The 67,055-nt window shown below is 40.3% G+C and overlaps 1 protein-coding gene across 1 annotated transcript; it reads right to left on the bottom strand.

The window, feature by feature from the left end:
* Window positions 1-654: 654 nt before the first annotated feature.
* Window positions 655-30,752, bottom strand: LOC102178713 (fibronectin type III domain containing protein 3C1-like). The gene is made up of 22 exons (XM_018043617.1): window positions 30,672-30,752; window positions 28,555-28,674; window positions 28,177-28,252; window positions 24,549-24,625; window positions 18,026-18,240; window positions 16,519-17,354; window positions 15,501-15,553; window positions 15,021-15,163; window positions 13,229-13,288; window positions 12,742-12,880; window positions 12,155-12,208; window positions 11,928-12,049; window positions 11,669-11,843; window positions 10,847-10,933; window positions 10,483-10,621; window positions 9,814-9,882; window positions 9,290-9,408; window positions 9,060-9,165; window positions 5,812-5,918; window positions 5,494-5,607; window positions 4,346-4,495; window positions 655-708 (listed from the first exon to the last, which is right to left on the bottom strand). Exons 1-22 carry the CDS (start codon window positions 30,750-30,752, stop codon window positions 655-657), a joined length of 3,096 nt encoding a protein of 1,031 aa, XP_017899106.1.
* Between the last annotated feature and the right edge of the window lie 36,303 nt (window positions 30,753-67,055).

Genomic DNA, 67,055 nt, shown 5'->3' on the forward strand with positions numbered 1-67,055 from the left:
GATATAGTCAGTGAACTTGAGGACAGATAATAGAATTTACCCATTCTCAACACCAGAAGGATTTAGAAAAAAAAAAAAAAGAATGATTTCAGAGATATATGAATAACAAAATACCTAATGTCCATATCATTAAACCCCAGCAGGAGAGAGAGAAAGAGAAGGGTGAAAAATTATTCAAAAAACAATAAAAAGCATTACCAATTTGGCGAAAAAACATAATCCAAAAGTTTTTAAACGCTGGATAAATCCACAAATAAACCTGAATAAACCCCACATAATGCCCATCTTAACTAAATTAACAAAAAAGAAAAAAAAATATCTTAAAAGTACCCAGAGAAAAATGGTAACTTATCACTTTATAGGTGAACATCAATCCAGATGACAAAGGATACCTCACTGAAACATGAAGACCAGCAAGAAAATGGTCACAACCTTTTCAAGTAGATGACATTGCATGAAGCCTAGTCTCCAGTATCTGCAAAGAATTCTTCTCCTCCTTTTGCCAAACTACCTCCTTTCACAATATTGTTATTGTGAGCATAGACCGTATAATAGACAATTAAGGTGCAAGTATGCCTCAAAGTTCTGCCGTAGAGTTCCTAATTCTAATTGATATAATATAAATGTATGCTTGCCATTTTCTTGCTGAGTCTTTCATGCTTTCAGTCCGTGAGAGGCGTATCCTTTGTCATCTGGATTGATGTTCACCTATAAGTAAAGTGCCTACATTTTCTTCTGCGAGGGTAACATTTTAGATATTTTTCTTTCTTTTTTTGTTTCCAGAATTTAGTTAAGATGTGGCTTAGTTGTGTGGGTTTATTCAGGTTTATTTTGGATTTATCCAGCTTTTAAAAACTTTTGGATTATGTTTTTTCCCCAAATTGTAATGCTTTTTATTGTTTTTTGAATAATTTTTCACTCCTTCTCTTTCTCTTCTCTCCTGCTGGGGTTTAATGATATGGACATTAGGTATTTTGTTATTTCATATATCTCTGAAATCATTCTTTTTTTTTTTTTTCTAAATCCTTCCTGGTGTTGAGAATGGGTAAATTCTATTATCTGTCCTCAAGTTCACTGACTATATCTTTTGCCATCTCAAGTTTACTATTAAGCCCATTCAATCAAGCTTTTATTTTGTTATTGTATTGTTAAGTTCTGTAATTTCCATTTGGTTTTCTTCTACAACTTCTATTTCTTTGTTTAGATTTTTAATATTTTTTTATTTGTTTCAGGATAACTCACAATTACTGGTCAGAATATTTTTTTGATGGCTGCTTAAGCCCTTTTCAGATAACTCAAACCTCTGACTTACTTCACAGAGTCTGTTGTTTTTTGTCATTGGAGTTGAGATTTTCCTGGTTCTTGTTATGACAAATGATTACTTATTCTGGACATTTTGAATATTATACTTTGAGACCTGGATCTCATTTAATCATATTTTAGTAGACTATTAAAAAAAAACAAAAAACAAAAAACAGATGATGACTGCAGCCATGAAATTAAAAGAAGAAAAGCTATGACCAACCTAGATAGCATACTAAAAAACAGAAACATTACCAACAAAGGTCCATCTAGTCAACAGCTATGGTTTTTCCAGTGTCATGTATGGATGTGAGAGTTGGACTAGAAAGAAAGCTGAGTGCTGAACAATTGATGCTTTTGAATTGTGGTGTTGAAGAAGACTCTTGAGAGTCCCTTGGACTGCAAGGAAGTCCTACCAGTCCATCCTAAAGGAAATCAGCCCTGAATATTCATTGGAAGGACTGATGTTGAAGCTGAAACTCCAATACTTTGGCCACCTGATGCGAAGAACTGATTCATTGGAAAAGACCCTGATGCTTGGAAAGATTGAGGGCAGGAGGAGAAGTGGACAACAAAGGATGAGATGGTTGGATAACATCACCAACCCAATGGACATTAGTTTGAGTAGGCTCTGGGAGTTGGTGATGGACAGGGAAGCCTGCCATGTTTCAGTCCATGGGGTTGCAAAGAGTCAGACATGACTGAGCAACTGAATTGAACTGAATTTAGTAGACTTTTTCCCTCCAGAGGTATAGTGCAAAAGTTGGGTAGGGTGGAAGTTCAGCTCTTGTCTAGGCCCCTTTGATTTCTTTCTAGCAAAAGTAGGGCAACTATTTGTACTGCATCACTGTCTCTGAGTGTGGGTATAAACTCAACTCCTCACCGGGTTGTGCCGATACCATGGAGAAGGGAAGTGCAGGACTAACACCTCTATTTATTAAGGGTGGAAGTGTGAACTTGGCTACCAGCTGGGTCTTAATGACACCAAGGGAAGAGAATGGGGAGAAAGAGGCACCAAGTAGCATAACTTTCTCAACACCTAGATCCCTCTCTAATGGCTGAGAAGATATGGAGACTGAGCTCTCCACTGGAACCTACTGACAGCAGGTGAAGGCGGGTGGGCCTGAGTGCTGACTAGCTCTGCTTCCCATATTGTCTTTCAGTCTCAGGGCTGGTAGGTGCACATGTAAGTTGAGCTTCACTCTGGGTCTCACTGACACAGGGGCAGGAGGAAAGTAGAGAGCTAACTAGCCTGAATCATACCACTTTGTTCAGTACATTGCTGCTGGGTGAGGGTGGAGGCTGAGCTTGCCAACACTACCCTTACAGGGGAATTAGAGAGCTGCTGCCTGCTTCCATGAGAGAGGTGTGGAAGACTGGAAGCTCCCTGCTTGGCCATGCTGACACCAGTTAGCAGGGGAATGGAAGCAGAGTACTGTCTGCTTCTGCCAGGCAGAGGATGGAAGTTAATTACCTGCTTGGCCCTGCCAAAACTGATACCTCTGGCTAGGGAAATTAGAGCATGTTGCTTGCTTTTGGGGTAAATTGGATAGTCAGCTTCCTACTTGGCCTGTTGAAATTTCAGGGGTGGGGAAGGATAGGGATATGTGTAATTTTTCTGTTGATGTTTGGGTGGAGTAAAGTGGGTATTGTGAACAATATTTTCTTTTGTTAGGCCACCCTATTGCCAGTCATTTTGCTGGGGCTGAGGTGGAACAGGCTTTTCTTGGAGTTTTTGTTCTGTCTGTCCCTTTTGGAAATTTTGAGTTGGAGACTTCTCTCACACCCTTTTTGGGCTATATGAGAGATGATAAGGAAGTCCAGGGGCTCACCACTGTGTTATTCAAGTTGTGAGTTCCCCAGGATTTTTTTCCTTCCACATTTTTCTTTCTTTTCAGCATTCAGAGTTTTCCTATGTTTGCTTATTGTATTATGCTCAGGATTTTTTGGTTGTAAGAGGGAAGACCTGGGAATTATGGGGGTACTCTGTCTTGGCTAGAAGCTAGTCCATTGATTTTTAGCTCTCTAATATCTTTTAAATTAATTAATGTCTCACCATTAATGTCTGACCCAGTACAGCAACCTTAATGTTCATAAACTCCCCTATTCTTTGAACTATTGTGGTGGCTGTCTAATAAATATATATCGTGAGAGCATTTTTATAATACAAAAATAAGAGTATCCAAAAATATTACAAAGGATTCTTTTCTAAAAAAAATAGTTAAACACCCCCCCCCCCACTTCCAGTTATGCAAGGCAATCTGGAACATGCAGCTCAGGTACCAGTACTAGGGTTCCTAGGATTTGATGGCTTAACACTATATGGACAACATATCAGGTAATTCTAAATGCAGGCTGTTTCCCCAAACTTTAAAGTTATAAATTTTCTAATTCTAGTAGAAGATGAAGGGATCACTTCTACCTGAGGTATTCAGGGAAGCATTCATGCAGAAGCTTGGCTTTATGGAACAAGATAGGCAAACAACCAATATGAACAAATGTACAAAACATACTTGGGGTGGCAGCAGACTTGTTTGGTATGGTTTGTGCAGTTTTTCCTAATTAACGATAATTATCACTTTGGGTGCTTTTATAATATACAGATTAGTAGATCTCTGGATTAAAAAATTTGATTCAGTAGGTCTGAGTGGAGGTTCAGAATTCAGTGTTTTATAAAAGCATTTCAAGTGAGTTCAGGGAAATTTGGGAAATATAGAACTGAAGAGAAAATAATGTCAGATCAAGTTGGAATAGAAAGTAGATGCCATCATGATGATGTTTGAAAGAAAACAACAAAATTATGTAAAGCAATTATCCTTCAATTAAAAAATAAATAAATTTAAAAAGAGAAAGTAGGTACCAGATTATGTGAGGCTTTAAAAGCAAGGTAAAGGAACCCAGAATGTTGTTGCTGGATATGATGAATATTTAAGATTTGGAAGTCTATGACTCCCTTCTGGTCTTTACACTGGAAATGGTATATTATGAATGTGAATAGCATAGCTTAATACTTTGCTTACATTGGAAGAACTGTTAGGATTACCTGAACTCTGCAAAAATACATAGTGGCAGGAATGAGACCTTTAACTTCATAGCTCAAACAAGGGCCAGTGTAAATCAAGTGCATTGAATCTTCAGTTTGTCCCCACTCTAGTCTGTAATCAGTGATTTCTGCAACATTACATACAGGAATCTGAAAAATGCAACAAAAACAAAAAATTTAGCTCTTTCTATAAAGAGTCACTATACTCAATACTATGGAAAGTAACAATATGATCCTTTCAGTGTCAAAGCCTATAATCTATTAAATGGAATGAAATATAGACAAGTACAGAAAGAAACATAATGTTGAACACTATAATTAACATTAAATGGCTCAAATAAAATTAAGAGAAATGATTGGATAATCCAACATACTAGTGGGATCAAACACAAAGCTCAGTACTGTCTGGCTTTTATACAGGGGTGTGAACAGGTCAATCACTTATTATTATTTAAAAAAATTTATTGTAATATAGTTGATTTATAATGTTTCATTTCAGGTATACAGTAAAGTGATTCATATCTCTCTCTTTATATTTTTACATTCTCTTTCATTTTAGGTAATTATTTATTATTATCAGACTAAAGGTTTTTTGTTAATGCTAAAAATTCTCTGCTAGAATTTGGGAAAAAGGGAAGAAAAAATCAAAGATACCTAGGGGGCTTGATAACTAGGCCAATTCTTTTTGAGTTTGATTAGTTTGAAGGGGAAGATATTCAAATGGATGTACATTAAAAAAAAATCTTCATTACTTCACAGTCACATTTCTTATGTGTCATACTGTGGGTATATGCAAAAAGACTACCAGAGGTTTCCCAATGAAACTTTAAAAAAACTATAAATATATTTAATTTTACTATCTCTCATTTTAGTTTAAAAAATTCAATTGGTTGCATATTGATTGTCTCTTTGGTTTTCTAAATTTATTATCCTTCAAAAATATAAGATTTGGAAAGCAGGATTACCATAGCCTTAGCCTTTCTAATAGCACTAGCAACAGGTCTTAGGTGTGTTCTAAAACCATGGTCCAAGATTTATGGAACCCTAATCTAGACTCTGAATCCTTAGGAAGTTATAGACTTTAAAAGCAATTTCTAAACCAATTATTGTGCTTTTATATCACCAAAATTAATAAACTGATAACGTACTTCCCAACTAACAACAACACAGGTTGGACTCTTGCAGGTTAGCACAGGTATACCACATTGAGTAGGAGGGCTTGGGACTGGAGCAGTTTCACATGTCGCCGAATGAGATCCAGACTACAAATAAACACAAACAAACAAATAAGCAGACATATAAATGATTGTGCAGGGATGTTTACTCCCCACCTTGATAAGAAGTAGAAGCATGTATTCAGCCAAAGTGAAATGAACTACAAATGGTTAGCTGAACAATTTAGTATCCCCAGATTTATTTGTTGCTTTTAACCAGAAACTTAATTCTCTAGGAATGAATTTACTCACTGTGTCTCTCACTTCTGAGCCAGAGTGCCCTTGTGCATCATCTTGGTTACCAGTTGCCTTTTTGACATTTGTAAGTGCTTCAGAGTTTCCTTTTGAAGGAGAATTGTCTGTAAAAATATACAATTTTTTAAATTTTTCTTTTTTAATGGATGAAAAACTACAATTTTGTGTTGATTTCTGCCACACAACAATGCAAATCAGTCATAATTATATGTTTTTCAGTTGCCAAGTCATGTCCAACTGTTCACGACCCCATGGACTGCAGCATGACAGGCTTCAGTGTAATTATGCATGTACATATATATATATATATATACACACACACACACATATGTATGCCTTTCTGCTCTCTCCCCTCTCTCCTTTCCCCTCATTCCATCTCTCTGGGTCATCACAGAGTGCCAGGCTAGGCTCCCTGTGTTATTTAGCAACTTCTTACTATCTGAAAAATATACAAAATTAGCTTAAAAATTGCAAATTTTAAGGATGGTACTTAAAAACACAATATAATTTAAGAAGATATGTTAAACATATAACAGTTACTCTATGCTAAAGTAACAAAAAGTTCAAATTATACCAATTTGTGTTAGTTAACTTTTAATTCCTAGATATTAAAATTTTTTTGATCTTAATTACCAAGAAATAACTTTCTAGACATTATTTGATTTTACACTAAAAGAAAACCATTTATTCTGTTTTAATAGATTTAATATTGAGTTGGCCAAAATGCTCATTTATTTTCTGTAAGATGGCTCTAGTAGGGCTTCAGTTCAGTTCAGTTCAGTTCAGTCGCTCAGTTGTGTCCGACTCTTTGTGACCCCATGAATCGCAGTATGCCAGGCCTCCCTGTCCATCACCAATTCCCGGAGTTCACTCAAACTCATGTCCATCAAGTCGGTGATGCCATCCAGCCATCTTATCCTCTGTCGTCCCCTTCTCCTCCTGCCCCCAATCCCTCCCAGCATCAGAATCTTTTCAAATGAGTCAACTCTTCGCATGAGGTGACCAAAGTACTTGAGTTTCAGCTTCAGCATCATTCCTTCCAAAGAACACCCAGGACTGATCTCCTTTAGAATGAACTGGTTGGATCTCCTTGCAGTCCAAGGGACTCTCAAGAATCTTCTCCAACACCACAGTTCAAAAGCATCAATTCCTCGGCACTCAGCTTTCTTCACAGTCCAACTCTCACATCCATACATGACCACAGGAAAAACCATAGCCTTGACTAGACGGACCTTTGTTGAGAAAGTAATGTCTCTGCTTTTCAATATGCTATCTAGGTTGGTCATAACTTTCCTTCCAAGGAGTAAGCGTCTTTTAATTTCATGGCTGCAATCACCATCTTCAGTGATTTTGGAGCCCCCCAAAATAAAGTCTGACACTGTTTCCACTGTTTCCCCATCTATTTGCCATGAAGTGATGGGACCAGATGCCATGATCTTAGTTTTCTGAATGTTGAGCTTTAAGCCAACTTTTTCACTCTCCTCTTCCCCTTTCATGAAGAGGTTTTTTAGTTCCTCTTCACTTTCTGCCATAAGGGTGGTGTCATCTGCATATCTGAGGTTATTGATATTTCTCCTGGCAATCTTGATTCCAGCTTGTGCTTCTTCCAGCCCAGCGTTTCTCATGATGTACTCTGCATATAAGTTAAATAAGCAGGGTGACAATATACAACCTTGACGTACTCCTTTTCTTATTTGGAACCAGGCTGTTGTTCCATGTCCAGTTCTAACTGTTGCTTCCTGACCTGCATATAGGTTTCTCATGAGGCAGGTCAGGTGGTCTGGTATTCCCATCTCTTTCAGAATTTTGCACATTTTATTGTGATCCACATAGTCAAAGGCTTTGGCATAGTCAATACAGCAGAAATAGATGTTTTCTGGAACTCTCTTGCTTTTGCGATGATCCAGCGGATGTTGGCAATTTGATCTCTGGTTCTTCTGCCTTTTCTAAAACCAGCTTCAACAAGAGCTTAGCTGCCTTTAATTTCATTGAAAACAAATTTGTAAGCTTGTATTGTAACAGCTATCATGCCAGCATGCATTTAAAAAAATTTAATGAAATTGGTGAGTTTTTGTATCTATTTTAATGTTGAAGATGGAAGAAAAAAGCAACGTTTCAGCACATTTTGATTTATTATTTCAAAAAAGGTAAGAACACCAAAAAAGATTTGTGAAGTATATGGAGAAGATGCTGTGGCTGATTGAACACATCAAAAGTGGTTTGTGAAGTTTCTTATTTGAGATTTCTTCCTCAATGATGCTCCATAGTTGGTAGATCAGCTGGAGTTGATAAGGATCAAATTGAAACATTAATTGAGAACAATCAATGTTATACCTTGTGGTAGATAGCTGACATACTCCAAATATCCAAATGAAGTTTTGAAAATCATTCACACGAGCTTGGTTATGTTAATCGCTTTGATGTTTGGGGTCCACAAAAGTTAAGCGAAAAAAACCTTGATCATAATTCCTCACGTGATTCTGTATTTAAACATAATGAAAACATTCTGTTTTAAAAACAAATTGTGATGGGTGATGAAAAGTGGATACTGTACAATAACGTGGAATGGAAGAGATCATGAGGTAAGTGAAATGAACCACCATCAACCACATCAAAGGCGTCTTCATCCAAAGAAGGTGATGTTGCGTACATGGTGGGATTGGAAGGGAGTCCTGTATTATGAGCTCCTCTGGCAAGCCAAACGATTAATTCCTATAAGTACTGCTCCCAATTAGACCAACTAAAAGCCACACTTGATGAAAAGCACCGGAATTAATAAACAGGAAACATATAATCTTCCATCAGTATAACATAAGACTACATGTTTTTTGATGACCAGGCAAAAACAGTTACAGCTTGTCTGGGAAGTCCTAATTCATCTGCTATATTTACCAGACATTTCACCTTCAGATTTCCATTTATTTCAGTGTTTATAAAATTCTCTTAATGAAAAAAATTTTCAATTCCTTGGAATACTGTAAAAGACACCTGGAACAGTCTTTTGCTCAAAAAGAAATTTTTGGGAAGATGGAGTTATGAAGTTGCCTGAAAAATGGCAGAAGGCAGTAGAAGAAAACGGTGAACATGTTGTTCAATTAAGTTATTGGTAAAAATGAAAAATGTGTCTTTAATTTTTACTTAAAACCAAAGAAACTTTTTGGCCAACTGAATATATCAATATAAAAATCAGAAGTTACAAAACAGGAAATTTAAGTCAGTAATTCAAATCACAGAAGAAGCCTTACTGCATTGGATGTTGGTTTCTTTGGACTGCACTTTACCATTCAAGGGTGGAGGACGGCAAGATGCAGGAGAAAGATTAGGTGTCTGAACAGTCAATATATCTGAGGGCTAAGAAAAATACAAAGTACCTTATGGCTACTGAATTCAAGTTTAGTTTTGTAAAACGTTTAGTAATATTATACAATTCATTTCAATACTCAATTTAAAAACTTTTCTTTCTCTCTTTTCTCACCTGGCTATGGCCTATAGGTGAAGTGCAAAAGACTCTTAATTTATATGTAGTACCAGGTTGCAGGTGATTGTATAGAAATTCCCTTGCGGTTCCATTGTAGATTATGTTCCAGAGATTCACTGAAGGGATAGAAGTAAATTTGTCCAATTATTATAGGTAGCTTATACATCTTATCTCATGTATATACCATTTTGGAAGTTAACTACTGTCCAATCACCTACTTACAGTAATTAATTATATTCTCCATAGAATTAACCATAAAATAATACTAGATCAGTTAGTAAATATGATTTGTTATCAAAAACTGGAGAAATCCAAGTAAGTTCTGGGGTTTAGTTAATAGTATTATACCAGTGGCAATTTCCTGGCTTTGATAATTGCTCTATGATATTGCACTAAGATATTAATATTAGAAGAAGCTAAGTGAAGGTTGCACATGGGAATTCTCTATACTATTTTTTGCAGCTTCTAGGAAAGTCGAAAATTATTTCAGAATGAAACATTAAAAAATCATGATGCCTTACCATCCAAATTCTCCCTAACTTCTAAACTGTAACTTGAAATGTTTGTCCCACCATTATCTTCGGGTGGTTCTGAAAAAGAGAAATAAAATTAAAATTATTCTTAAGTAAACTTAAAAGTCTTTCATTGCAATGTTATCTCATAAATTAAGATTTTTCATGGAAGAAAAATGCAAACATCAAACTTAACAGGATATTAATATTCAGATATTAATAAAGATCATAAGAACATAATCAAATTACATTGTTAAAATGTTACTTTAGTAACATTTTAAAGTTATTTGCAAGAGACTGAAATGCTAATTGTATGTACCTTAAAGTGGATTTTTCCAGTTTAGAGGCAAAATAATTTGTATAATATCCTCTCAAGTTGATATTTATCATCAGCGTGTCCTAATTACTGCATCTATATTAGATATAATCTTACTTGTAATAACCATAATTTTAAAGGCTCATATAAAGTTCAGTAATTTGTTCATATATGAATTAATGAGATAGCAATAGAGAACTAGAAAAAAGAACATAGTTTATAATGGAACATTTATATGGTAAAATATTTAACACACAAATGGTTAAGAGACTACTTTGTTAAGTTGAGGGCAATTAGAGGAAGATTTTTTTCTCAATAGTTAATATTTAGAGTAAGTTTTAAAATAGAAAAACATTACTTACCCCATCCAATTTTTACTCTGTGTGCATGGATCTTTCCCTTTATATATGGTTTTTTAGGGGATCCAGGCTTATCTGGACAGGTAGCATATTTTACTTCTCTACTAGGGTTGCTTATTCCTTCTGTATTGCACACAAAGATCTGCTTGAGTAAAAGAGAATACTTTGGTTGACGATTGGAAATAAACGTGTGATTTGAAAATGTGCAGTTTGCAAATAACACTGTAAAGCAAGTTACTTGAAAATTTCTGAGAACTGAATACAAAAAGGTTTCATTTCAACCCCCAAAGACACTCATTTTTATCTTTAGTGAAGTGTATACTTTTATATTAAAATATGATACAAGTTATAAATTATATCCACATACCCTGAACTTGTATGTAGTACTTCTCTGAAGGTTTCTTATAGTGCATAAAAGATCTTCTCCGTTGTATTGAGGTTTAAAACCCAACCCCTGGAAATGAAAGACAATGGATTTAGGGATGAGACAGGCCTGGGTTCAAGTTCCAAATTCAACTTATTTTCCATCTGGATGGTCCTGACAAAGCCCTTAGACTCTGAAATTCAGTTTCTCTGTATTAAAAAAATAGAGATAATTTCTACTTTAAAGGGCTCCTTTTTTCAGGATGTAACGAGATAATGCGTATGAAGGCACTTAACATATTACACAAAAATCTAATTAGTTATTTTATTTAAAATGTGGTAAAATATACATAACATAAAAGTTACAGTTGCTTTTTAAGTTGACTAGTCTATTCAGTATAGACTTGAAAGTTCGAAACGAAATGAAACAATTTCCCCTCCACCCACATCAAAGATTCAGGGAGGTGAGGAAATGGCTTGCCCTGGTGAAGTATGTAGGAGAGCTGTGTGACCATGCAAGTTTGTCCAGGATAGGTGCAAAGTTGAAGAACTAACACACTTCTCTGAGTCTCTGTTTTGTTGTTATGGCTGTTGCTGCTTCTAACTTATTTGTAGGAACTTGGGCACCTTAAGATCTCCCTGTATAGGCTTGCTTAACCTTGGCTCTGCACTGGTCCCACCCAGAACACTGAGACTCAGGAATTATGTACTTTGATCAAAGTAAGTTAATTAAATTAATAAAATCTTATTTTTTTCAGAGTAAAATGCATATAAAATATACCTAAGACTGAAGTTGAAGATTAAAGGATATGAAAGAAAAACTTACCAATCCTGCTTCCTCCATTTCTAGTACATAAGTAAGACTGTCATTTGGATTTGTGTTAGTTGGGGCACACCATTCTAGTGACAAATTACAGACTCCCGCTTCTTTCAGCTTAGGGGGTGAAGGTGTTGGAGGCATAGTTCCTGATGTGTGGAAGACTGCTATTTCACTGAAATCACTGAAAAATAAATGAAGATGGAAAAATTAGTTTCAAGTTCTTATTGAAGTATAGACTTTTAAATATTGTAGTAGTTCAATGTACCTCAAGCCGAACTTATTTTTTGCAGCTAATCTGAATGAATATTTTGTAGAAGCATTCAGTTTAAGGATCTTGTGCTGTTTCATGGTACCTATATAGCAAGTTTTGAAGTCTTCACCTTTGCCCTTAATAATATACATAAAATATTAGAACATTATAAAATATTTCAAATAAAAATCATAATATTAATAATTTACAAATAAGTGCTTTAAAAAAGTTAAACTGCTTACCTCATCCCATTCCAAAAGGAAGCTGTTTATTTTGGAACCATTACCATTGGAACCCTAAAAATATCAGAAAGATAAAACTATGATGAGCTATTTTTACACAGTATACCCACCCACCCACACACACGTATACATGACTAAAGTAAAAGAAATCACTGTAAAAGTAATCTGTTTGCATTTTATTTTTGAAGTAATTCAGATATTAAAGTTAAAATGTACTTTTTACAGTCTATAGGACATGCCAAATTTTATGTTTTGTTGTGCTTCCTAAATTTTATGCAAGGAAGAAAGTTAGTACTCAAAGTAAATTGAGAGGAAGACTTATTGGTAGCCACAATTACAAATGTATTTAGGTTATAGAAATTGACATTTCAACTTTCATTAGTTATTGAAATTCTGATTGACATTTATCATTTACTTGATGCTCTATATAGACAGAAAGAGAAAGATGATTATGGAGATGGAAAAGTGCTAGGGAAATAGGTCAGATGAAGCATGCAAAATTTCATATTTAACATTCAAGACAAAGTAGAAAGAATGTTTTTAAATTAAAAAACATTTTGAGGTAGTTTTGGCAATAAAATTCTTACTTTCCACTGTAAATTCAGGCTGCTCTTGGATCGGTTAATCAGTTTGGGTTCAAGTGGAGGGTCTGGTTTGCAACCTGGAGTTGTGAAGCTAACCACTTTAGACACAGTTCTGTGTGCTGAGCCTCTTACAGTTGTAATTCTAAAAATGTAATGACAATTGTTGTAAGCATTCAAATATTTATCCTAACATATGTACTAAATTGCATACTTGAGTTTCCAGATACATTTCTTAGGAGCTAATTATAAAAAAATTTCCAACTGAACAAAGCTATATCCTTGCAAAGAAACCACCCTCTTACCTGTTTTAAATGAAAGACAGTGAACTAATGCTGGATTTGTAGGGGCTTGTTTTGAAACTTGAACGAAAGACCACTCTGTTAGCAAGTAGCAAGGCTGACTATAGGAATTATAGGTAGTGAACTGATACAGACTCAAGAGTGGGACTGGCTATATGATGGAGGGAGATTGTGTAGGGTGGAGTGCTTACCTTACAAAATACACCATGAATGGCTGTAGATCAAGTAGAGTAAATGTAAATTCATCACCGCTGTGGAGATAACCTTTGATTATAACAGATCTTACACACATTTAAAAGCTAAGTAACAATCTTAATCTTATATATTCAACTGATAATGAAGCACAATTCTCCTTGAAGTTTAGATAATTTTAACAGATCTTATAAGAATGCAAAATATGTGATATTAATAATTCAAAATTCTTTATTTGCATGCCAAGTTAATATATCTCTAGGAAGTGGAATTTTATTTTATTGCTACAGCTTCTTCACACGGTAATAATACAGATTTGTCTTTAGCTTATTTTAAATTATGTTCACATGAAAAGCCTCAAAGACACCATGCATCATGCAATTTATTTGTTCACACAGAGCAGTCTTTTGGGGGTGGCCACCTATCTGCTACAGTGGATAGAGTGGCTGTGCTCCTATAGCTACATCTTCCTGAGCAAATACTCATAAGAACTTTGGTGTACTCTACCACCTCAAGGAGCTTCCTGAGCTTCTAAACCCTGAAATAGCCTCTGAAAAGAGCTAAAAGATTATTACTTCTAAGCAAAGACCTATGCTTCTAAGTGAAGGTCTCTCAAGGTTGTAGGGTGATAAGAGGAATAGACAAAGTATATATATTTTTAAAAAACAATGACTTTTGTGGAATACATAATATCAGAAAAAGACTATTATGTAAATTCAAGCAAAACAATTTTATACATAGCTTTTCATCACATTTTACATCTTTTCATCACTCTACTCAATATAGAAGATTGTGTATTATAATTTTTAAATTAAAATTTCTAGTCGTTAATTATAAAAGAAATAAAACTTTACATAATTACATTTAAATTTTCACTTTGAGTCTCTGAATAGATGACAAATTCTAGCAAATAAAATTTAAGATGTTTATGATTTTTAAGGTGCTGTAAGACAGCTCGAGATCTCTGACTTATTTCTTGCCTAGTTGTTTAGTAGGCAGAAGAACTTCTCTTTCTTTCCTGTGTAGGATTTCCTTTTCATTGTGCCTCTCTCATCTTGTTCTCTTTCAGACTGCATGTCCCTATCCAGTTGAGAAGGTGTTGGAAGTGTTTGGTTATGCTCTTACTGTGTACTCCATTGTATTCTCTCTAGTCCTGGTTCTATCTTCTAAGCACTTTCCTAAACTCGTTCTCCTGCTATCATGTGCTGAGTGCTCAGTTGCTCAGTCATATCTGACTCTTTGCGACCCCATGAACTGTAGCCCATCAGACTCCTCTGTTTAAGGGATTTCCCAGGCGAGAAGACTGGAGTGGGTTGTCATTTCCTTCTCCTTATGCTACCATAGTTCCACATTATAATGAGTGCCTGTAATGAAATTCCCGGGAAAGCTCGAGTCTTATATTTCCATTGCAATGCAACTTCCTCCCTTGTGTACACAAAGGCCTACCATCATGCTTCCTTAAGTGAAAAAAGAGAAGGGAGAATTAGAGGAAATCTTTTCTTCCCCAAGTCTAAACTTGTCATATAAGACATCTGTAAACTGAAGAGAATGGAGCAGTTGATACCTAAGATTCCCTTCAGCTCTAAAATACCTATGATTCAATGAATTTTGTGAACTGACCCGGCAACCTACCACCACTTATAAAACTATTTCTGTAGAAAATTACACCCAAAGCTTGAAAAAAAAACCTGCAGAAAAATCTTTAGTTCTTAGCTTAGGTATAAGCTAAGGTTTAGAGAGCATATTTGAGTTGAACTATGAGAAAAGAGAGATGATTAAAAAGAGACTTACGTATATACATTTGTGTATTTTCCATTTTTACCACTGTTAGATATTGCTAATTCAAATGTTACAGGGGATTTAGTATGATTGCATTTCTCAGAACCATGTGTCTTCCATGAAATAACAGCGGAGCTTGTCTGAATATTGGAAACCTAAAACAAATAACAAGAATTCAAGGAGGATACTTAAAAATTATAATTTGTAATTTATGGTGTAATCTTTCCATAAACCTTGTTTGATGCTAAGTATATCATTCTTTTCATATTAGGTGCTTAAATACTGTGACTAAACAATGAGCTATTAATATTATCTTTAACAATGCCACACTGGATCTTTATGTACTTAACAGCTAAAGAAGATTATGAAATTATATCCAGGTAAAGGCTTCAAATTAAAATTGTGCTAGGGAAGAATATCAGTGAATTTTCATGTTTTACAGTGACAAAGCAAATGAAAATAAATACTTAAATAGTCTCTTTAGTTACTTACTACAGGTTTCTCAATGCTGAAACAGCAAGACTTTCCATGTTCTGTTCTGCATTCTAAAAGTAGAAAAACAACCCCCCAAAAATATTACATTGGCAAAAACAAGATAAAGGTAGATGCCCATTACCCAACTACAAATATATCATCACCAAGAGATCTACTAACACCTATTAGCAATCTAATGGAGTATTACTCAGCCGTTAAAAAGAATTCATTTGAATCAGTTCTGATGAGATGGGTGAAACTGGAGCCATTTATACAGAGTGAAGTAAGCCAGAAAGAAAAACACCAATACAGTATACTAACACATATATATGGAATTTAGGAAGTTGGCAATGACGACCCTGTATGCAAGACAGGAAAAAAGACACAGATGTGTATACCAGACTTTTGGACTCAGAGGGAGAGGGAGAGGGTGGGATGATTTGGGAGAATGGGAATTATAACATGTATACTGTCATGTAAGAATTGAATCGCCAGTCCATGTCTGACGTAGGGTGCAGCTTGCTTGGGGCTGGTGCATGGGGATGACCCAGAGAGATGTTGTGGGGAGGGAGGTGGGAGGGGGGTTCATGTTTGGGAACGCATGTAAGAATTAAAGATTTTAAAATTAAAAAAAAATAAAAAATTAAAAAAAAAGTTTTTAAAAAAGAAAGCAGTCTAAAACATATGCCATTAAATAAACTCTAACAAAAGGTGAACTAAAGTTCTCAATTTAAGTAAAATCATGTGAACTTTTTAGGATGATAGAGTAATTTTCAATGTTTTACTGGCAGATAACTAGAAACAATTATGTGATACATATATAAGATACCTGACATGTTTTGCATGAAGATGGTCATTTCTCCATAATTTAAAAAGGCAGCCTAATTGTGGTTTTATTAAGAATTGGGAAGTAAGGGTACAAAAAAGGCAACCGGAAATGGAAGCAGAAAATGGCACCTAGATATTTAAAATGCCCTGAGACTCCTAACATTAGGATGCCTGTTCACTGGCGACAGAACCAAAATCCTCACCTTACCTTTTTCTGCAGTATTTGATGATAGACTCTTGCTTTGTTTTCCACCTGGTTTCTGCTTGATGTCTTCGCTTCCTGGGTTGATGCATTTGTTTCCATGACTAATTTCAACATGAGCACTAGCAGTGTTGGAAGTGCTGGTTGCATTGGCTGTATTGAGAGCAACTTCAGTGGCAGAAGTACTTGGAGCACTTTCAGAGATGGGAGGGTTGGGAGCACTGTCAGGAATGGAAGAGCTTGGAGTACTGTCAATAGGTGGTGGTGTGGGAGTGCTGTCAGAGGTGGAAGTCTTGGAGGCATAATTAGTGCTGGAAGGGCTCTGAACATTATTTTCACTGGTGGAAGGGTGCAGATCAGTGTCTGTGGTGGAAATATTAGAAGCATGGTCAATGGAAGAATTCAAGGGAGTATTGTCAGTAATATAAGTGCTTGGAGGGTGGTCAACAGTGTCAGTACTGGGAGTATTGTCAGCAGTGTAAATGTTCAGAGCATTGTTCACAGTGCAGGTACTCAACGTGTCTTTGGTAGTATAAGTGCATGGAACATTGTCTACAGTGTAAGTGCTGGAAGTATTGTCCACAGTGTAGGTGCTTGAAGTATTGTCCACAGTGTAGGTGCTTGAAGTATTGTCAACAGTGCAGGTGCTTGGAGCATAGTCCACAGTGTAAGTGCTCAGAGTACCAGGAATATTGGAAAAATCATTAGCTTGGTTCAAAAGCAGTGAGGTGTTGGTAATCATACAGCTATTTTTGTGTCCATCAATCTGGCTTTCTTGCATTTCTTTCTTCATATGTTCTTCCATTTCACCAGCCCTTTCATCAAGTTGGTTATAATTTGCTCTCCCATGGGAATAGGTTTCTAAAAGAATAATGAATACTGCTTAATAATTACAATAATTACATATCTCAAAACCTTTTAAATCTTTTTCAAACCACCAAAAGCACTCATAAACCATGCTTTACTTAGAAAAAGTCTGCTTTGCTTTAATACAGATGTTAATGTGTGTATTTATGTACTGAAGTATACAGAAAGAAAACATGAGCAAATACAGATAGTATTTTCCTAGGGAGTAACTCTACTTCCAAACTTTAAGGTTTTAAGATGATTATAATGTGTCTTTTATAATACCACTGTATGCCATTAACAATGAAAACATTCCTTTATGATTTGTCAATATGATTCTATAGATCCAGTCAGTAAAATAAATATCATAAATTACATGTTAAGTCAAAGTACAAACATTTATAGAAAATTCTTTTTATGGGCATTTTGCATAAGACATAAACCAATGCCTCTTATTATCCATCATAATATATATGCATGAAATGCAATTTATTGAAATATGTCTTCTACTTTTTAAATTTTAATAGTTGCCCACAGCTGTTAATTTTAACAAACTAAAAAATCTCCTGTTTAAGAATATTATATACTACCATGCTGCTCATGATATATAAATGCTGCTGGTGGTGGTGGCAGTGGTGGTGGTGGTGGCAATGGTGGTGGTGGCAGCAGTGGTGGTGGTGGCAGTTGCTGCGGCACAGGCTCTTGAATGTAAGGTGGCAGAAATTCCCCTTGAGATGTGGGATATATCAGTTGAGTGGCTTGTGGATACATAAAAGTTGGTGCTATGAGGTGTGATACTTGTACAGGAGCAGACGTGGTCGTGTAGTAGTCGGTTGTCTGAGGCACAATGATAATTTTTCGAATCCCATTTTCTTCCACCACCTAAGATGGAAAACAGAGTCATAAACATATTAGAATCCATAAAAATCAGAATTTTCCTACTATGTTATAGATTTTTATTCTATGCTCTAAAACCATAAAGGATCAAACACCAATAATGAAGTAAAACTATGTCAAGTGGGAGGCAAGATATTTCTTCCTTTTCTATACATTTTTTAAAAAAATGTAACTTTTGACAATAGATAATATATTGTCATGGTTCAAAACCATAATGTATTAAAAATACATGAAAAGTTTCCCTCCTAAACCTTATTTCCCTCCAGTAGATTACTACTGTTCTTGGTTTCTTATGAAAACTTCCAGAATTTCTTTATGCCTTACAAGCAAATAAGGATACAGATTCTTGCTTTTCCTCCTTAAATTACATACAAGTAGCATTATTTGCACATTCTATAGTTTGTTTTTTACACATAGAAATATAACTTGAAGATCTTTCTATATCATACATAGGGCTTCCCCCTCCCCCCCCCTTTTTTTCCATTGCTGCTTATTTGCTTAGTGATCTATTATCTCGTTAAATGGATATACTTCAACAGTCCTCCAATGACAGGCTTGTGGGTTGTTTCCAGCCTTTTGTGATTACAAACAGTATTATAACAAATAATTCTTTTATTTGCTATTTGTTACATTTTACATTTTATTTGTTACATTTATTATTCCACATTTATAAAAATACATCTTTGGATAAATTCCACAATGTAGAACTGCTGGATGAAAGGGTACATACATTTATATTTTTGTTAGACATTGCCTAAATAGATAATTCCATTTAGAATTAAACCATACTATATTGACTTTTGGGCTTCCCTGTTAGCTCCGCTGGTAAAGAATCTGCCTGCAATGCAGGAGACCCCCAGTTCGATTCCTGGGTAACGAAGTTCCCCTGGAGAAGGGATAGGCTAACCACTCCAGTCAGTATTCTTGGGCTTCCCTGGTGGCTCAGATGGTAAAGAATCCACCTGCAATGTGGGAAACCTGGGTTCGATCCCTGGGTTGGGAGGAGCCCCTGGAGGAGGGCATGGCAACCCACTCCAGTATTCCTGCCTGGAGAATCCCCATGGACAGAGGAGCCTGCAAAGCTATAGTCCATGGGCTTGCGAAGAGTCGGACATGACTGAGTGACTAAACACACATACACATATTGACTTTACTATGTTCTTGATCTCCACAGCCAAGCAATAGAAAAAGACATATTCTCAATTGTAAAATTTCTGAGGCCATGTAATATCCTATTAATCTCTATAGGAGCCAAAGCCCTCTGCCCATTTTAGGTACTTGATAAACATATGAGGAAGTTTTAAAAAGTGCCCATTGTAGGCTGCCATCACAAAGTCTACAAGCAATAAATGCTGGAGAGTGTGTGGAGAAAAGGGAACCCTCTTACACTGTTGGTGGGAATGAAAACTAGTACAGTCACTATGAAGAACAATGTGGAGATTTCTTAAAAAAAAAACTGGAAATTGAACTGCCGTATGACCCAGCAATCCCACTTCTGGGCATACACACTGAGGAAACCAGAACTGAAAGAGACACATGTACCCTACTGTTCATTGAAGCACTGTTTACAACAGCTAGGATATGGAAGCAACTTAGATGTTCATTGGCAGACTAATGGATAAGCAAGTTGTGGTACATATACACAATGGACTATTACTCAGCTATAAAAAAGAATGCATTTGAGGCAGTTCTAATAAGGTGGATGAAACTGGAGCCTATTATACAGAGTGAAATAAGTCAGAAAGAAAAACACCAATGCAGTATATTAAAGCATATATGTGGAATTTAGACAGATGGCAATGACAACCCTATATGCAAGACAGCAAAAGAGACATAGATGTAAAGAACAGACTTTTGGACTCTGTGGGAAAAGGCAAGGGTGGGATGATATGAGAGAATGGAATTGAAAGGTATATTACCATATGTAAAATAGATGACCAGTGCAAGTTCAATGCATGAAGCAAGGCACACAAAGCTGGTGCTCTGGGACAACCCAGAGGAATGAGGTGGGGAGGGAGGAGGGAGGGCGGTTCAGGATGGTGGGACACATGACATATACACCCATGGTTGATTCATGTCAATGTATGGCAAAACCCATCACAATATTGTAAAGTAATTAGCCTCCATATAAAATAAATAAATGAATTTTTAAAAAAGTGCCCTTGTAGTCTGACAACTGACAATGAAATACTACTGAACTAAAAATACTAAGTAATTTTAGGGAATAATGCCCACAACTGTCAGAAGCCTTTACAGTAGCAATTGTAATAGATAATTAAGACTGGTTAAAATATATAGAAACAAACAAAAACAATGAAGTATTAATGAATATGAAGAGATCCAAATTTATTAGATGAATAAGGCATTATTTACAAGACAGTCTAGAGAGCGGTCATGATCAGGAGTGGTGGCTGAGAGGAGCTACCACACGTCCAAGGTCAGGAGTGGCAGCCGAGAGGAGCTACCCCGCATCCAGGGTCAGGAGTGGCGGCTGTGAGGAGATATCCAACGTCCAAGGTAAGGAGCAGTGGTTGTGCTTTGCTAGAGCAGCTGTGAAGAGATACCCCATGTCCAAGGTAAGAGAAACCCAAGTAAGACTGTAGACTCTGAGAGAGGGCTTCAGAGGGCAGATAGACTGAAACCACAGTCACAGACAACTAGCCAATCTGATCACACGGACCACAGCCTTGTCTAACTCAATGAAACTAAGCCATGCTGTGTGGGGTCACCCAAGACAGACGGGTCATGGTGGAGAGGTCTGACAGAAAGTGGTCCACTGGAGAAGGGGATGGCAAACCACTTCAGTATTCTTGCCTTGAGAATCCCATGAACAGTATGAAAAGGCAAAAAGATAGGGCACTGAAAGATGAACTCCCCAGGTCGGTAGGTGCCCAATATGTTACTGGAGATCAGTGGAGAAATAACTCTAGAAAGAATGAAGGGATGGAGCCAAAGCAAAAACCACATCCAGCTGTGGATGTGACTGGTGATAGAAGCAAGGTCCGATGCTGTAAAGAGCAATATTGCATAGGAACCTGGAATGTCAGGTCCATGAATCAAGGCGAATTGGCAGTGGTCAAACAGGAGATGGCAAGAATGAACATCGGCATCCTAGGAATCAGTGAACTAAGATGGACTGGAATGGGTGAATTTAACTCAGATGACGATTATATCTACTACAGTGGGCAAGAATCCCTTAGAAGAAATGGAGTAGCCATCATAGTCAACAAAAGAGTCTGAAATGCAGTACTTGGATGCAATCTCAAAAATGACAGAATGATCTCTGTTCGTTTCCAAGAGCAGCAAACCATTCAATATCACAGTAATCCAAGTCTATGCTCTGACCAGTAACGCTGAAGAAGCTTAAGTTGAACGGTTCTGTGAAGACCTACAAGACCTTTTAGAACTAACATCCAAAAAAGATGTCTTTTTCATTATAGGGGACTGGAATGCAAAAGTAGGAAGTCAAGAAACACCTGGAGTAAAAGGCAAATTTGACCTTGGAGTACAGAATGAAGCAGGGCAAAGGCTAATCGAGTTCTGCCAAGAGAACACACTGGTCATAGCAAACACACTCTTCCAACAACACAAGAGAAGACTCTACACATGGACATCACCAGATGGCCAACACCGAAATCAGATTGATTATATTCTTTGCAGCCAAAGATGGAGATGCTCTATACAGTCAGCAAAAACAAGACTAGGAACTGATTGTGGCTCAGATCTGCTGCTGCTGCTAAGTCACTTCAGTCGTGTCCGACTCTGTGTGACCCCATAGACGGCAGCCCACTAGGCTCCCCCGTCCCTGGGATTCTCCAGGCAAGAACACTGGAGTGGGTTGCCATTTCCTTCTCCAATGCATGAAAGTGAAAAGTGAAAGGGAAGTTGCTCAGTCGTGTCTGACTCTTAGCAACCCTATGGACTGCAGCCCACCAGGCTCCTCCACCCATGGGATTTGCCAGGCAAGAGTACTGGAGTGGGGTGCCATTGCCTTCTCCAGTGGCTCAGATCATGAACTCCTTATTACCATATTCAGACATAAATTGAAGAAAGTTGGGAAAACAACTATACCATTCAGGTATGACCTAAATCAAATGCCTTTTGATTATACAGTGGAAGTGAGAAATAGATTTAAGGGACTAGATCTGATAGACAGAATGCCTGATGAACTATGGACAGAGGTTCATGACATTGCACAGGAGACTGGGATCAAGACTATCCCCAAGAAGAAGAAATGTAAAAAAGCAAAATGGCTGTCTGAGGAGGCCTTACAAATAGCTGTGAGAAGAAGAGAAGTGAAAAGCAAAGGAGAAAAGGAAAGCTATATACATTTGAATCCAGAGTTCCAAAGAATAGCAAGGAGAGATAAGAAAGCCTTCCTCAGTGACCAGTGCAAAGAAATAGAATGGGAAAGACTAGAGATCTCTTCAAGAAAATTAGAGATACCAAAGGAACATTTCATGCAAAGATAGGCTCAGTAAAGGACAGAAATGGTAGGGGCATAACAGAAGCAGAAGATATTGAGAAGAGATGGCAAGAATATACAGAAAACTGTACAAGAAAGATCTTCATGGCCCAGATAATCACGATGGTGTGATCACACACCTAGAGCCAGACATCCTGGAATATGAAGTCAAATGGGCCTTAGGAAGGATCACTACGAACAAAGCTAGTGGAGGTGACGGAATTCCAGTTGAGCGATTTCAAATCCTGAAAGATGATGCTGTGAAAGTTCTGCACTCAAAATGTCAGCAAATTTGGAAAACTCAGCAGTGGCCACAGGACTGGAAAAGGTCAGTTTTCATTCTAATCCCAAAGAAAGGCAATGCCAAAGAATGCTCAAACTACCACACAATTGCATTCATCTCCCATGCTAGCAAAGTAATGCTTAAAATTCTCCAAGCGAAGCTTCAGAAATACGTGAACGGTGAACTTCCAGATGTTCAAGCTGGTTTTAGAAAAGGCAGAGGAACCAGAGGTCAAATTGCCAACATCTGCTGGATCATGGAAAAAGCAAGAGAGTTCCAGAAAACATCTATTTCTGCTTTATTGACTATGCGAAAGCCTTTGACTGTATGGATTCTAATAAACTCTGGAAAATTCTGGAAGAGATGGGAATACCAGACCCCCTGACCTGCCTCTTGAGAAACCTGTATGCAGGTCAGGAAGCAACAGTTTGAACTGGATATGGAACAGCAGACTGGTTCCAAATAGGAAAAGGAGTACGTTAAGGCTGTATACTGTCACCCTGCTTATTTAACTTATATGTAGAGTACATCATGTGAAATGCTGGCCTGGAGGAAGGTCAAGGTGGAATCAAGATTGCCGGGAGAAATATCAATAACCTTAGATATGCAGATGACACCACCCTTGTGGCAGAAAGTGAAGAAGAACTAAAGAGCCTCTTGATGAAAGTGAAAGAGGAGAGTGAAAAAGTTGGCTAAATGCTCAATATTCAGAAAACTAAGATCATGGCATCCGGTCCCATCACTTCATGGCAAATAGACTGGGAAACAGTGGAAACAGTGTCAGACTTTATTTTGGGGGGCTCCAAAATCACTGCAGATGGTGGTTGCATCCATAAAAGCTTACTCCTTGGAAGGAAGTTTATGATGAACCTAAACAACATATTAAAAAGCAGAGACATTTCTTTACCAACAAAGGTCCATCCAGTCAAGGCTATGCTTTTTCCAGTGGTCATGTATGGATGTGAGTGTTGGACTATAAAGAAAGCTTAGTGCAGAATAATTGATGCTTTTGAACTGTGGTGTTGGAGAAGACTCTTGAGAGTCCCTTGGACTGCAAGGAGGTCCAATCTGTCCATCCTAAAGGAGATCAGTCCCTGGTGTTCATTGGAAGGAATGATTTTGAAGCTGAAACTCCAATACTTTGGCCACCTGATGCGAAGAGCTGACTCACTTGAAAAGACCCTGATGCTGGGAAAGATTGAGGGCCGAAGTAGAAGGGGATGACAGAGGATGAGATGGTTGGATGGCATCTCTGACTCACAGGACATGAGTTTGGGTAAACTCCGGGAGTTGGTGACAGATAGGGAGGCCTGGAATGCTGTGGTTCATGGGGTCACAAAGAGTCAGACATGACTGAGCAACTGAACTGAACTGAGCTAGGGAGGTTTGGTTAAACATCACTGCAATTGCTTTTTAGGATTCATGATAACAATAAATTGAATAAATAAATGGTATTCTAGAATTTCTCTTATCATACAGTAATGTACAAAGAACTGTTAATTGATGGCCTAGTGCTAAATACCAAAGAAAGCTACAGTAGTATACCTGAGACATGTAACCAGGAGGAAGATATATTGGTGGCAAAGTACCACTTGGTGACATCAAAGGTACATCAGCAGGTCCTAAAAGAGAATTATTATTAATAAAATTTTAAATAAATTAAAAAAAATCCATTTAACTTTGCACAGTGGAAACTAGTTCCCAGTGTTAACAAGTCAGCCATTTTGAAACTGTATTTTGTTTACTTACATAGGAGACTAGGTAGGAATGTAGATAAATCAATACAAATTCATCACAATGATGAAAAATAACCAAGGCACCTAATGGGGATTGGGTGAAATTTATATCATAAAAATTTTGGCCAAATACACAGCTAGTGTATTTACTTCCAGTATAATTGTTTTTGCACTTTTCAGGTGGTTCCAGTGGTAAAGAATCTGCCTGCCAATGTAGGAGACACAGGAGACATGGGTTTGATCCCTGGGTTGGGAAGATCCCATGGAGGAGGGCATGGCAATCCACTCCAGTATTCTTGCCTGGAGAAACCCATGGACAGAAGAGCCTGGTGGGTTACAGTCCATAGGGTCGCAAAGAGTCGGACATGACTGAAGTGACTTAGCACATACACATAATTGTCTTTTACTTACCCATTTTACTCACCTATCATAGTTGTATGTTGAATAATAGAAGCTTTACTCTGTATCATAAAATATGTTTTATAGTGATATTATATAAAAAACTTAAATCAATTTTAACATGAAGGCTTTTAACTAATATTAGCAAAGTGAAATAATTTGGGAGGAACAACATAACATAAAGGACCCAATGCTACTCATGTGATGCCTTATATTTATACTAGGTATTCTTACTATCTTAAAGACACACTACATAGGAAATAAAAATACAACACAGAATAGAGGCATTTATATGTCATCATTCTTTTGTTTATCTGAAATTATCACAATTAGTGCTTAGTTGTAAAAGTATATGTGGCTTTTTTTTCAAGGCCTAGAATGGTAATTAGCTGTTAATAAGGGGGAAAATAATAAAGATGAGTTTATGGTAAACTGTATATAGCAGCCATATGGAACCCAATGCTAAATGATGTTTCAAAGCATTTTGAGACATGGCTCAAAATCACCTTCAGATGCAAAATAATTGGCATAAAAACAGAAACAATCACTGCACTTTGAAATAATTAGTAGTAAATCTTTTAAAAAAGTTATTATTATTACTTATTTATTTATTTTATCTGTGCTGGGTCTTTGTTGCTGTGCAGGCTTTTCTCTAGTTATAGCAAGCAAGGACTACTCTCTAATTGAGGTGTGTGGGCTTCTCATTGTGGTTGCTTCTCTTGAGCACAAGGTCTAGGGTGTGCAGACTTCAGTAGCTGCAGCGCACGAGCTCTAGAGCACAGGTTCAGTAGTTGTGGTGCATGGGCTTAGTTGCCCTGTGGCATGTGGGATCCTCTGGGGCCAGGGATCAAATCTGTCTCCAGCATTGGCAGGCAGACTCATTACTACTGAGCCACCAGGGAATCCCCAGTAATAAATCTTAAATGAAGTAAATATTTATTAACTTTGTACTACTACTGAAATAATTCTGTATGCTGCACATTTGCTATATACACATGTATATAGATATCAAACTTTTAATAGTTATATATAAATAATTTCCCCATTTTTATACATTTTTCTATCTTAAATGTTTAGTGTAGTGCTGGAATGGGCTTCCTAGGTGGCTCAGTAGTGAACAATCTGCCTGTAATGCAGGAGTCGCAGAAGCAGGTTCGATCCCTGGTTAGGGAAGATCCTCTGGAAGAGGGTATGGCAACTCACTCCAGTACTCTTGCCTGGAGAATCTCATGGACAGAGGAGCCTGGTGGGCTACAATCCATAAGGTCACAAAGAGTTGGACATGACTGAAGCGACTTAGCTTAGTGCTGGAATAGGCTAGGCATTAATGAAATACTTGTTGAATGTATGAATGAATGAGTTGTCTGAAGCACTCACCAGTCTCCTATCAGAGGATAGTCTAAAACTATCAGTGGTTGTTCAATTCAGATCAGTCACTGAGTCATGTCCGACTCTTTGCGACCCCATGAATCACAGCATGCCAGGCCTCCCTGTCCATCACCAACTCCCGGAGTTCACGCAAACTCATGTCCATCGAGTTGGTGATGCCATCCAGCCATCTCATCCTCTGCCGTCTGCTTCTCCTCCTGTCCCCAATCCCTTCCAGCATCAGAGTCTTTTCCAATGAGTCAACTCTTCGCATGAGGTGGCCAAAATATTGCAGTTTCAGCTTCAGCATCAATCTTCCAAAGAACACCCAGGACCGATCTCCTTTAAGATGGACTAGTTGGATCTCCTTTCAGTCCAAGGGACTCTCAAGAGTCTTCTCTTGAACACCACAGTTCAAAAGCATCAATTATTGTGCACTAAGCTTTCTTCATAGTCCAACTCTCACATCCATACATGACCACTGGAAAAACCATAGCCTTGACCCTTTCTTCTCCTGCCCCCAATCCCTCCCAGCATCAGAGTCTTTTCCAAAGAATCAACTCTTCGCATGAGGTGGCCAAAGTACCGGAGTTTCAGTTTTAGCATCATTCCTTCCAAAGAAATACCAGGGCTGATCTCAGTGATTTTGGAGCCCCCCAAAATAAAGTCTGCCACTGTTTCCACTGTTTCCCATCTATTTCCCATGAAGTGATGGGACCAGATGCCATGATCTTAGTTTTCTGAATGTTGAGCTTTAAGCCAACTTTTTCATTAAGAGGCTTTTTAGTTCCTCTTCCCTTTCTGTCATAAAGGTGGTGTCATCTGCATATCTGACATTATTGATATTTCTCCCGGCAATCTTGATTCCAACTTGTGACAATATACAACCTTGATGTACTCCTTTTCCTATTTGGAACCAGTCTGTTGTTCCACGTCCAGTTCCAACTGTTGCTTCCTGACCTGCATACAGGTTTCTCAAGAGGCAGGTCAGGGGGTCTGGTATTCCCATCTCTTTCAGAATTTTCTACAGTTTATTGTGGTTCATACAGTCAAAGGCTTTGAATAGTTCCCAAATCTGGACCTTTTCAAATGGAATTCTTAATTAATTGTTAATTTTTATAAATACTTTACATGAAGGTTTGTAGTAACACCAGCAAGATGAGTCCTGGTTGTTCTGTTGATATTATGCTCCTATGAGGAGATCCAGCCAGTCCATTCTGAAGGAGATTAGCCCTGGGATTTCTTTGGAGGAAATGATGCTGAAGCTGAAACTCCAGTACTTTGGCCACCTCATGTGAAGAGTTGACTCATTGGAAAAGACTCTGATGCTGGGAGGGATTGGGGGCAGGAGGAGAAGGGGATGACAGAGGATGAGATGGCTGAATGGCATCACTGACTCAATGGACGTGAGTCTTAGTGAACTCTGGGTGTTGGTGATGGACAGGGAGGCCCGCTGTGCTGTGATTCATGGGGTTGCAAAGAGTTGGACATGTCTGAGCGACTGAACCGAACTGAACTGAACTGATGAGGAGTATATAAACTTAAGAGCACTCAATATGGCTCAAGCAAAAAAAGGATATTAGGGAATTAGATTACTAGTAAAATCATCTCACACCAATATTTAAATTCACCTCTATTTGATATCAAACAACATACATACTTTTACTGACCTTGAATATTTTGAATGCTCCCATCATTGGACTTGATGGTGAGGATCTCCCCAGGGTTAACGTGCACCAATATAATCTAGAAACAAACCATTCTTTAATGGCATATTTTCTATTAATCTATGAAAAAATCATTATTATCTTTTTGAAAAAATATTCAAAATCACTAATTGGGGTCGAAAATGCTCAAGGAGTAGAGTACAACTAGGCACTAAGTAAGAGGAGGTCCTCCCTCACCCAAGTAAAACTTAATATAATAGGATAATAGGAAATAGGTATATTGAGATGGAGGAACCAAATTCCACCCCTCAAAAAAAAAAATCTGCAAAAAAATAAAAAAACAGAAAACTAAACTTATCTGAAGGAAAAATTCAGACATACTTGTTGTACCCAGTATTGAGGACAAGAAGGCCATCTGGTATATCTCTTGGGATGAGTCATCATTTGTGAATAATTAGTAGTACACTGTGTTCCAACAGTGGTATCCAGATAACTCTCCATCTAGTAAAAAAGTAATTTTAATTTTAATAAGGTCATTTTTATGCTGGCTGCTTTTGACATGGTGATGTCAAAATGATAAGCTAGAAGTACAATATTTGCTCATTTTTTTTAAGCTCTGAAGAAAAACAGAGACCTTTTCACATTCAGTTCAGTTCAGTTCAGTCGCTCGGTCATGTCCGACTCTCTGCGACACCATGGACTGCAGCACGCCAGGCTGCCCTGTCCATCACCAACCCCCAGAGTTTACTCAAACTCATGTTCATCGGGTCAGTGATCCAACCATCTTATCCTCTGTCGTCCCTTCCTCCTCCCACCTTTAATCTTTCCCAGCATCAGGGTATTTTCCAGTGAGTCAGTTCTTCCCATCACGTGGCCAAAGTCAGGTGGTCTGGTATTCCCATCTCTTGAAGAATTTTCCACTGTTTATTGTGATCCACACAAAGGCTTTGGCATAGTCAATAAAGCAGAAATAGAAATTTTTCTGGAGCTCTCTTGCTTTTTTGATCCAGTGGATGTTGGCAATTTGATCTCTGGTTCCTCTGGCTTTTCTAAAACCAGCTTGAACATCTGAAAGTTCACAGTTCACGTATTTCTGAAGCCTGGATTGGAGAATTTTGAGCATTACTTTGCTAGTGTGTGAGATGAGTGAATTTGTGTGGTACTTTGAGCATTCTTTGGCATTGCCTTTCTTTGGGATTGGAATGAAAACTGACCTTTTCCAGTCGTGTGGCTACTGCTGAGTTTTCCAAATTTGCTGACATATTGAGTCAGCACTTTCACAGCATCATCTTTTAGGATGTCAAATAGCTCAACTGGAATTCCATCACCTCCACTAGCTTTATTCATAGTGATGCTTCCTAAGGCCCACTTGACTTCACATTCCAGGATGCCTGGCTCTAGGTGAGTGATCACACCATTGTGATTATCTGGGTCGTGAAGATATTTCTTGTACAGTTCTTCTGTATATTCTTGCCATCTCTTCTCATATCTTCTCCTTCTGTTAGGTCCCTACCATTTCTGTCCTTTACTGAGCCCATCTTTGCATGAAACCTTCCCTTGGTATCCCTAATTTTCTTGAAGAGATCTCTAGTCTTTCCCATTGTATTGTTTTCCTTTATTTCTTTGCACTGGTCACTAAGGAGGGCTTTCTTATCTCTCCTTGCTATTCTTGGGAACTCTGCATTCAAATGGGTATAGCTTTCCTTTTCTCCTTTGCTTTTCACTTCTCTGCTTTTCACAGCTACTTGTAAGGCCTCCTCAGACAGCCATTTTGCTTTTTTACATTTCTTCTTCTTGGGGATGGTCTTGATCCCTGTCTCCTATACAATGTCACGAACCTCTGTCCATAGTTCATCAGGCACTCTGTCTATCAGATCTAGTCCCTTAAATCTATTTCTCACTTCCACTGTATAATCAAAAGGGATTTGATTTAGGTCATACCTGAATGGTGTAGTGGTTTCCCCTACTTTCTTAAATTTAAGTCTGAAATTAGATTACATATGTAGATAAGGCTTTTCTTCAATAGATTATCTTAAATGGGTAAATGCTAAATCCAAATCACACCCTCTTTCTTTCTGGAGACCAAGTCTGTGGGTAGATGTCATTGTTGCTCAAAATGATACTTTTAAATATTAGCAAGTTGGACTTACAGCTATGAATGAGTATGAAGGAAATTGAATCTACTTTAGAGTCATATTTAAAATCATTCAACAGAATAAACTCTGGGCCATATAATTTTGAGACACATTGCCAGGACTTCTGAGCCTGCCAGTGGAGGCTACAAAAGAATCTAAATCCACCCAAAAGGAGGTTAAATATCATTCAAGCAGTTTTAAGAAGAAGATAAGTAGATGTTGATAAAAAGACTAAAAACTTACAAGATAAGTGACAAATCATTAAAAGTGACATAGTTTTTCCAAATAAAAGCTAATACTGAATTCAATAAAAATTTGAACAGTTTTAATGAAAAAAAAAAAAAAAAGCAAAACTACCCTTACCTGATGTATAGGATCTCCATTGATCAGTGGAGTTAAAAGAGGCATTTCAGTAAGAGTAGATGCAAGCCCATGTTCAGTCATGTCTAAAAAGTTTGGCTTTCACAAAAAGTGATGTTTCTAAAAAGGGAGTGAAAACTTAGATTAATCAAATTACATCACAGTGATTTTATTTTATTTTTTAATATAAATTTATTTATTTTAATTGCAGGTTAATTACTTTACAATATTGTATTGGTTTTGCCATACATCAACATGAATCCACCACAGGTATACACGTGTTCCCCATCCTGAACCCCCCTCTCTCCTTCCTCTCTGTACCATCCCTCTGGGTTGTCTCAGTGCACCAGCCCCAAGCATCCAGTATCATGCATCGAACCTGGACTGGTGATTCATTTCATATATGATATTATACATGTTTCAATGCCATTCTCCCAAATCATCCCATGCCCGCCCTCTCCCACAGAGTCCATAAGACTGTTCTATACATCTGTGTCTCTTTTGCTGTCTCGCATACAGGGTTATCATTACCATCTTTCTAAATTCCATATATATTCCTTAGTATACTGTATTGGCGTTTTTCTTTCTGGCTTACTTCACTCTGTATAATAGGCTCCAGATTCATCCACCTCATTGGAACTGATTCAAATGTATTCTTTCTAATGGCTGAGTGATTTTAAATGACAAAACCTGATGAAATATTCCTAGGAAAATCCATCAAATAATTTTTCTCTCCAGAAATATTTACTTAACTGAAATTGTTTCATGGCTACATTTCAAAATAATCATTTGTTTTCATAAATGAAAAAATCGAAAGTTAAGAGTAGAGCTTTGAGTGTCCACTCTTCACTCATTAAATAAAGATAGCTTCATTTTACAGTGTGAAGAATGATTTAAACAAGTTATTGGTCATTTGATTCACTCAGATCAAGTTCAGTTAATTTCCAATCTATGATAACTGCCAAATAGCTTTAAAAATTAACTAGATCCCTTTTAAAATGATAGGACCACACATATTTATCTTAACTGTTTCAGATACTAAAATCAAGTACCTTAAGTATAGCTCAAAGCTTTAAATCCAAACCTTTAAACTTAGAATACTTTCCAGGTTCAAATACTGCATGTGTAGATGGAACCAAGTGATAAAATATGGTGTAACAGTCCAGATCCTTGGGTCCATATACACCTGGACAAAAATCAGAAAGAAAAATATGTTTTTGAAGGTGGAGAAAGAGGATACTCAAGAAGAAACCTCTTGGAGCTAGGCAGGTCTCCAAATGAAGTGTGTTGCTGTGGTTCTACATCTCCGTGGTAACTACTGATGCAAAAGAATTTTCACTATGTCATAATTCTAGTCACTGCTTACATCATTTCCTTACCAAGTTTTTTTTTTTTTAATGCAGTCTTTGGATACTTTTTACTTGTGAATATAGCTTTTCAAAAATGAAAGATTTAAAGAAGTATGGAATGCATCTAGCAGGAAAATGCATATATTCTCTTAGCTTAGGATTATAAGAAATAGTTACAAACTTAATGTTTTAAATACTACTCAACTGTGAAAAGCACCTTAGACTAATTTATTGTTTTTTTTCATGTTAGCTATGATATCATTGTATTCATGTAACATGTCAAAATCTGGATCGGTTTGACTTTTTAAAACAATTTATTTTTAATTGAAGGGTAATTTTTGTTACAATATTGTGTTGGTTTCTGCCATACATCAACATGTATAGCCAAAAATTTGTTTCATTCATGACTAGTAATTGTTTTCTTAGGCCATTTTAATGATGAGATTGATCAAGATTTAAAACAACCTACAATGACATTTAAAAAATGGAGACTGGCAACAAACTATTTATGTGTGTGTGTGTGTGTATGTGTGTGTGTGTATGTGTGTGTGTGTGTGTGCATATATATATATATATATATATGTATATATATATATATATATATATATATATATATATCCTCCCATTCCTTACTGTTTATTTCCACTAGAACTTACAATTATTGGTGCCCAGGGTATGTCGTATTAAGAGAGTTTGTTATTCACCTCTTTATCTTTGCTATAGCTCTGCACCAATTTAGACCTAGGATTAATTTAATCATTGAGTCAATCTTGGGTGACATCCATTCATTAACAGATTCTAAGCAGATGGATAACTATCTCTCAGTAAAAATTGAGAAGGGAGTTTCAATTACTTTGAAACTAAAATTTATTGGAATTAGATTCCCTAACGTATAAATGTTTTAAGTATTCTTATTTGTTAATAAGTCAATGTTACAGATGATTAAATGCCCCATTTAGATAGATTGTTTCAAGTATTTCAGTATTTCAGTTTCCACTGTTTCCCCATTTATTTCCCATGAAGTGATGGGACCAGATGCCATGATCTTCGTTTTCTGAATGCTGAGCTTTAAGCCAACTTTTTCACTCTCCTCTTTCACTTTCATCAAGAGGCTTTTTAGTTCTTCACTTTCTGCCATAAGGGTGGTGTCATCTGCATATCTGAGGTTATTGATATTTCTCCTGGCAATCTTGATTCCAGCTTGTGTTTCTTCCAGTCCAGTGTTTCTCATGATGTACCCTGCATATAAGTTAAATAAGCAGGGTGACAATATACAGCCTTGACATACTCCTTTTCCTATTTGGAACCAGTCTGCTGTTCTATGTCCAGTTCTAACTGTTGCTTCCTGACCTGCATATAGGTTTCTCAAGAGGCAGGTCAGGTGGTCTGGTATTCCCATCTCTTTCAGAATTTCCCACAGTTTATTGGGATCCACACAGTCAAAGGCTTTGGCATAATCAATAAAGCAGAAATAGATGTTTTCTGGAACTCTCTTGCTTTTTCCATGATCCAGCAGATGTTGGCAATTTGATCTCTGGTTCCTCTGCCTTTTCTAAAACCAACATAACCAGGAGGAAAAATAAATAAATAATTAAACCCCACAGATTATGTGCCCAACAATAACTCCCAGCAGAGAAACAGTGTAGACACCAGCATCTGCCACTAGCAAGTGGGGACTGGGCAGGAAGGCTCAGGCTGCCTTGCTTAGGGTAAGAACTGGGCCTGAATGCCCCAAGGGCAATCTGAGGGAACTAACTTGAGATAGCAAACCAGACTGTGGGATAGCTATCCCGTGAAAAGCCCCAACCTAAGACACCACCAGTCCTGCTCACAGAACAAAGGACTGAGCAGAGCTAGCTGGCTGTGGACTGGCCCATCCCCCGCCTGAGACAGGCAGGCAAGGGCAGCCAGAGCCAGAAGGGAGCAATCACTGCCACAGAGGGGCATCATCTACCAAACTGCAAACAGGCTTTGTTGCTAACCAAGACTTGGGATTCTGGATGGTTGACATCTACCGGGAGGGTCTCAGACAGAGATTAGCTCCCCAGAAGAGACACACGGCACACCTGAGAAGGCGCGCCAGTTGTACACCCAGAAAACCGAGCAGCAGGGACGGGGGAAGCGATAAGTCGCAGTGACTGCACTCGCCAAGCTCCTGGTCACCTGAGCTGCTTGGACCTGGGAAGGACACAAAATGCAGGCCCAACCAAGTCTGCACCTTTGTGGAGTACCTGAGTACCTGAATCTGAGCAGCATAGACCTGGGAAGTGCATACAACCCAGAACTGGCCTCAGACATTTCCTGGCAAAGCAACCTAGAGCCTAAGCAGTGTAGACAGGGAAAGCACACATGCTGTGAGTAGGGGCAAACCCAGTGTGGTGAAGACACTGCGCACATACACCAGTGTTATTTATTTGCAGTGTTCCTCCCTCCCCACAACACGACTGAACAAATGAGCCTAAAGAAATGTCCACCACCGCCCCCTTGTATCAGGGCAGAAATTAGATACTGAAGAGACCAGCAAACAGAGGAAGCTAAAACAAACAGAAGGAACAGCCTTGGAAGTGACAGGTGCAATAGACCAAAACCCTGTAGTTAGCACCGACTGCATAGGAAGGGGCCTATAGATCTTGAGAAGTATAAGCTGGATCAAGGAACTATCTGAAAATGAACTGACCCCACACTCTCCACAACAACACTGGAGAGAGTCCTAGATATATTTTTACTATTATAATTTTTTTAATTAAAAAAAAACTATTTTTAAGTCCTCTATTACTCCTTTAATTTTCACTTTTATTACTTACTATTACTGTGCAAAAAGACTCTATTTTTTAAACAAAATTCATATATATATATTTTATAATTTTTATTACTTTTTTCTTTAATATTGTATTTTTGAGAATCCAACCTCTACTCTAGATTTTCAATCTTTGCTTTTTCATATTTGTTATCAATTTTGTACCTTTAAGAATCCAATCTTCAGTACCTATTTCTACTTGGGAGTGAGATTACTGGCTTGACTGCTCCCTCCCACTTTGGACTCTTTTTCCTCCACCAGGTCACCTCTATCTCCTCCCTCCCCCTTCTCTTCTCTACCCAACTCTGTGAATCTCTGTGTGTGTTCTGGACGGTGGAGAACACTTAGGAAACTGATTACTGGTTGGATCTGTCTCTCTCCTTTTGATTCCCCCCTTTATCCTCCTGGCCACCTTTGTCTCCCTCCTCCCTATTCTCTTCTCTATGTAACTCTGTGAACCTCTCTGAGTGTTCCTAACTGTAAAGAGTACATAGGGAATTGATTACTGGCTAGCTTTCTCTCTCCTCTTTTGATTCCACCTCACTTCATCCTGGTCACCTCTATCTCCCTCCTCCCTCTTCTCTTCTCCATGTAATTCTGTGTACCTCTCCGGGTGTCCCTCACTGTGGAGAAACTTTCATCTTTAACCTAGATGTTTTATCAATGGTGCTGTATAGATGGAGAAGTCTTGAGGCTACCGTAAGAATAAGACTGAAAATTAGAGTCAGGAGGCTTAAGTCCAAAACCTGAGAACACCAGAGAACTCCTGACACCAGGGAACATTAATTGACAGGAACTCATCAAACGCCTCCATACCTACACTGAAACCAAGCACCACCAAAGGGCCAACAAGTTTCAGAGCAAGACATACCATGCAAATTCTCCAGCAACACAGGAATATAGCCCTGAACTTCAATATTCAGGCTGCCCAAAGTCACACCAAACCCACTGACATCTCATAATTCATTACTGGACACTTCATTACAGTCCAGAAAGAAGAAATCCAGCTCCACTCACCAGAACACAGACACAAGCTTCCCTAACCAGAAAACCTTGACAAACGACCCATCCAACCCCACCCACAGCGAGGAAACTCCACAATAAAGAGAACCCCACAAACTGCCAGAATACAGAAAGGCCACCCCAAACACACCAATATAAACATGATGAAAAGGCAGAGAAATACCCATCAGGTAAAAGAACAAGATAAATGCCCACCAAACCAAACAAAAGAGGAAGAGATAGGGAATCTACCTGATAAAGAATCCTGAATAATGATAGTGAAAATGATCCAAAATCTTGAAAACAAACTGGAGTTACAGATAAAGAGCCTGGAGACAAGGATTGAGAAGATGCAAGAAAGATTTAACAAGGACCTAGAAGAAATAAAAAAGAGTCAATATATAATGAATAATGCAATAAATGAGATCAAAAACACTCTGGAGGGAACCAACAGTAGAATAACGGAGGTAGAAGATAGGATAAGTGAGGTAGAAGATAGAATGGCAGAAATAAATGAAACAGAGAAGAAAAAAGAAAAACGAATTAAAAGAAATGAGGACAATCTCAGAGACCTCTGACAATGTTAAATGCCCCAACATTCGAATCATAGGAATCCCAGAAGAAGACAAAAAGAAAGAACATGAGAAAATACTTGAGGAGATAATAGTTGAAAACTTCCCTAAAATGGGGAAGGAAATAATCACCCAAGTCCAAGAAACCCAGAGAATCCCAAACAAGATAAAGAAAGAAAGAAAGAAAATGAAGTCACTCAGTGGTTTCTGACTCTTTGTGACCCCATGGACTGTAGCCCACCAGGCTCTGCCGTCCATGGGATTCTCCAGGCAAGATACTGGAGTGGGCTGCCATTTCCTTCTCCAGGGAATCTTTCAGACCCACGGATCAAACCCAGGTCTCCCACATTGCAGGCAGAGGGTTTAATCTCTGAGCCACCAGGGCAGACCCCAACCCAAGGCAAAACACCCCAAGACACATATTAATCAAATTAACAGAGATCAACACAAAGAACAAAGATTAAAAGCTGCAAGGGAAAAGCAACAAATAACACACAAGGGGATTCCCATAAGGATAAGAGCTGATCTTTCAATAGAAACTCTTCAGGCCAGGAGGGAATGGCAAGACATACTTAAAGTGATGAAAGAAAATAACCTACAGCCCAGATTACTGTACCCAATGCCCCAAGCAAAAGACACAGACTGGCTGAATGGATTAAAAAAAAAAAAGACCTCTATATATGTTGCCTACAGGAGACCCACCTCGAAACAAGGGACACTTATAGACTGAAAGTGAAGGGCTGGGAAAAGATATTCCATGCAAATAGAGGCCAAAACAAAGCAGGAGTAGTAATACTCATACCAGATAAAATACTTTAAAACAAAGGCTGTGAAAAGAGATAAAGAAGGACATGACATAATGATCAAAGGATCAATCCAAGAAGAAGATATAACAATTATAAATATATATGCACCCAACATAGGAGCACTGCAATATGTAAGACAAATGTTAACAAGTATGAAAGGGGAAATTAACCATAACACAATAATACTGGGAGACTTTAATACCCCACTCACACCTATGGATAGATCAACTAAACAGGAAATCAAAAAGGAAACACAAACTTTAAATGATACAATAGACCAGCTAGATCTAATTGATATCTATAGGACATTTCACCCCAAAACAATGAATTTTACCTTTTTCTCAAGTGCACGCAGAACTGTCTCCAGGATAGATCACATCCTGGGCCATAAATCTAGCCTTGGCAAATTCAAGGAAATCAAGAGATACCTGGAGAAACAGGCAAGTTTGGCCTTAGAGTACAAAATGAAGCAGGGCAAAGGCTAACAGAGTTTTGCCAAGAGAACACACTGGTCATACCAAACACTCTCTTCTAATAACACAAGAGATGACTCTACACATGGACATCACCAGATGGTCAATATGGAAGTCAGACTGATTATATTCTTTGCAGCTGAAATGCTCTATACAGTCAGCAAAAATAAGACCTAGAGCTGACTGGCTCAGTTCATGAGCTGCTTACTGAAAAATTCAGACTTACATTGAAGAAAATAGAGGAAACCACTAGGCCATTCAGATATGATCTAAATAAAATCCCATATGATTATACAGTGGAAGTGATAAATAGATTAAAAGGATTAGATCTGGAAGACAGAGTGCTAGAGAACTATGATGGAAGTTCAAAACATTGTACAGGAGGTGGTTAGCAAAACAATCCCCAAGAAAAAGAAATGCAAAAAGGCAAAATGGTTGTCTGAGGAGGCCTTACAAAAAGGCCTACTGAGAAAAGAAGAGAAGGAAAAGGCAAAGGAGGAAAGGAAAGATATATTCTTCTGAATGCAGAGTTCCAAAGAATAGCAAGGAGAGATATGAAAGGCTTCTTCAGTGAACAATGCAAAGAAATAGAGGAATGCAATAGAATGGGAAAGACTAGAGAGCTCTTCAAGATTAGAGGTACCAAGAGACCATTTCATGCAAAGATGGACACAATAAAGGACAGAAATGGTATAGACCTAACAGAAGCAGAGGGTATTGAAAAGAGGTGTCAAGAATACACAGAAGAACTGTACAAAAAAGATCTTAATGACTGAGGAAAACACAATATTGTGGTCCCTCACTTAGAGCCAGACACTCTGGAGTGTGAAGTCAAGTGGGCCTTAGGAAGCATTACTATGGACAAAGCTAGTGGAGGTGATGGAATTGCAGCTGAGTTCTTTCAAATCCTTAAAAATGATGCTGTGAAAGTGCTGCACTCATTATGCAAGCAAATTTGGAAAATTCAGCAGTGCCACAAGACTAGAAAAGGTCAGTTTTCATTTTAATCCCAAAGAAGGCAAAGCCAAAGATTGTTAAAAGTACCACACAATTGTGCTCTTATCACACGCTATCAAGGTAATGCTCAAAATCCTTCAAGCAAGGCTTCAACAGTATATGAACCAAGAGCTTCCAGATGTACAGGGTAGATTTAGAAAAGGCCGAGGAGCCAGAGATCAAGTTGCCAACATCCGTCGGATCATAGACAAAACAAGGGAATTCCAGAAAAACATCTACTTCTGCTTCATTGACTATGCTAAAGCCTTTGACTGTGTGGATCATAACAAATGGTGGAAGATTCTTAAAGAGATGAGAATATCAGATGGCCTTACCTGCCTCCTGTGAAACCCATATGCAGGTCAAGAAGCAACAGTTAGAACCCTACACGTTACAATGGACTGGTTCAAAATTGGGAAAGGAATATATCAAGGCTGTATATTGTCACCCTGCTTATTTAACTTATGTGCAGAGTACATCATGCAAAATGCTGGGCTGGAAGAAGCACAAGCTGGAATCAAGATTGCTGGGAGAAATATCAATAACCTCAGATATGCAGATAACACCACCCTTATGGCAGAAAGTGAAGAGGAACTAAAGAGCCTCTTGATGAAGGTGAAAGAGGAGAGTGAAAAAGCTGGCTTAAAACTCAACATTCAAAAAACTAAGATCATGACATCTGGTCCCATCACTCCATCACAAATGGTTGGGGAAACAATGGAAACAGTGAGAGACTTTATTTTCTTGGGCTCCAAAATCACTGCAGATTGACTGCAGCCATGAAATTAAAAGACACTTGCTCCTTGGAAGAAAAGCTATGAGAAAGCTTGACAGCATATTAAAAAACAGAAACATCACTTTACAGACAAAGATTTATATTCAAAGATATGGTTATTCCAGTAGTCATGTACAGATGTGAGAGTTGGACCATAAAGAAGTCTGAAAGCCAAAGAATTGATGCTTTCCAACTGTGGTGCTGGGGGAAGCTCTTGAGAGTCTCTTGGACTGCAAGATCTACCCAGTCAATCCTAAAGGAAATCAACCCTGAATATTAACTGGAAAGACTGATGCTGAAGCTGATGCTCCAATACTTTGGCCACCTGATATTAAGAGGGTAACAGGCAGGAAGGTCAGGGGTCTCCAAAGAGAGGAAATAGGCTGCAAGTGTCAGACATTTTTCTCTCTCTTAAATTTAAAAGGAGGTTTCTCTTAAAATACTGTGTTGCCATAATGACACCTGGTTCCACCTGAAGTTAACTATTCTCAAACCTTGAGTTAACCAATGCATTTTTCTTATGGAAATGTTTGTCTTAAGCTATGTTAATGTACTGTGTATTTACCCCAGACTCTTGTCTTCAAGTCAGTTGCACCTAATGGCTCAGAACCTACTTGACAAACCATTATGTTATACTCAGACATTGTTCCCCTAATCTATGTAAACAAAACTATTTGTATATTAATCTGCCTTTCTACAAGATTCAAGTCAATCATTTTGTGGCCCGGGATGACTTGTCTGGTGCAAGATTATCCCCAAATACATCTTATGGACGAGGGGCCTGGTGCCATTTTGAGTTTTATGACATTCCTTTCTTTCATTAACAAACTGCTAGTGACTATATAACATCCAGCTGAAGACTAGCAGGGGGGTACTCTTTCTGCCCCCTTCTGATGCCTATGTCAGAAGCTTTCTCTATCTCCCTTATACTTTAATAAAACTTTATTACACAAAAGCTCTGAGCAATCAAGCCTCGTCTCTGGCCCCAGATTGAATTCCTCTCCTCCAGAGGCCAAGAATCCCGGCATCATTTCGTGGTTCAGCAACAACCTTTCATCTTGGGGGCTCACCCGGGATCCTTTAGGACAAGGTAAGAATGCTTGGAGCTCTAGTTCTTTGTTCTCCTAGTGAACACGTTTTCTGCTGTACTTTACCAACTCTATGGTGTGGTTGTGTGAATGAATGACATGCCCTGTGCGAAGCAAGTGAGGAGCCCTGCTCTGCGGTTCCAGAGTGATCTCATATGGCTTATGGCAAAAACTTGTCGGGGGTTTATACCGACCCGCCAATGCCAAGAGGCACCCAATGTCTCCTTCAGGGACAGACCAGAAATGGACAAAGCGTGTGGACCGAACTCTCCTTTCTCAGTCAAACTTTTTGATCTCTTTGACCATTTCATAACTCCTTGGGAATTAGAAGTACTAACCTAATTTATCAGATCATAGACTTTCAAGGGACTTGTGATCTATGCTGTTACTGTGTACTGTGACTTAGGTCCCAAACTTAGATTGGTAGTTAGGAAGTGCCTAGCTTTGCTAGGAATCAAAAGTTCAGAAGCTAGATGGAGCTCTAGCTCCAAGAGCATCTCTGAGGTTAAAGGTTTCTCAGATTGGAACTACAATTTTTTTTTTCCTTTGGTAATGCTGGCTCTTAGTGGACCAGAGGAGGCTCTTATACTGATGTGATGATGCTTGAAAGAAACATCTCAGTTTTATGTTTGTATCGGTCTTATTGTGGTCAAGAATATACTCAGGGTCATGCACAGGCACTCAGGTGACAAATGTTTCCCTCAGTGGTCTTAGCATGAGAGGTATTTTGAAAGGTTACTCTGATTGCACCCCGGGTGGCATCAGAGACAAACAAGGTTTTAATGGTGAGGAGCTGGACATCAGTCAGGGATGCCATCAGGTCTACCCCTGGTGCATCCCCACCCTGTCTTGGTGATAAAACCAAGAGGGATGAGTATGATGCCTGCATTGGTAAGAGATGGACTAAGTCTGACCAGAAAAGAAAAGCTTTGGTGTAAAGTCTGTCTACACCCCTATCTAAAACAGGGAGGGACACCTCTGATAAACAAATGGCGCTGGTCGCTTTTTTTCTCTCTTACAGATGGGAGCTAACAATTCCAGCTTCACTCCTTTGAACTGTATCCTGAAAAGCTGGGATATATTTGATTCCCAGGGCTTAAAGAAGACTCACCTGGTTTTCCTATGTGATACTACATGGCCGTGGTAGCCACTGGAAGATGGCGAATGGTGGCCAGTTGGAGGGTCTCTTAAGTATAATACTGTTTTACAATTAGACCGGTTCTGTAGAAAACATGGGAAATGGGTAAAAGTAACATATGTGTTGCCCTTTTTCTCTCTGCGAAATATGCCAGACTTATGTTCTAAGGGTACAGATTTGGGTGTGACACCTTCAGCTCCCTCCTGTCCTCCTACTTTGCCCTTGTACCCGGGGCTCTGAACTGAACAAACTAAAAGCCAGAACCACCCCCCCCCCACCAAAAAAAAAAAAAAAAAAAAAAAGGATTGCCTTGGTTTCAGTGGAAACCCAAACTGAGATTCAAACTGCCCAAGTAGGGGTCCAAACAACTCCTGTCTCAGTACGACCTCAGAATTCTCTGGTTTCAATAGAGACTCAGACCATTAAAGTAAGAGATGAGATGGAGGACAGGAGACAAAGAGATAAACAAACAAACAAACAGGTTTCTCCAACCTATCCCCGAGATCATATGTGCAGAGCAGCCAGAGAGACTGAGGAACAGCCACACAGGCTGTTGCTTCTTCATGAAGCACCCACTGAGAGAAATAATCAGTCTGTCAGAGTTAATAAACATTTTTCTTATCAAAAAATACAAAGAATCAAGGAAGATCTGGGAGACTATTTAGAAGACCCCCCAAAATACATTAGAGCTTTTAAAGGTGTTATTCTGCTTTATGACCTTTCTTAGAAAGATGTGATGTATATATTGGGACAAACGCTGACTCCTGACTCAAAAAGTCGAGTTTTGGGAAAAGCGGTTGCCTACGGAGATAAATGGCTTGGTAATGAATCAGGAAGAAAGAGGGAGGACGAGATAACCACCCTCCCACTGGAAATCAGGCTGTCCAAATTACAGAACCGGATTGGGACAACAACACAGCTAAAGGAAGATGAGATCAGAGTCATTTTGTCAGATGTATTCTTGAAGGACTCAGGCAGGTGCGTGCTAAGCCTTTCAGTTCAGTTCAGTAGCTCAGTTGTGTCGGACTCTTTGTGCCTCCATGAATTGTAGCTGGCCAGGCCTCCCTGTCCATCACCAACTCCCGGAGTTCACTCAAACTCATGTCCATCGAGTCGGTGATGCCATCCAGCCATCTCATCCTCTGTCGTCCCCTTCTCCTCCTTCCCTCCATCTCTCCCAGCATCAGATCTTCTCCAATGAGTCAACTCTTGGCATGAGGTGGCCAAAGTACTGGAGTTTCAGCTTTAGAATCATTCCTTGCAAAGAAATCCCAGGGCTGATCTCCTTTAGAATGGACTGGTTGGATCTCCTTGCAGTCCAAGGGACTCTCAAGAGTCTTCTCCAACACCACAGTTCAAAAGCATCAATTCTTCAGCGCTCAGCCTTCTTCGCAGTTCAACTCTCACATCCATACATGACCACTGGAAAAACTATAGCCTTGACTAGATGGACCTTTGTTGGCAAAGTAATGTCTCTGCTTTTCAATATGCTATCTAGGTTGGTCATAACTTTTCTTCCAAGGAGTAAGCGTCTTTTAATTTCATGGCTGCAGTTACCATCTGCAGTGATTTTGGAGCCCAAAAAATAGTCTGACACTCTTTCCACTGTTTCCCCATCTATTTCCCATGAAGTGATGGGACCGGATGCCATGATCTTCGCTTTCTGAATGTTGAACTTTAAGCCAACTTTTTCACTCTCCTCTTTCCCTTTCATGAAGAGGCGTTTTAGTTCCTCTTTATTTTCTGCCATAAGGGTGTTGTCATCTGCGTACCTGAGGTTATTGATATTTCTCCTGGCCATCTTGATTCCAGCTTATGCTTCTTCTGGTCCAGCGTTTCTTATGATGTACTCTGCATATAAGTTAATTAAGCAGGGTGACAATATACAGCCTTGACATACTCCTTTTCCTATTTGGAACCAGTCTGTTGTTCCATGTCCAGTTCTAACTGTTGCTTCCTGACCTGCATACAGGTTTCTCAAGAGACAGGTCAGGTGGTCTGGTATTCCCATCTCTTTCAGAATTTCCCACAGTTTATTCGGATCCACACAGTCAAAGGCTTAGCATAATCAATAAAGCAGAAATAGATGTTTTCCTGGAACTCTCTTGCTTTTTCGATGATCCAGCAGATGTTAGCAATTTCATCTCTGGTTTCTCTGCCTTTTCTAAAACGAACTTGAACATCTGAAAGTTCATGGTTCACATATTGCTGAAGCCTGGCTTGAAGAATTTTGAGCATTACTTTACTAGTGTGTGAGATGAGTGCAATTGTGCAGTAGTCTGAGCATTCTTTGGCATTGCCTTTCTTTGGGATTGGAATGAAAACTGACCTTTTCCAGTCCTGTGGCCACTTCTGAGTTTTCCAAATTTGCTGACATATTGAGTGCAGCACTTTCACAGCATCATCTTTCATGATTTGAAGTAGCTCCACTGGAATTCCATCACCTCCACTAGCTTTGTTCATAGTGATGCTATCTAAGACCCACTTGACTTCACATTCCAGGATGTCTGGTTCTAGCTGAGTGATCATACCATTGTGATTATCTTGGTCGTGAAGATCTTTTTTGTACAGTTCTTCCGTGTATTCCTGCCACCTCTTCTTAATATCTTCTGCTTCTGTTAGGTCCATACCATTTCTGTCCTTTATTGAGCCCATCTTTGCATGAAATGTTCCCTTGGTAGCTCTCATTTTCTTGAAGAGATCTCTAGTCTTTCCCATTCTGTTCTTTTCCTCTATTTCTTTGCATTGATCACTGAAGAAGGCTTTCTTATCTCTCCTTGCTATTCTTTGGAACTCTGCATTCAGATGCTTATATCTTTCCTTTTCTCCTTTGCTTTTTGTTTCTCTTCTTTCCACAGCTATTTGTAAGGCCTGCCCAGACAGCCATTTTGCTTTTTTGCATTTCTTTTCCATGGGGATGGTCTCAATCCCTGTCTCCTGTACAATGTCACGAACCTCTGTCCATAGTTCATCAGGCACTCTGTCTATGAGATCTAGTCCCTTAAATCTATTTCTCACTTCCACTGTATGATCATAAGGGATTTGATTTAGGTCATACCTGAATGGTCTAGCGGTTTTCCCTACTTTCTTCACTTTAAGTCTGAATTTGGTAATAAGAGTTCATGATCTGAGCCACAGTCAGCTCCTGGTCTTGTTTTTGTTGACTGTATAGAGCTTCTCTATCTTTGGCTGCAAAGAATATAATCAGTCTGATTTCGGTGTTGACCATCTGGTGATGTCCAAGTGTAGAGTCTTCTCTTGTGTTGTTGGAAGAGGGTGTTTGCTATGACCAGTGCATTTTCTTGGCAAAACTGTATTAGACTTTGCCCTGCTTGATCACACATTCCAAGGCCAAATTTGCCTGTTACTCCAGATGTTTCTTGACTTCCTACTTTTCCATTCCAGTCCCCTATAATGAAAAGGACATCTTTTTTGGGTGTTAGTTCTAAAAGGTCTTGTAGGTCTTCATGAAACCATTCAACTTCAGCTTCTTCAGCATTACTGGTTGGGGCATAGACTTGGATTACCGTAATAATGAATGGTTTGCCTTGGAAACGAACAGAGATCATTCTGTCGTTTTTGAGAGTGCATCCAAGTACTGCATTTTGGACTCTTTTCTTGATCATGATGGCTACTCCATATCTTCTGAGGGATTCCTGCCCACAGTAGTAGATATAATGATCATCTGAGTTTAATTCACCCATTCCCGTCCATTTTAGTTTGCTGATTCCTAGAATGTTGACGTTCACTCTTGCCATCTCTTGTTTAACCACTTCCAATTTGCCTTGATTCATGGACTTGACAGTCCAGGTTCCTATGCAATATTGGTCTTTACAGCATTGGACCTTGCTTCTATCCACAACTAGGTTTGTTTTTGCTTTGGCTCCATCCTTTCATTCTTTTTAGAGTTATTTCTCCACTGATCTCCAGTAGCATATTGGGCACCTACTGACCTGGGGAGTTCCTCTTTCAGTATCCTATCATTTTGCCTTTTCATACTGTTCATGGGGTTTTCAAGGATAGAATACTGAAGTGGTTTGCCATTCCCTTCTCCAGCTGGCCACATTCTGTCAGGCCTCTCCACCATGACCCCCCCGTCTTGGGTTACCCCACAGGCATGGCTTAGTTTCATTGAGTTAGACAAGGCTGTAGTCCTAGTGTGATTAGATTGACTATTTTTCTGTAAGTATGATTTCAGTGTGTCTGCCCTCTGATGCCCTCTTGCAACACCTACCATCTTACTTGGGTTTCTCTTACCCTGGGCGTGGGGTATCTCTTCACGGCTGCTCTAGCAAAGCGCAGCTGCTGCTCCTTACTTTGATGAGGGGTGTCTCCTCACTGCCACCCCTCCTGACCTGCAACGTGGGATGGCTCCTCTAGGCCCTCCTGCACCCAGGCAACCACGGCTCCTTGGACATGGGGTTGATCCTCCTGGCCACTGCCCCTGGCCTTGGTTGCCGGCTGGCTCCTCTGGAAGTCGCCCTTGACCTCAGACGCATGGTAGCTCCTCTTGGACGTTGCCCCTGACCTCGGCCGCGGGCTAACTCTTCTCGGCCGTTCCTGTGCCGTCACAACCTGGCACGCTTGGCTTCTCCTCCTGACCTCGGACGTGGGGTAGCTCCTCTTGGCCACACTTAGTGTGCTGGCTGGGCCCAGCTGCCTGTGCTTAGTGCACCGGCCGGTTGCAGCCGCCTGCTTGCATTCCCACCAACAGTGTAAGAGGGTTCCTTTTTCTCCACACCCTCTCCAGCTTTTATTGCTTGTAGACTTTTGGGTCACAGACATTCTGACTGGCGTGAAATGGTACCTCATTGAGGTTTTGATTTGCATTTCTCTGATAATGAGTGACGTTGAGCATCTTTTCATATGTTTGTTAGCCATCTGTATGTCTTCTTTGGAGAAATGTCTATTTAGTTGTTTGACCCATTTTTTGATTTGGTTGTTTATTTTTCTGGGTTTGAGCTGCAGGAGTTGCTTGTATATTTTTGAGATTAGTTGTTTGTCAGTTGCTTCATTGCTATTATTTTCTCCCATTTTGAAGGCTGTCTTTTCACCTTGCTTATAGTTTCCTGTGTTGTGCAGAAGCTTTTAATTTTAATTAGGTCCAATTTGTTTATTTTTGCTATTATTTCCAATATTCTGGGAGGTGGGTATAGAGGGTCCTGCTGTGATTTATGTCCGAGAGCGTTTTGCCTATGTTCTCCTCTAGGAGTTTTATAGTTTCTGGTCTTATGTTTAGATCTTTAATCCATTTTGAGTTATTTTTGTGTATGGTGTCAGAAAGTGTTCTAGTTTCATTCTTTTACAAGTGGTTGACCAGTTTTCCTAGCACCACTTGTTAAAGAGATTGTCTTTAATCCACTGTATATTCTTGCCTCCTTTGTCAAAGATAAGGTGTCCATAGGTGTGTGGATTTATCTCTGGACTTTCTATTTTGTTCCATTGATCTATATTTCTGTCTTTGTGCCAGTACCATACTGTCTTGATGACTGTGGCTTTGTAGTAGAGACTGAAGTCAGGCAGGTTGATTCCTCCAGTTCTATTCTTTCTCAAGATTGCCTTGGCTATTCGAAGTTTTTTTGTATTTCCATACAAATTGTGAAATTATTTGTTCTAGCTCTGTGAAAAATACCGTTGGTAGCTTGATAGGGATTGCATTGAATCTGCAGATTGCTTTGGGTAGTATACTCATTTTCAGTATATTGATTCTTCTGATCCATGAACATGGTATATTTCTCCTTCTATTAGTGTCCTCTTTGATTTCATTCATCAGTGTTTTCTAGTTTTCTATATGTAGGTCCTTAGTTTCTTTAGGTAGATATATTCCTAAGTATTTTCTTCTTTTTATTGCAATGGTGAATAGAATTGTTTCCTTAATTTCTCTTTCTATTTTCTCATTATTAGTTTATAGGAATGCAAGGGATTTCTGTGTGTTGATTTTATTTCCTGCCACTTTACTATATTCATTGATTAGCGCTAGTACTTTTCTGGTGGAGTCTTTAGGGTTTTCTATGTCATCTACAAACAGTGAGAGTTTTACTTCTCCTTTTCCAATCTGGATTCCTATTATTTTTTTTCTGCTCTGATTGCTGTGGCCAAAACTTCCAAAACTATGCTGAATAGTAGTGTTAAGAGTGGGCACCCTTGTCTTTTTCTTGACTTAGGGGAAATGCTTTCAATTTTTCACCACTGAGTATCATGTTTGCTGTGGTTTTGTCATATATAGCATTTATTATGTTGAGATATGTTCCTTCTATTCCTGCTTTCTGGAGAGTTTTTATCGTAAATGGATGTTGAATTTTGTCAAAGGCTTTTTCTGCATCTATTGAGATAATCATATGGCTTTTATTTTTCAATTTGTTAATGTGGTGTATTACATTGATTGATTTGCAGATATTGAAGAATCCTTGCATCCCTGGGATAAATCCCACTTGGTCATGATGTATGATCATTTTAATATGTTATTGGATTCTGTTTCCTAGGATTTTCTTAAGGATTTTTGTTTCTATGTTCATCAATGAGATTGGCCTGTATTTTTCTTTTTTTTGTGGCATCTTTGTCAGGTTTTGGTATTAGGGTAAGGGTGGCCTCATAGAATGAGTTTGGAAGTTTACCTTCCTCTGCAATTATCTGGAAGAATTTGAGTAGGATAGGTGTTAGCTCTTCTCTAAATTTTTGGTAGAATTCAGCTGTGAAGTCGTCTGGACCTGGGCTTTTGTTTCCTGGAAGATTTCTGATTACAGTTTCAATTCCGTGCTTGTGATGGGTCTGTGAAGATTTTCTATTTCTTCCTGGTTCAGTTTTGGAAAGTTGTACTTTTCTAAGAATTTGTCCATTTCTTCCACGTTGTCCATTTTATTGGCATATAATTGCTGATAGTAGTCTCTTATGATCCTTTGTATTTCTGTGTTGTTTGTTGTGATCTCTCCATTTTCATTTCTAGTTTTCTTGATTTGATTTTTCTCCCTTTGTTTCTTGATGAGTCTGGCTAATGATTTGTCAATTTTATTTATCCTTTCAAAGAACCAGCTTTTGGCTTTGTTGAGTTTTGCTATGGTCTCTTGTTTCTTTCGCATTAATTTCTGCTCTAATTTTTAAGATTTCTTTCCTTCTACTAACCCTGGGGTTATCCGTTTCTCCCTTTTCTAGTTGCTTCAGGTGTAGAGTTAGGTTATTTCTTTGACTTTTTTCTTGTGTCTTGAGGTATACCTATGTATTGCTATGAACTTTCCCCTTAGCACTGCTTTTACAGTGTCCCACAGGTTTTGGGTTGTTGTGTTTTCATTTTCATTCGTTTCTATGCATATTTTGATTTCTTTCATGATTTGTTGGTTATTCCACAGTGTGTTGTTCAGCCTCCATATGTTGGAACTTTTAACAGTTTTTCTCCTGTAATTGAGATCTAATCTTATTACATTGTGGTCAGGAAAGATGCTTGGAATGATTTCAATTTTTTTGAATTTACCAAGGATAGATTTGTGGCCCAGGATGTGATCTATCCTCAAGATGCTTCCATGTGCACTTAAGAAAAAGTTGAAATTCATTGTTTTGCTGTGCAATGTCCTATAGATATCAATTAGGTCTCACTGATGTATTGTATCATTTAAAGTTTGTGTTTCCTTCTTGATTTCCTGTTTAGTTGATCTATCCATAGGTTTGAGTGGGGTATTAAAGTCTCCCACTATTATTGTGTTATTGTTTATTTCCCCTTTCATACTTGTTAATATTTGTCTTATATATTGCGGTGCTCCTATGTTGGGTGCATATATATTTATAATTGTTATATCTTCTTCTTGTACTTATCCTTTGATCATTATGTATGTCCTTCTCTGTCTCTTTTCACAGTCTTTTTTTTAAAGTCTATTTTATCGGATATGAGTATTGCCACTCCTGCTTTCTTTTGGTCTCTATTTGTGTGGAATATCTTTTTCCAGCCCTTCACTTTCAGTCTGTATGTGTCCCTTGTTTTGAGGTGGGTCTCTTGTAGACAACATACATGGGGTCTTGTTTTTCTATCCATTCAGCCAGTCTTTGTCTTTTCATTGGGGCATTCAATCCATTTATGTTTTGTTGGGACCTGACCTGAGCCATGACAGGCTCAACAGGCCACACTAGGCCTAAGCCTCAGGTTCTTCTAAGCATGAGTCATAATTCTGGGAAGCCCCACCAAGGTCCCCGATAACACCAAGGTCCCCGATGACACCAAGGTCCCCCCTGATGATGCCAAGGTTAAGTCAATCACCACGATGACCCAAGGTTGAGTCAATCACCACACGCCAACTACACTATGGCTGAGAGAAAAGACCGCCTGTATATAAGCAGCTGTGATTCAGAGCTCAGGGCTCTCGTCAAGACTCCACTGCACTGGATGAGACTTGATCCCTAGTTCAAGCTAGCAATAAACCCCTTTATGCTTTTGCATTGCTGTGGATGTCTTATTCTCTCAGTTTTGGGGACTCAGACACTGGGCATAACATTTGGGGTCTCATCCGGGATTCCTTTTAACTGAGGGGAATAACACCCTTCCGGCAGAAGGAGTTCCTTAACCTGAAAGAGATCGACCTAGCCGGCATAAGGCCAAGGCCCGGCATCATGCTGGGAAGGCGGCTGGCTCTGTAAGGGGATTACACCTAGCCGGCATAAGGCCGAGGCCCGGCATCATGCTGGGAAGGCGGCTGGCTCTGTGGACACCTTGTTGGTAAGATAACCTCAAGGGAAAGAGGTTTCAGGGGGGCCCAGGTAGACCTAGTGCTGTGTTCTCAGCCGATGTGTGTTTGTTATTTGTTTGTCGTGTCTGTGTGAGTGTTGGCATAGTCTCTGCTCTTTGTGTGTTCATTTTGTCTCCTGTGTTCTTCTCTGTAATCATGGGGCAAGCAACTTCTACTCCGTTGTCCCTTATGACTGGCCACTTTTCTGATTTTAAGTCTAGAGCATGAAATCTATCGGTGTTGGTGAAGAAGAACAAACTAATGATTTTTTGTTCTGCTGAGTGGCCTGCCTTTAATGTCGGCTGGCCACGAGAGGGAACCTTCAGCCTGCCAATTATTCAAGCAGTTAGAGAGAAAGTGCTTGCTCCTGGCCTGTCTGAACACCCAGACCAAACTCCCTATATTTTGGTCTGGCAGGATTTGGTAGAAAATCCACTGGCCTGGCTGAGACCTTTTATTCCCCAGCCTTTTACTTCCCCTTCCCCCACTTCGTCTATCCCACAGGTACTTGTTGTGGAAACATCCAAAGAGGAAGAACACAAAGAGTGCTACGGCCAAATAAAGCCGGCATTCTCATCCCAGGAATCCTCAGTATATCCTAACCTAATTGACCTAGAAACCGATCTCTACCCAGTCCGCTATGCGCATCCACCTTTGCCCCCTCAAGTACCTCAGATTTCGTCTGGAGGAACACGAAGGGATACCAAACCTTCAGCCCCAATCCAGGAAGGGGGCCCCACCCAGGGAAATCGAGGAAGAACTAGGGGAGTCCCCAATATGGCGGACGAAAATAACCCAGAAGCTCCCACCTCCATGAACCAATACTGGCCCTTTTCCACTAGTGATTTATATAATTGAAAAAACTCAAACCCCTTTGTTCTCGGAAAAGCCTCAGGGCCTCATCGACCTTTTAGAATCCATTCTTTTCACCCATAACCCCACTTGGGATGATTGTCAGCACAGAGGAATGCGAATGGATATTGTCGGAAGCACGGAAGAATGTTCCAGGGGTAGATGGGAGACCTACAACGCAACCTAATCTGATTGATGAGGGATTCCCCCTGACGCGCTGAAGGTAGGGAGTATCTCCGAGTGTACCGCCAGACTCTTATGGCTGGATTCTGAGCAGCCGCCAGGAAACCAACGAATTTGGCAAAGGTAAATCTGGTTAGACAGGAGCCAAATGAGAGCCTGGCAGCCTTTCTTGAGAGATTAATGGAAGCTTTTAGGCAGTATACCCCCATGGACCCACAGGCCGATGAGTCATGCGTGGCAGTTATGCTAGCATTTGTAAATCAAGCAGCCCCAGATATCAGGAGGAAACTGCAGAAAATAGAGAGATTAGGGGAACAATCCATACAAGACCTGGTGAGGGCAGCAAAGAGGGTTTTTAACCATAGGAAAACTCCAGAAGAAAGAAAAGAATGTGTTAGACGGGAAGAGAGAGAGTTCAGGGCCAAGGAAAACCACAGGAATCAGAAAGAATTAGCCCAGATATTCTTTGCAGGGGTAAGACAGGGAGCTAATTCTCAGGGAACTAGTAAAGTCAGGCCGAGAGACGAAGGAAAGCAAGTTGGACAGAGACTAAGAAAGGACCAATGTGCATATTGTCAGGAGTGAGAACACTGGAGAAGAGAGTGCCCTAAAAGAAAACCGGGGGAAAAGCCCACCAGGGAAAGAAGCACCTTCCCCACATCTTATATGAAGGAGATGATAGCGATTAAGGGGTTCAGGGCTCAGCTCCCCTCCCTGAGTCCTGGGTAACTATACATGTGGAGGGGAAACCAGTCGGCTTCATGGTGGACACAGGGGTCCAATACTCAGTCCTTAACCAGAAAGACGGACCAATGTCTGAGAAAACCAGCTGGATACAATGGGCCACCAGAACTAAACGATATGGATGGACTACTAAACGTCAGGTGGACTTGGGGGCTCAACGAGTGTCCCACTCATTTCTTGTGATACCAGAATGCCCGGCTCCCTTACTAGGGAGGGATTTATTGTCTAAGGTCAATGCTCAAATCCACTTTGACCACGGAGGGATATCAGTTATGGATGGGACCGGGCACCTTACACAGGTTTTGTCCTTGGCACTGAGGGACAAATATAGACTGTACCAGCAGAGGCCTCCCATGGCTATTGACCCTAATGTGCAGCCTTGTGTCCAAAAATACCCTATGGCTTGGGCAGAAACAGCAGGAGTAGGACTAGCCAAACAGAGACCCCCCATCATTGTTGAGCTGAAAGCAGATGCCACCCCTGTATGGGTGAAAGAGTACCCCCTGAGTCTGTAGGCCCAACGAGGAATCACACCACATATCCAGCAGCTCTTGAAGGTAGGGATTCTCAGAAGGTGTCGATCTCCATGGAATGCTCCCCTGTTACCTGTGAAAAGGCCTGGGGGAATGGACTTTAGACTGGTCCAAGATCTTCGTGAAGTCAACAAATGGATGAGTGACATTCATCCCACCGTCCCTAACCCGTACACCCTCTTGAGTGGCCTGCCACCAGACTATGTTGGGTATACAGTCCTGGACTTGAAGGATGCCTTTTTCAGTTTGCCACTGGCCCATTTGAGCCAAGATATCTTCGCTTTTGAGTGGGCCAAGGAGGGCAGCCAGACCACAGGACAACTAACCTGGACTCACCTCCTGCAGGGCTTCAAAAACTCACCAATGCTATTTAATGAGGCTCTGGGTGAAGACCTCCGTGAGTACTGGGCTGATCACCCCAACGTTGTCTTGTTGCAGTATGTGGATGATCTTATGCTAGCCGCTGCTACCGAGGGGGCATGCCTAGAGGCAACAGGCAACCTCCTCCAAACTTTGGGGACATTGGGATACCGGGCTAGTGCAAAGAAAGCCCAAATTGCTAGACAGGAGGCCACCTATTTAGGATATAAGATAAAGCAGAGGCAGAGATGGCTGACACAGGCTATGAAAGAGACTATTTTTCAGATCCCTGAGCCAGCAACTCCTCATCAAGTGAGAGAATTTCTTGGGACTGTTGGGTATTGCAGACTGTGGATCTTGGGGTTTGCTGAAAAGGCCCGGCTATTGTATGAAGGGAGCAAAGAGAATAAAAACTGGACTTGGACTGAGCCAATGAGACAGGCATTTCAAGAACTTCAGCAGGCTCTGCTGAAAGCCCTGGCCCTTGCTCTCCCTAACCCATCTAAGCCCTTCCAACTGTTTGTGGACGAAAAACAGGGAATAAGAAAGGGAGTCTTGACGCAGCAATAGGGGCCCTGGAAGTGACCTATAGCCTACCTCTCTAAAAGACTGGACCCAGTGGCCACGGGGTAACCACCCTGCCTCTGAATCATTGCAGCCACTGCTCTCCTGGTCCATGATGCCGACAAGTTAACATAAGGACAACAGCTCCTGGTCTACACTCCCCATGCCATTGAAGGGATTCTCAAGCAGCCCTCGGAGACTGTAAAACCCCCATATTGACTGTGGGATTGCCACCCCCGGGAATGGGAACCCTGCCCCTAACCCCCGAGTATTCCTCTTCCGATCTAAGTTGGATCCAAGAGAATACCAACTGTCCGGAGGGCAAAGACGGATGGTATCGAGACTAAAATGACAACTTGTTGCTTCCGGCTAAGTTGGGTCGACACCTTTGCACGCACCTACATCAGACCACCCATTTGGGAGAAAAAAAGACTCTAGCACTCTTACAGACAGCGCGTCTGTGATTTCCCAGACAAAAGGCAACTATACAAGACATAGTCTGTGCCTGTAAGGCGTGCCAGATGATGAGACCAGGAAAGAGACAGCACACGGGTATAAGGTACCGGGGAGAAAGGCCGGGACAACACCGGGAGATAGATTTTACAGAGGTAAGACCAGGCACGTATGAGTACCGTTATCTGTTAGTTCTGGTCGATACTTTATCTGGGTGGGTGGAAGCATATCCCACTAAAAAGGAAACAGCAACAATGGTAGTTAAAAAACTCCTAGAAGAGATAGTGCCTAGGTTTGGGCTGCCAGTAACCATTGGCTCTGATAATGGACCTGCTTTTGTGAGTCAAATTGTTCAGGGACTGGCCTTAGCTCTGGGGACCAAATGGAAACTACATTGCGAATAAAATCCCCAGAGCTCAGGACAGGTAGAAAGAATGAATCGGACTTTAAGACACTTTGGCAAAACTGGCAATAGAGACTGGTGGGGACTGGGTGACTCTCCTTCCCTTCACCCTCTTCTGAGCGCCCCCTACAAGTTGAACCTGACCCCCTTTAAAATTGTTTAAGGGGGGACCCCTCCAGTGTGTCCTATCTTCGAGGGAAGAATCCAGCCGCCTCCTTCATTGTGGCAGTTCCAAAAAGCTCTATTGGCCTTAAGCAAGGTGCATGTGCACATCTGGATTTACTCAAAGAAATCCATAAAGGCCAAGAGAAGGGAACAATTCCTTCACACAACATTGGTCCGGGGGACTGGGTTTGGGTCAAACGGCATCAAGTCAAGACATTAGAGCCTAGATGGAAGGGCCTTTATGTTGTTCTTCTTACTACCCCTACTGCCCTGAAGGTCGACGGCATTGGACCTTGGGTGCACTGTAACGATGTGCGCTGTGCCACTCCGGAGGAACAGGAAATAGGCCCAGAGAGAATGGAAGGTGACACCACATCCCTCCAACCCTTTAAAGATGAAGCTCACCTGTCAACAGGACTCAGACGAATCACCCTGACCCTCCTGTTGGTGACCATCCTCCTCGACCTGGGAGCCACCAATGGAAACCCGCACCAGCCGGCCAGGATCACCTGGAAACTTCAAAATGGACTGATGCGAGAGGTACTTAACTTAACCTCAGGAACACACCCCCCGAACACCTGGTGGCCAGATCTGTACTTTGACCTAGAAGAGATGGTGGGTGTACCCTGGGCAAAGGATCTCCTCTGACTTTACAGGTTTTGGGCATGTCCTGGCCACCAAAGGAGCAACCGGAAGACTTGTGGGGGTCTACAGGACTACTTCTGTAAGTCCTGGAGTTGTGTAACTTCTAATGATGGAAAATGGCGTTGGGAGGTAGGAAACCGAGACCTACTCAACTTCTCGTTTGCAGGGCCCTTGGCCCAAGCCCTCGGAGACCCATACCATCACTGTGTTGACTATTCACAAGTTAAAATAAGGTTCAATCAAGAGGCTGCAAAAAAAGAGAGGTCTTGTGTTTCCAGTCTGTCCTGGGGAATACAAACTAGTGCCCAATGGACCCATGGGTATTTTGGAGGAATTATAATTGTCAGCCAGATCATAGAGCCAACACAGGTGCATAGTATAGGTCCCAACCCGGTCGAAAAGATTGATTCACTAAAAATAGCTGAGACATACCCGACACCGAGCCTTGCTACACTGGATTCCACATCCTCCAGTTCCCTTGGCCCCCCGGTCCACATCCCCAACCTCGGGAAATCAGACCCATTATGGAAATTAGTTAGGGCAGCCTATACAACCCTAAACCAAACCAGCCCAGAAGCAACTGAATCCTGTTGGCTCTGCTACACTCTATACCCTCCCTATTATGAAGCAATAGGCTTAAATGCTTCTTACAGCCTGACCACTAGCATAGATCCACCTAAATGCCACTGGGGAGAACAAAAGGTGAGCCTCACGATGAGAGAAGTATGGGGAAAAGGACTTTGTGTAGGTAAAGTCCCACCAGAGAAATCTCCCTTGTGCACTCAATCAGCTGAACTCACAGAGTTAGATAAGACAAAATGGATTGTGCCAGAGGCAGGGGGTTGATGGGTCTGCTCTCATGCTGGACTGACTCCATGCTTACATGTCTCAGTTTTTAATCAAAATAGAGAGTTTTGCATATTGGTGGCTGTCGTGCCCAAAATCTTATACCACCTTGAAGAAGTTATGTATAGCTATTGGACTGGAGAAATATCAAATCAGATGGCAGGAAACAGAATTAAGAGAGAGCCCATCATGGCCATCACATTAGCAACCATGTTCAGCCTTGGGGTTGCCGGAGCGGGAACTGGGATAACGGCCTTGTCCCTCCAAGGCCAAGGGTTTACGTCGTTGCGGGCAGCTATAGATGAAGACATTACCCACATAGAAGAGTCAATTAGTCATCTAGAAAGGTCATTGACTTTCCTGTCCGAGGTAGTCTTGCAGAACAGAAGGGGGTTAGATCTGGTTTTCTTGCAACAAGGGAGGCTCTGCGCAGCTCTGGGAGAAGAATGTTGTTTTCACGCAGACCACACCGGGGTAGTGAGAGAATCTATGGTCAAAGTAAGGGAAGGACTAGCTCAACGGAAAAGAGAACAAGAAGCCCAACAGGGATGGTTTGAGTCTTGGTTCCAACAATCTCCATGGCTAACAACACTGATTTCCACCCTGGTGGGGCCTCTTATGGTGCTATTATTAATACTCACTTTTGGCCCATATATCCTAAACAAGCTTGTAACTTTTGTAAAGGAACATATTAATACAGTCCAACTACTCGTACTCAGGCAACAATACCAGGCCTTGCCCCAAAACAAAGAGGAAGATTCCTCTATATGATCAAGAGACAGGGGGGAATGATGGGACCTGACCTGAGCCATGACAGGCTCAACAGGCCATACTGGGCCTAAGCCTCAGGTTCTTGTAAGCATGAGTCATAATTCTGGGAAGCCCCACCAAGGTCCCCGATGACATCAAGGTCCCCGATAACACCAAGGTCCCTGATGACATCAAGGTCCCCCCTGATGATGCCAAGGTTAAGTCAATCACCACGATGACCAAGGTTGAGTCAATCACCACACGCCAACTACACTATTGCTGAGACAAAAGACCGCCTGTATATAAGCAGCTGTGATTCAGAGCTCAGGGCTCTCGTCAAGACTCCACTGCACTGGATGAGACTTGAGCCCTAGCTTGAGCTAGCAATAAACCCCTTTATGCTTTTTTATTGCTGTGGACGTCTTATTCTCTCAAGTTTTGGGGACTCGGACACTGGGCATAACAGTTTAAGGTAATTATTGATAAGTATGATCCTGTTGCCATTTACTTTATTGTTTTGGGTTCGAGTTTATACACCCTTTTTGTGTTTCCAGATGAAAGGTGCTAGCGACGGAATGAAACACCAACACTGCAGAGTGGTTTGAATCTTTCTGCTGCTTCTTGCAGCTGCTTTATTTTACATCTTTTGCACAACAATCTACAGGGCAAGTTGCCAAGCACTATGATTCAGCGACTATACAGTGCGCAGGCACGGGGCGAGATAACCTTTACCTTAACTTATTTACTGCAGCTAAGACTTTGTTTTGAGAACTTCCTTATCAACTTAGAATCCGTTTTGCCCCTGGGTCTGTTCCTTTTGAGGAATCAGAGAAACATCCTTGTGTGTAAGAAATGTTCTTTTCCCACGGGAACAAACAGAGGATTCTTGGCAGAACATCTCGTTTGCAAGAATGCTCAGCCCTGGTTGAGAGTCTTGTTTGCAAGCACTTCCCAACCTTCCTTATACCTTGTTCCTTACACTGGGCAGAAGATCTCATTTGCGAGAATGTTCAGCCCTGGTTGAGAGTCTTGTTTGCAAGCACTTCCCAACCTTCCTTATACCTTGTTCCCTACAAAAGGTTGTTGTTGAATCACGATGCCAGGATTCTTGGCCCCCAGAGGAGAAGAATTCAATCCTGGGCCAGAGATGAGGCTTAATCGCTCAGAGCTTTTGTGTAATAAAGTTCTATTAAAGTATAAAGGAGATAGAGAAAGCTTCTGACATAGGCATCAGAAGGGGGAAGAAAGAGTGCCCGCTTGGTAGTGTTAGCAATGAGTTTATATAGTCTCCAGTGAATGCAAAGAATGTCTGGAGGTTGTAAAGACCTCACCAGACCTACTCTCATAATTTACATTTTAAGATAACAGAATTAGCCAGAAGGTTTAACCCAGAGACTGTCCTCAGGCAGAATACATTGTTGTTATATAATCCTTGTTATCCAAGTCTATGCTGCAACCAGTAAGGCTGAAGAAGCTGTGTTGAATGGTTTTATGAAGACCTACAAGACCTTTTAGAACTAACACCGCCAAAAGGTGTCCTTTTCATTATAGGAGACTGTAATGCAAAAGTAGGAAGACAAGAAACACCTGGAGTAAGAGGCAAATTTTGCCTTGGAATGAGGAATGAAGCAGGGCAAAGACTAATCGAGTTGTACCAAGAAAATGCACTGGTCATAGCAAACACCGTCTTCCAGCAACACAAGAGAAGACTCTACACATGGACATCACCAAATTGTCAACACCAAAATCAGATTGAATATGCAATGCAGGAGACTTGGGTTCAATCCCTGGGTCGGGAAGATGCCCTGGAGAAGGAAATGGCAACCCACTCCAGTATACTTGCCTGGAGAATTCCATGGACGGAGGAGCCTGGTGGGCTACAGTCTATGGGGTCACAAAGAGTAGGACACGACTGAGCGACTTCACTTTCATTACTACTTTCATATTCTATGCAGCCAAAGATGGAGAAGCTCTATACAGTCAACAAAAACAAGACCAGGAGCTGACTGTGGCTCAGATCATGAACTCCTTATTACCAAATTCAGACTTAAATTGAAGAAAGCAGAGAAAACCACTAAACCTTTCAGATATGACCTAAATCAAATCCCTTATGATTATACAGTGGAAGTGAGGAATAGATTTAAGGGCCTAGATCTGATAGACAGAGTGCCTGATGAACTATGGACAGAGGTTGGTGACATTGTACAGGAGACAGGGATCGAGACCATTCCCATGGAAAAGAAATGCAAAAAAGCAAAATGGCTGTCCAGGGAGGCCTTACAAATAGCTGTGAAAAGAAGAGAAGCGAAAAGCAAAGGAGAAAAGGAAAGATATAAGCATCTGAATGCAGAGTTCCAAAGAATAGCAAGAAGAGATAAGAAAGCCTTCTTCAGCGATCAATGCAAAGAAATAGAGCAAAAGAACAGAATGGGAAAGACTAGAGATCTCTTCAAGAAAATGAGAGCTACCAAGGGAACATTTCATGCAAAGATGGGCTCAATAAAGGACAGAAATGATATGGACCTAACAGAGGCAGAAGATATTAAGAGGTGGCAAGAATACACAGAAGAACTGTACGAAAAAGATCTTCAGGACCCAGATAATCATGATGATGTGATCACTCATCTAGAGCCAGACATCTTGGAATGTGAAGTCAAGTGGACCTTAGAAAGCATCACTACGAACAAAGCTAGTGGAGGTGATGGAATTCCAGTTGAGCTCTTTCACATCCTGAAAGATGATGCTATGAAAGTGCTGCGCTCAATATGTCAGCAAATTTGGAAAACTCAGCAGTGGCTACAGGACTGGAAAAGGTCAGTTTTCATTCCAATCCCAAAGAAAGGCAATGCCAAAGAATGCTCAAACTACTGCACAATTGCACTCATCTCACATGCTAATAAAGTAATCCTCAAAATTCTCCAAGCCAGGCTTCAGTAATATGTGAATTGTGAACTCGCTGATGTTCAAGCTGGTTTTAGAAAAGGCAGAGGAACTAGAGATCAAATTGCCAATATCTGCTGTATCATGGAAAAAGCAAGAGAGTTCCAGAAAAAAACATCTATTTCTGCTTTATTGACTATGCCAAAGCCTTTGACTGTGTGGATCACAATAAACTGTGGAAAATTCTGAAAGAGATGGGAATACCAGACCACCTAACCTGCCTCTTGAGAAACCTATATGCAGGTCAGGAAGCACCAGTTGGAACTGGACATGGAGCAACAGACTGATTCCAAACAGGAAAAGGACTACGTCAAGCCCGTATATTGTCACCCTGCTTATTTAACTTCTATGCAGAGTACATCATGAGAAATGCTGGACTGGAGGAAGCACAAGCTGGAATCAAGATTGCTGGGAGAAATATCAATAACCTCAGATATGCAGATGACACCACCCTTGTGGCAGAAAGTGAAGAAGAACTAAAAAACCTCTTCATGAAAGGGGAAGAGGAGAGCGAAAAAGTTGGCTTAAAGCTCAACATTCAGAAAACGAAGATCATGGCATCTGGTCCCATCACTTCATGGCAAATAGATGGGGAAACAGTGGAAACAGTGTCAGACTTAATTTTGGGGGGCTCCAAAATCACTGCAGATGGTGACTGCAGCCATGAAATTAAAAGACGCTTACTCCTTGGAAGAAAAGTTATGACCAACCTAGATAGCATATTGAAAAGCAGAGACATTACTTTCTCAACAAAGGTCCGTCTAGTCAAGGCTATGGTTTTTCCTGTGGTCATGTATGGATGTGAGAGTTGGACTGTGAAGAAAGCTGAGTGCCGAGGAATTGATGCTTTTGAACTGTGGTGTTGGAGAAGATTCTTGAGAGTCCCTTGGACTGCAAGGAGGTCCAATCTGTCCATCCTAAAGGAGATCAGTCCCTGGTGTTCATTGGAAGGAATGATGCTGAAGCTGAAGCTCCAGTACTCTGGCCACCTCATAAGAAGAGTTGACTCATTGGAAAAGACTCTCATGCTGGGAGGGACTGGGGGCAGGAGAAGGGGACGACTGAGGATGAGACAGCTGGATGGCATCACTGACTCTATGGACATGAGTCTGAGTGAACTCCAGGAACAGGGAGGCCTGGCGTGCTGCGATTCATGGGGTCGCAGAGTCAGACACGACTGAGTGACTGAACTGAACTGAATCCTTGTAAAGAGCTGGTCTACTCCCATAATTTACAGAATTAGCCAGAAGGTTTAATCCAGAGACTGTCCTCAGGCAGAATACAATGTTGTTGTATAATCCTAAGGAATGTAGAGAAGGAAAAAAATGTTTGTCCTTTCTTCCTCCTTCAGAAAACCAGACCCCTTTCTCCTTGAGGACCCCTAGACTTCTTATCAACCTGTCTATGAAATGACTGTCTCATTTCCCCCTTTTCTTTAAGAGAATTATGTTGCCTAGGGAAAAGGGGTGTCGTTCTCGTTCCATGACTGCTTCTAAGTTCAGAAGGGGCTTGGCAAGGCAACATATTCTCCTAGTCGTCATATTGACGATATTTGATCCAGGGGCCCCAAATAGCAGTTGGAGGAAGGTGCAGCAGTAGCAGGAGTTTGAGCAACCATTTGTAACTTAAAAGCATACATGTGGCTAGAAACAAATTCAGTTATACAGTTACAGATGTAAGGCAACATAGTCATTAAAACAAGTTAAAATCAGAATTAAAAGACACATTAAGTCCATAGTTAAAGTGCAACGTATTGCACCAGTCCATTTTAGTGTTGGTAGATGTCATCAGATGAAGAAGAGGCATCACATGTGATTGTTCTCGAAGGTATTCACAGACTTGGAGAAAGTCCTTTCCTTGAAGTGGAGATGTCCACCACGGGAAGCCTTCCGCTGATGAAGAGAATCTTTATAACCTCCTTAGCCTGTTCACTACGACAGAGAAAAGCCTCAATCCATCCAGTAAAACTATCTACCCAAACTTGTAAGCAAGAATATCCATTAGCTTTTGGCATATGAGTAAAATCAATTTCCCAGTCCTCTCCAGGATACTTCCCACTTCGTTGTAATCCAGATTTTGCTTCTAAATCCTGTTCAGCAGTCACCATGGCATAACCTGCTTTACGCTTTCCATCCTGAACAAAATAACTGCTATCTGTAAATATTTCCATGTCAGGATTGTTTAATGGGGTATCTGTTAGATCTTCCCGAGCTGCATAGTTTAAAGTTAGGAATTGAGAACAATCATGATCAGGTGTTTCATTTTCCTTCTCAGGAAGGAAAAAGTGGCAGGATTTAAATTTCCACAAACTTTAAGCTTATGTACTGGTCCTTGTAACAACAATGACTGGTATTTAAGAAGCCTACTGTCTGTCATCCAAATATTAACCCTAGAATTTAAGATTCCACTCACATCATGAGAAGTCAGTACAGTAAGGTTTTGTCCATTAATTATTTTTAAAGCTTCAGGTGCTAATAAAGTCTCTGCCCCAATTACTCTTAGGCAGTGGGGCCACCCATGTGAAATTACATCTGATTCTCCGCTTAGATAAGCAATAGGTTGCTGGTGAGGCCCTCGGGGTTGTGTCAAAACTCCCAAGGCCATACGTTTCCTTTCAGTGACAAACAAATTAAATTTTGACCCTGTGGGCAAGCTCAGAGCTGGAGCTTCCAGGAGAGCAGTCTGAAGAACCTTAAAAGCCTTTTGAGTATCTGGAGACCAAACCAGTTTGTCAGTTTGGGCCTGCTGAGTTTCAGCTATAAGTTTATATAAAGGCTGGGCAAATTCCCCCTAACCTGGAATCCAAATGCGACAGTAACCTGTGATTTCCAAAAATCCTCTCAATTGTTTCAAAGTTATAGGTAGGGGATGATTTAGTATAGGTTTAATTCTCTCAGGGCCTATGGCCCTAGTCCCTTCTGATATGATTAGGCCCAAATATCTAACAGATTGTTGACAAAGCTAAGCCTTTTCTCTTGATGTCTTGTAACCACAGCCGGCCAGGAAGTTTAAGAAATCTTCTGAGGCTCACGAACAAGCTTCCTCTGTCTCAGCACAGAGCAAAATATCATCTACATATTGTAACACCACCGCTTCGGAGCTATTAAAGTTTTGTAGATCCTGTGACAAACTTTGTCCAAATAAGTGAGGACTGTCACGAAACCCCTGGGGCAAAACTGTCCAGGTTAACTGAGAAGCTGGCTGAGTAGGGTCTTCAAAGGCAAATAGAAATTGACTTTCCTCCGCGCAAAAGCACTGAATAGAAGGCATCCTTTAAATCAATTACTACAGACAATAGAGTAAAAGGATTAGGCACCATGGGGTGTAAAGGAATTGCAGCCTCATTTATTATACGTAAATCTTGAACTAGTCTCCATTTACCATTTGATTTCTTTATACCCAAAATAGGAGTGTTGCAAGGACTGTTACAGGGAATTAATAGTCCCTGTTCCTTTAAATTTTTGATGATGGGTTTTAACCTTGCCTTAACCTCAGGTTTCAGTGGATACTGCTTCTTATGTGGAAATAAGTGTGGGTCTTTGAGCTTGACAGCTATAGGAATAGTATTTTGTGCTCAATCCACAGATTTTCCATCAGCCCATACTCTAGGATTTACATTTTGTTCAACTAAAGGAGAGAAAGGGAGGGATCCATATTCATAAAAACAGAGACATGGGCCTTGCTCAGTATATCCCTCCCCAAAAGGGGCTGAGGGAGAAACTCGTGTGAAAATAGCACAGAATCCCAGTTGCAAGATAAAGAATAACTGAAATAACACCTTTTGGCTCATCCAGACAGTCCCATTACGGAAGCGGATTGGGAAGAAAGTGGGCCAGGAGCTTCAGTAAGCACGGAGTAAGTTGCCCCAGTATCTAAAAGGATTGGCCCCCCACAATTACTAATACCCAGGGTTCCTCAGGTGTAATTAAGATGGGAGCTTGTGTGGGGACCCCGAGGCACCTTCAGTCCTGATTGTCTTGAGAGTCTGACCCCGGAGACCTACTCCTCTGAGGGCAGTCTCTCTTCCAGTGTGGTCCTTTGCAGACTGGACATGGAGCTGGGGGCGGCTTAGATGCCTGAGGGCAATCCCGCTTGAGATGCCTCTCCTTTCCACAGTAATAGCAAGCCCATCCCTTTTCACCTGGGTCCCTCTGGGCATTTTTCTCCGGCTGTTTAAGAACGGTTTTCATAGCCATTGCAATGGCTTCCGCCCTTTCCTTTGTCTTTATTTATTTATTTATTTTTTTGCCTTTCTTTCTTGTCCTCATATTTCCTACCATAATAGACAGTCTGAGCCAGTTGTAACAGAGTATCTAAAGACTGATTTGGTCCATACGCCCGTTTTTGTAGCTTACGGCGGATATCTGGAGCTGACTGAGTGAGAAATCTATCTTTTAAGATCACTTTTCCTTCTTCACTTTTGGGATCAATCTCGGTCAATCTGCGAAGGGCTTCTCTTAGTCTATCTAGGAATTTACCTGGAGCTTCCTTCTCCTGTTCTATGTCTGCCAATTTGCTATAGTTTAAAGGATTAGAATGCGCCTGAGTCCTTCAAGAATGCATCTGACAAAATGACTGTGATCCCATCTTCCTTTAGCTGTGTTGTAGTCCCAGTCTGGTTCTATAGTTGGGACCACCCAATATATACATCACATCCTTCCAAGTAAGGCCATAAAGCAGAGTAACACCTTTAAAAGCTCTAATATATTTTTTGGGGTCTTTTAAATAGTCTCCCAGATACTCCTTGATTCTTTGTATTTCTTGATAAGAAAAAGGCTTATTAACTCTCATAGACTGATTATTTCTCCCGGTGGGTGTTTCATGAAGAGGCAACAGCTTACATGGCTGTTCCTTAGTCTCTCTGGCTGCTCTGCACATATGATCCCAGGGATAGACTGGAGAAACATGTTTTTCTTTTTCTCTTTGTCTCTTGTCCTCCATCTCACCTCTTACTTCAATGGTCTTGAGTTTCTACTGAAACCAGAGTAGTCTGAGGTCGTACTGAGACAGGAGTTGTTTGGACCTCCATGTTGGCAGTTTGAATCTCACTTTGGATTTCCACTGAGACAAAGGCAACCCTTCTAAGGGGGGGGGGTTCTCTGGTTTTCAGTTTGCTCAGCTTGGAGCCCCAGGTACAAGGGCAAAGTAGGAGGACAGGAGGGAGCTGAAGGTTTCACACCCAAATCTATACCCTTAGGACATAAGTTTGGCATATTTCGCAGAGAGAAAAAGGGCAACACATATGCTACTTCTACCCACTTCCCTTGTTCCTTACAGAACCGGTCTAATTGTAAAACAGTATTATACTTAAGAGACCCTCCAACCGGCCACCATTCACTATCCTCCAATGGATACCGTGGCCATGCAGTATCACATAGGAAGACCAGGTGAGTCTTCTTTAAGCCCTGGGGATCAAATCTATCCCAGTTTTTCAGGATACAGTTCAAAGGAGTGAGGCTGGATTTGTTAGCTCCCATCTGTAAGAGAGAAAAAAAGCGACCAGGGCCATTTTTCTACTGGAGGCGTCCCTCCCTGCTCTAGATGGGGGTGTAGACAGACTTTACACCGAAAGCTTTTCCTTCCTGGTTGGACTTATCTGTCCCTTACTGATGCAGGCGCCATCCCGACCCTCCTGGTTCTATCACCGAGATGGGGTGGGGATGTACCAGAGGTAGACCTGATAGCATCTCTACCTGATGTCCAGCTCTTCACCTTTAACTTTGCTTGCCTCTGATGTTACCTGGGGTGAAGAGTAACCTTCCAGAATGCCTCCCAAGCTAAGGCCGCTGGGGGAAACATTTGTCACCTGAGTGCCTGTGCACGACCCTGAGTATATTCCTGACCACAGTAAGACCAATATGAACATAAAGCTGAGATGTTCTTTTCAAGTATCACCACACCAGTATGAGAGCCTCCTCTGGTCCACTAAGAGCCAGCATTACCAAAGGAAAAAACCCATTTCAGTCCCAATCTGAGTAACCTTTAACCTCAGAGATGCTCTTGGAGCTAGAGCTCCATCTAGTTTCTGAACTTCTGATTCCTGGCGAGGCTAGGTGCTTTCTTGATTACCAATCCAAGTTTGGGACCTAAGCCACAGTACACAGTAACAGTATAGATCACAAGTCCCTTGAAAGTCTAAGATCCAATAGATTAGGTTAGTACTTCTAATTCCCAAGGAGTTATGAAATGGTCAAAGAGACCAAAAAGTTGGACTGAGAAAGGAGAGTTCAGTCCACATGCTTTGCTGGTTCCCAAAGAAGTCATTGTGTGCCTCTTGGCATTGGCAGGTTAGTATAAACCCCTGACAGGTTTCTGCCATAAGTCATATGAGACCACCGTGGAACCGCAGAGCAGGGCTCCTTACTTGCTTCACGCAGGGCATGTCATTAATTCACACAAGCACACTGTAGAGTTAGTAAAGCATAGCAGAAAACGTGTTCCCTAAGAGAACAAAGAACTAGAGCTCCAAGCGTCCTTACCTTGTCTTGAAGGATCCCGGATGAGCTCCCAAGATGAAAGGTTGTTGTTGAATCACAATGCCAGGATTCTTGGCCCCCCAGAGGAGAAGAATTCAATCCTTGGCCAGAGGTGAGGCTTGATCGCTCAGAGCTTTTGTGTAATGAAGTTTTATTAAAGTATAAAGGAGATAGAGAAAGCTTCTGACATAGGCATCAGAAGGGGGCAGAAAGAGTGCCCGCTTGGTAGTGTTAGCAATGAGTTTATATACTCTCCAATGAATGCAAAGAATGTCTGGAGGTTGTAAAGGCCTCACCAGACCTACTCCCATAATTTACATTTTAAGATAACAGAATTAGCCAGAAAGTTTAATCCAGAGACTGTCCTCAGGCAGAATACATTGTTGTCATATAATCCTAAGGAATGTAGAGAAGGAAAAAAAAAGTTTGTCCTTTCTTCCTCCTTGAGAATTCCAGACCCTTCTTTCCTTGGGACCCCTAGACTTCTTATCAACCTGCCCTAGGAAATGACTCTCTCACTGTCTAGAGAAGATCTTTAGCATTTGTTGGAGAGCTGGTTTGGTGGTGCTGAATTCTCTCAGCTTTTGCTTGTCTGTAAAGCTTTTGATTTTTCCTTCATATTTGAATGAAGATCCCTGCTGGGTACCAGTAATCTGGGCTGTAGGTTATTTTCTTTCATCACTTTAAGTATGTCCTGCCAGTCTTTACCTGTGTGGATCACAGATAAACTGTGGAAAATTCTGAAAGAGGTGGGGAATACCGCACGTGG

The sequence above is a fragment of the Capra hircus genome (assembly GCF_001704415.2).
Source record: "Capra hircus breed San Clemente chromosome X unlocalized genomic scaffold, ASM170441v1, whole genome shotgun sequence".
Classification (NCBI taxonomy): domain Eukaryota; kingdom Metazoa; phylum Chordata; class Mammalia; order Artiodactyla; family Bovidae; genus Capra; species Capra hircus.

Bases quoted from the DNA above. Each gene is read 5' to 3' on its own strand.
- LOC102178713 (XM_018043617.1), bottom strand. From the start codon at position 30,752: ATGACTGAACATGGGCTTGCATCTACTCTTACTGAAATGCCTCTTTTA. The intron at 15,554-16,518 runs GTAAGGTGAGGA...TTCTACTTTTAG, and splicing joins ATCAAATACTGCAGAAAAAG to AATGCAGAACAGAACATGGA. The intron at 12,881-13,228 runs GTAAGCACTCCA...TTACATTTTTAG, and splicing joins TTCATGGTGTATTTTGTAAG to AATTACAACTGTAAGAGGCT.